The sequence below is a fragment of the Hippopotamus amphibius genome, chromosome 2 (genome assembly GCF_030028045.1).
Source record: "Hippopotamus amphibius kiboko isolate mHipAmp2 chromosome 2, mHipAmp2.hap2, whole genome shotgun sequence".
NCBI classification, from domain to species: domain Eukaryota; kingdom Metazoa; phylum Chordata; class Mammalia; order Artiodactyla; family Hippopotamidae; genus Hippopotamus; species Hippopotamus amphibius.
In genome coordinates this window covers 174,161,773-174,233,861 of record NC_080187.1, presented here as the reverse complement: position 1 = coordinate 174,233,861, position 72,089 = coordinate 174,161,773, and the positions used below count along the sequence as shown (strand labels likewise).

Below are 72,089 nucleotides of genomic sequence, written 5' to 3'. Positions count from 1 at the left end.
ACCTGAGAAGATAGTGTCACAGAAAATTTTTATTACCTGTGAGAGTAAATAGCTTTTCAATAATTTGGGGGGGTAATTTTTACACATTTATTTTTCAACATAAATGTTAAAAATTCTGTCCAGTTTTACTCACGTTCTATACAGCCTCCCTTAAAAGAAACAATGAAACAAAACAAAAAAATTTGAAAATAAGAAGCTGCACTTGTATTTAATGACTATATTAACATTTAAAATATCTGTTTTCCTATTTTTTTTAAATTCAGGAAAATGCTATTTTTCTCAACTTGTGAAGGGCTTTTACTGTATATCATTATATTTTAATTTTTACCTTATCTTCAAATAAATTTCTCTCTATAGTCTTACGTGTTTATATCTGTATACATAATTAATTGAATTTTCTTATATTCATTTTTACTTTTTGTCTAAGTAGAAAAAGGTGTTTACACTAAATGACTATAGCACGGAACTCAAGAAAGTAGATGATGAACAATAAGACACGATGAAAGAAATCAGAGTGAAGGCATTAAAGATAAAGCAGAAACTGACTGATCAAAGGAAAAGAATAAAATCAGTGATAAAACCACAATCTGATATTTTGAAAAAAACTAGAGTTAACATGATCTAAGAAAAAAAAGAGGAGGGACAAATACATGCACAAAAAGAAATACATATTTCAGGGATTGTAAGGATTATTTTAGTATTTGGAAGTCTGTTAATAGTTCTTCATATTGACAATTCTTGAAAGTCTTGAAGATGTTCTCAAGCCTGGCTAGATGGATTTGATCTGGAGTGATTTCCTTTGGACCTGGCACGATTCACTGTAGCTGTTCAGAATGTGTGTATTTGTGCAAGCTGATCTGATTTTGGTAGCTCTTACAGATATTTGGATTCCTCTGTAACTTGACTAAAATTATAGATGTAGTGTTTGTTCCTTTTCTTTAATCTCTTTGTTGCATTTAGATTATTTCTGTTGTATATAAGAAAAACATGAATTTGTTCAGCCATATTTATATTGAAGTCTTGGCTTCCATTTACTGCTTGTAAGTTTGTCTTTTATTGTGAGGTGTTCTGAGTTTTACTCTAGAAAGTGCTGGGCCAGTAACTGTGATTCAGATTTATGGGATGTACAGACTCTTCAGATTCCTGGAATACATCTGGAAATTATTTTCCTTTCTGTCTGTAAACCTCTCATAATCTTGTGGAATGAAGTTCATAACTGTGACTGATTATGTACGGGCCAAACCATGGTTTAAATATAGTAGTCATATAGGAAAGACCAAGCTACAATCCCATATATGAGAAATATTCATACTGGTGAATTTGATCAGCTATATTATAGACTTCTTTATCAGAAGCAAGCCAGAAGGAATGGAGAGAGGGAATGACCATTGACATAAATAAAGTTCCAATATCCTGGTAGTTCACAAAAGTCTAGAAGAGTTTGTCACTCTTGCTGCAGTGCATTGCTCAAGTCAGGTGCCTAATAACTGATCCGAAAGGAATGGCCATGCCCCTACCTGGTGGTCAGCTCCTGAACTGCTCTTTAAGTATCCTTTATAATGTATTCTTTTCTCTTTTGGTGAAAGAGCCAAATCTGCAATTATTTTTAATTGTTTTCCCCATATTTTGATTTGGATGAATATGGAACCTGTTAACATACTGTCTTAAAATGACTTCAAGGGCTTGAGAAGAAGTAACTTTGCTACCCTCTATCCTGTTATAAAATATGCAAACTAATTCATGACAGAAGTTTTGCATGAAAATGGGAGTAGGAGGTGGGGAGAGGGTTGAGGGAAGGATTACAAAGAGATGTGAGGAAACTTTCGATGGTAATGAATAGTTCATTATCTTGATTGTGGTGATGGCTTCACAAGTATACATATATATACATATATATGTACATATATATATGTTTAATTTTATAAAAGTTTACTTTAAATAAGTGCAGTATATTTTAATGAAAATTATATATTAATAAAGGAATTAAAATCCAAATTTAACAAATATCTTTCTTCATTGTTGTACAAGACTTCTAGTGTGACCCAAATGCAAATATTTGTCCTCTACATTCTCATCGGCCTTAAAATATATTTTTTTTGCAGCTGTGGATAACAACTTTCTGCATCTAGTGTTATACACTTATTTTCAACTCAGCATCATCCCAAACTATTTTGTTTTCCCCCTTTATATCAGAATAAAAGTTTGTAGCTGCTTTTCCTGAATTCCTTTCTAGCATAGTTTTGAGGCAGGTTCTGACAACGTGATTTGGAAGGTGAAGGAGAAAGGAAGGGATATGTGAAGACAACCAGTATCCAAGCCTGATTTTCTTACTTAAATTGGGATCTGGGAAACTATTTGCATGTTGACTTTGGACTCATGAAGCTCCTTGATCTGAATCTGTGGAGCGGGAACTCCCTGAAACACACTGACCTAGGCTTCCATCTATGTGTCTAGGGAATCTATGGTTACGGAGCTTTACTGAAGCTGCATCCCTCTCTAGAACTTCATCCTGACAGCGCTCAGAAGTTTTATTTTATAAAATGAACGGTCATAAAAAGGGAGCTAAAGAAGCACTTTTTTTGCTGCTGCTGGTACTTCATAGAGAAAGATCATTTAGTAAAAATTGTATAGTCATGGGGACATTTTTCCATGCTGATCCCAGAGCTTTCTCCTTTATCTCTGAAGACTATCTTGGTCTTGAACACTGATCACAAATGAAATTTTATAAACTGGTATTGGATTAACTTTAAAAAAACCTCCTAGGGAGCTTTCAAAAATTACAAATTCATGGGTCTCAGTCCTGGAAAATGTGATTCATGAAGTTAGTGGTGGATCCAGAATCTGTAATTTTAAATCACTCACATATTGATTCTAGTATCAGCTGTTGCATGAATATCAACTGGTATGTCTTTAACAATTTGAAAAGCTGAGAAATAAGAGAGTTCTAACTCATGCTCCAGGCTCTAGCCAAAAATTTGCATCTTTTCCCAAGCCAGTAGGGGAAAATTTTTTTTTAAACTTTTATAAGGGGTCTCAGACTGAACTTTTTAAAAATAAATTATTTATTTATTTATTTGTTATTTATATATTGGCTGTGTTGGGTCTTTGTTGCTGCTGAAGTTGCGAAGAGCGGATGCTACTCGTCGTTGTGGTGCGTGGGCTTCTCATTGTGGTGGCTTCTCTTGTTGCAGTACAGGTTCAGTAGTTGTGGCACACTGGCTTAGTTGCTCTGTGGCATGTGGGATCTTCTTGGACCAGGGCTTGAACCCGTGTCCCCTGCATTGGCAGGTGGATTCTTAACCACTGCACCACCAGGGAAGCCCAGTGGGGGAAAATTATTGGGTTAAAGTTTGGCATCAAAATGTCGGCAAATGGATGGTAATAAAAAACATCCTTGATTTTAGATATCCACTAAGAGTGTATTGTTAGTAACGTTAGTATTTGTTGCCTGATTCACAAAGGCTAACCAACTTGAAATTGTGAGGGAGTAAGATATTCATCTCAGATCATCAGGTTGAAATTCAGCAAATCAAATTATGGAGTTTCTTTCTGGCTAGAATTCATATTTTCATTTTTAAATGATTTTTATATTTAGGAATTACTATTGGTATTCAGGAATTACTATTGGTATTCAGGAATTACTATTAGTAAGACTTTTTCTCCTTAAAAGCTTTTATTAAAGACAGCATTCCTGATCTTCCCTGGCGGCGCAGTGGTTAAGAATCTGCCTGCCAATGCAGGGGACACGGGTTTGGGACACACGTTTGAGCCTTGGTCAGTGAAGATCCCACGTGCCGTGGAGCAACTAAGCCCGTGTGCCACAACTACTGAGTCTGCGCTCTAGAGCTTGTGAGCTGCAACTATTGAGCCCATGTGCCACAACTACTGAAGCCCATGCACCTAGAGAACATGCTCCACAACAAGAGAAGCCACTGTGCTGAGAAGCCCGTGCACCACAATGAAGAGCAGCCCCCACCCGCCAATACTAGAGAAAGCCCTCAGACAGCAAGAGACCCAACGCAGCCAACAATAAATAAATAAATAAAATAATAAATAAATCTTAAAAAAAAAGACAGCATTCCTTACAATTGATATAATATGGGACTAAGGAAACTGCATTTCAAGAAGTAGTGCTTCCTCAAAGACTGTTTATTCATTATTTTTGTTTAATTGGACAAACATTTTGTGAGGATGTAATAAATACCAGTCACTGCTCTATATATCAAGGTACAGTGCTGCAAAGCAAATAAACACTCAATAATGACTTTACTTCTTAAATGGAATCTTTTTTTTTTTATGCTTTATTGCTGTAACTTAGGTATTATAAAGGCCACATATCTTTTTTATTTTTTTTTAATTTTTGGCACACTGGCTTAGTTGCTCCGCGGCATGTGGGATCTTCCTGGAGCTGGGATAGAACCCATGACCTCTGCATTGGCAGGCGGATTCTTAACCACTGCGCCACCTAGGAAGCCCTGGAATCTTTTTTTAAATTAATTAATTAATTTATTAGCTGTGTTGGGTCTTCACTGCTGCACGTGGGCTTTCTTCAGTTGTGGTGAGTGGGGGCTACTCTTTGTTGTGGTGCATGGGCTCCTCATTGCCATGGCTTCTCTTGTTGTAGAGCATGGGCTCTAGGCGCATGGGCTTCAGTAGTCACGGTACATGGCTCAATAGTTGTGGCTCATGGGATCTAGAGCGCAGGCTCAGTAGTTGTGGCACATGGGCTTAGTTGCTCCGCGGCATGTGGGATCTTCCTAGAGCAGGGATCAAACCTGTGTCCCCTGCATTGGCAGGCAGATTCTTAACCACTGCACCACCTAGGAAGCCCAATAATGACTTGACTTCTTAATACTTCTGAATTCCACCCCAAACCCTTTTCTGGCATTCAATGAATTATGGCTGGCCCACAATGAATACATGAATATATAAAGGACTGTCTTAAAATACTCAAGGAAATTGATATCAGCGACAGAAATACCCTGGGATGTTCTGTTAAAGAACTTCCATGTCAGGTAGTGTCCTAACAACAAAATAGACCTAAAATGTAAGAGCAACTCGTTCAGATTTCGAAACGCCTCCTGCAGACTGACATGTGTCTCATGAATAAAGTCAAGGATAACATTTTTCTGACTTGGGGAGAAGACCAGGAAACTCGCATCCCATTTCAGTGCCTGTCCACCAGGGGGTGCAGTTTCCTAACACAGACACATTTCCTGTGTGAAACCAGGCTTACGTTTATCACTTCGCTGTGACTTCAACATTTCTTCATGTTAAGCATCAAGAACATTATTCAGGAGACACTCTAGAGATGAGCTCTTCTGCAGGCTTAGTGACTGTGACACTCTTAGTGCTTGGTAAGCAAAATGCCTCTAAAAATTTGTATTCTTCTTTCTGTTATGTCAACAAAACTTTTAATTGTAATTTTATCTGAGAGCTTTATGGCCAAGGTGATAGAGAATTCTTTTATTTTTCTCCAGGACAAACCCGTGGAGACTCAGTGACCCAGGTGGGCGGCCAAAAGACTCTGCCAGAAGGGGCTGAGCTGACCATGAATTGCACTTATTCAGCCACTGGGTACCCCATTCTTTTCTGGTATGTTCAATATCCCAGAGAAGGTCCACAGCTCCTCCTGAAAGCCACGAAGGATGAGGAGAAGGGAAGCTACAAAGGCTTTGAAGCCACTTATAAGAAAGAAACCACCTCCTTCCACTTGGGGAAAGCCTCCGTCCAGGAGTCAGACTCGGCTGTGTACTACTGTGCTCTGAGTGACACAGTGATGGGAACTGCAGGGGGAGCTGAGCACAAACTCTGAGCAGCAGCAGGAGGCCTGGATGCCGAGTGTCTCTGACTGTTTGATCCACTGTGGGTCCAGCACAGTCTATGGTGTTTTGTCCCTCAGTCTCTGGCTGATACAAAAATCATACCAATGTCTAGAGCATAAGAACAAGAGTAAACACTCCCCTTATGCAACCTTCTATTAGTGAAATTGAAAACTGTCTGACACCAATAGTTCCTCATCCAGGATCAATGTAATTTCGAGGTTAAACCACATAAACAATGCAGTGGTCCCTTGCTCATCCTAGCAGTCAAAATTCAAGCACCACAGGTTGTTCCAGACCAACTGGATGGGTTTTGCTTTACTGTGTCTTATTATACTTTTTGAGAGCCAAAGTGCACCAGAGAATGTGTCATCTGCATAATGTCTTCCAAACAGAGTATGGCAGGAGAAGTGATAGGAGAGCTACAGCCTCCAAAAACCATGGTTTTTAAAAAAATCAATTTATTTATTAGCTGCATTGGGTCTTCGTTGCTGCACGTGGGCTTTTCTCTAGTTGCAGTGAGCCAGTGCTACTCTTCATTGCAGTGCGTGGGCTTCTCATTGCGGTGACTTCTCTAGTTGTGGAGCACAGGCTTCTAGGCACACAGGCTTCAGTAGTTGTGTCATGAAGGCTCAGTAGTTGTGGCTCACAGGCTTAATTGCTCTGCAGCATGTGGGATCCTCCTGGACCAGGGCTCGAACCGTGTCCCCTGCGTTGGCAGGCGGATTCTTAACCACTGTGCCACCAGAGACGTCCCCATGATTGTTTTCATTTATTTTTATTTTTAATTGAAGTATAATTGATTTACCATGTTGTGTTAGTTTCAGGTGTACAGCAAAGTGATTCAGTTATATATATGTATATATATTATATATATATATATTCTTTTTCAGATTTTTTTTCCCTTATGGGGTATTACAAAATATTGAGTATAGTTCCCTGTGCTATACAATAGGTCCTTGCTGGTTATCTATTTTATACATAGCAGTATATATATGTGAATCCCAAACTCCTAATTTATCTCTTCCCAACCTTTTCTCCCTTGGTAACCACAAGTTCTTTTTCCATGTCTGCTGATCTATTTCTGTCTTGTATATAGGTTCATTTGCATCATTTCTTTAAATTAGATTCCACATATGAGTGATATCATATGATATTTGTCTTTCTCTGTCTGACTTACTTTACTCAATATGATAATTTCTAGATCCATCCATGTTGCTGCAAATGGCATTATTTCATTCTTTTTTATGGCTGAGTAATATTCCATTGTATATATGTATCACATCTTCTTTATCCCTTCATCTGCTGATGGACACTTAGGTAGCTTCCATTTCTTGGCTATTGCAAATAATGCTTCTATGAACATTGGGGTGCATGTATCTTTTCAAATTATGGTTTTCTCCAGATGTATTCCTAGGAGTGGGATCATGTGGTAGATCTATTTTGAGTTTTTTAAGGAAGCTCCATACTGTTCTCCATAGTGGCTGTACCAATTCATATTCCCCTCAACAGTGTAGGAGGGTTTCTTCTTCTCCACACCCTCTTCAGCATTTATTATTTGTAGGCTTTTTTATGATGGCCATTCTGACTGGTGTGAGGTGATAGCTCACTGTAGTTTTGATTTGCATTTCTGTAATTATTAGCAATATTGAACATCTTTCGTGTGTCCTTGTCCATCTGAATATCTTATTTAGAGAAGTGTCTATTTAGATCTTCTGCCCATTTTTTGATTTGGTTGTTGTTTTGTAATATGGAGCTGTATGAGCTGTTTATATATTTTGGAGATTAATCCCTTGCTGGCCACATCTTTTGCAAATATTTTCTTGCATTCTATAGGTGGTCTTTTCATTTTGTTTATGGTTTCCTTTGCTGTGCATAGACTTTTAAGTTTAATTAGCTCCCATTTGAAAAAACAACGGTTCTTAAAAGAGAAAGAATGAAAGAGAAGAAAGGAGGAAGAAAAGAATCTCTTATGTAACCAAACAATGGAAAGCGAGGAAAGGGACCTTTATTCTAGTTTCTCTCTTTGGTCAATCAGATCATAGACACAGGCTGACATTTAAAATGAAGAAGAAGGACCAAATGCATGTTTGAATAAATGACTTATGTCTAAATCATGAACAGTGCCCCAAACTTATTTGTAGCCTGTTACTTAGATCAGTTGACTTACTAACAATAAGAATTCAAGTGAGATAGTTTTCAGTGCCTATGAAACATGGTGAGAGAAAATGCTCCTGAACAGATTTTTTTTTTCCCTAACAATATGGATAGGTGGCACTGGCTGAGGGAAATCCTATAGATTTCTTTAACTCCTATTTTGTACCTGTTCTGAATCAAACTTGGGTCAATCTACTGACACCAGGGTGTAGTGAAGGAAAGTACAGTGTTTATTGCAGAGCACCAAGCAAGGAAAAAGGGCCTGAACTCCCTGATGGCTTTCAGGGAAGGGTCTTTGAAGGCAAAGTGAGGGAGAGAGTTGTGGATGAGTGATCAGCTCTTGTACATCCTTCTGATTGATTGATGGGGGAGGTAATAGAGTGGTGTTTTGTGAAACTCGGTCATCAACCTTTTTGTTCCGACTGGTCCAGGGTCTATGTGCTGGTGGTCAGCATGCAGTTAACTTCTTCCATCTGGTAGGAGTTTTAGTATCTGTGAAAGAATTCAAAGATATGGCTCAGAATATTATCTATAGCCCTTGAGGAGGAACTAAAGGTCCTTCACTTTGTTTTATGGCTAAACTATTATTATTTTGTCTTGCCTGACTGTTTTCCTTTGCTTCTGCATTTTGTCATTTTTCTGATTAAATTTGCTCTTTGGAACATGGGGAACACATAGGGAGCTACAGATTTTCTCCAAAAAAAAAAAAAAAAAAAAGTGGGGAATGTAGTGGCGGGTCTGTCCCCAGGAAGGCCTCCCAGGATCTTGCTTTATTTCACAACCACTTGTATAGGGAGAAAATAATGGGATTGTAAGAAGATATGGAAGTAAGAGAAGACAGTGTAGTGAAAAGAATAATAGAAAAATCAGTCTCTGCATTGCACTGCAAATATACTGCTGGTCTTTGCAAATATTGGTGCAATCTTATTTAATTAATATCTCGTTATTGCCACACAAGAATTCTTTTGTTGCTTGGGAGAAAGTTTTGAGCATAGATGTGAACAACATATATGTTCTCTGGTTCTGCAGTGGCTATTATGGTAAGAATGACTAAAAATATTATTGGCTTTGAAATGTCTGCTGCTTCTAGAATATTTTTCTTTTCTTCATTCTTCCATCTTCATGAAATTTTCTTTTACTTTTTTCAAAGGCTGTATTTGTAGTTTTTTATCAATAAGCTGCAATCATAATATTAATATGTTTCCTTATATATGTTATGCATTCTTGGTTTAATCCTAATTAATTTTTTATTAGATTGGTTTAAATGTAAATTTTATTTTTAAACTTCTATAAAAATGCATGTCAAATATACTTTAAACAATACAAAATGGTGTACAATAAAATATTTTCTCAGTCATTTGGATAAACATGGTAGATTAATAATATACATTTATCTCTTTATCCCTCTGAAACTCTATTAAAAAGTTAGTAAAGAAATCAGAAAGGGCATAAACCTGCAAACACAAAGAGAACAGAAAAGGACATAACAGTACACAGTAATGTCAACAAAATTTCAGAAGGTGAGAAGTATAAGGAAGAATGAGAACTTGTGTTACAGGCTAGATGAAGAAACCTAGGCCTGGTGTGAGAAGGGTCACAATGTGTGCTGAACACCTGTGAAGAGTTTAAAAAAGAAGGGCCAGTTATTTGTGAATAATTGAGAAAGATGGTGTTGCTCTTGTGAGTGCCTGTGTGTATGTTGAGGGTATTGAGGGGCACTAAAATAGGAGGACTGAGTGAGATTATTTATAAGTAAAGAACACCCTTTCTGCCCACAATTCTTCATAATAAGCAGTGATCACTTTCTAAACCCAGCAGAAAAGTGGAAGTTAGTTTTTGGTGAATAGAGAACAGCATGTAAAAAGTGTTTCAATCCTTGTGTATTACTAAAATTTTTGACTTTTGCTTATCAGCTAGCCTTTCTTTTCTTAAAAAAATTGTGTAAAAAAATTTTTTTCCCCATTCTCCCTCTAACACCTTGTAACCACTGATCTTTTTACTGTCTCCACAGTTTTGCTTTTTCTAGAATGTTATATAGTTGGAATCATACAGTATACAGACTTTTCAGATTTATTTCTTTCACTCAGAAATATGCCTTTAAGATTCCTCCTTGTCTTTTCATGATGTGATAGCTCATTTCTTTTTAGCGCTGAATAATATTCCAAAATTGTCTGGATGTACAACAGTTCATTTATCTTTTCATCTCTTGAAGGACATCTTGCAGCTTCCAAGTTCTAGCAATTATGAATAAAGCTGCTATAAATAACTGTGTGAAAGTATTTGTGTAAACATAAATTTTCAACTCATTTGGGTAAACACCAAGGATTATAATTGACAGATTGTATGGTAAGACTATGTTTAGTTGGATAGGAAACTGCTACACTTGTGTTCAAAGTGGCTGTACCATTTTGCATTACCATCAGCCACAAGTGAGATTTTCTGTTGCTTCACATCCATGCCAGTGTTAAAATAAAAGAGATCAGCCTTGAATATTCTGTGCAGACAAAACCACTTCAGTCATACAAACAAAGTTTAATTTAGCTTATTTCATGAACTTAACCTAGGTAATTTCTTGCTTATGCCTCTGGAAATCATAAGCAAAACTTGAACAATTTCCCAAGTTTGATATGAGGTAAAGGTAACCACTGACCAATTCCTTATTATTTAAGAAAATTCTAATATGCGAACCAATCACTGTGAAGAATAAACACTGTTTCCTCACTATATAAGCTGCTTTATAACAATATACCTCTGAGACTCATTTCATGTTTTGGTTTAAATGTCCTGGTTTGTGAACTTTTTGGTGTGTGTACAATACACTTTTACTAAATACTACTTTGGTGGTTCATTGGTTTTAAGTTGAGATATTTATGAACTTTTGATATCAGCATTTGGTATTGTTAGTGGTTTGGATTTTGGCCACTCTAATAGGTATGCAGGGGTATCTCAATTTTTAGAATTGAATTTTATTGTATTGTGTAAATTGTCAGCAAAAATGATAATCAAAATGGAAAGACTTATGCAGCTTGGCAGTCCATGAAGATGCTAGATAAAGGTTTTCTAGGCCAACACTTTGACAGTAAACAAAACAATATTCTACGAAATACCCATGGAGCTGGAAATTTTGTCCAATGGATGGATACACCCTTGCTATAATTAATTTATGGTACACTGTTATCCATGTGAATGGTCCTATTCAGGCGGCTACACTTAGTTCCGTATGCCATATCTCAAAAGTACAAATATTGACCTAAGTATCTGTCTCTATGCAAAGGAGGGTTTGAGAATTCTTATCTGATGGGAATGGGTGAAAGAATGGAATCAAGAAGTTTAACACACATTAAAACCACACGTTTTAATAATATAAATATTTATATATTGAGTAGATATTCTTCACCATAGCTGTCTTTAAATCTTTAAAGGTATGAGATGTGGAACAGAGGCTAGATGTACTCTTTGTAATCCAGAGGACCAGTGAATCCAAATTGCAGGAAAGGGGCTTCTACCCTGGAAATAAGGTAGTCCTGGTTTCCCAGGGACCATTTCTTATGACAGGTTCTTTAGGGTCAGTCCCCTATTTGCACTATTTCCCTAGCAGACACAGGCAATATTGAGGCTTCCTTAGATTTATTCTCACAGAGGTAATCAGAAAACTGTAAGAAATTAAAGTGGGTGAGAAAGCGGTTTTGGCAGAGGAAGATAATTCTGGAAACTGACAGAATTTAATGGGAAATGTCTTGGAGAAAGGACATTGTCTTGGAGAAATGTCAATGTCAACATCTTGGGGAAAGAACACTGCAGTGGAATTTTTTTAAAAATTAATTTATTAATTTATTTTATTGGCTGTGTTGGGTCTTTTTTGCTGTGTGCGGGCTTTCTTTTAGCTGCGGCGAGTGGGGGCTACTCTTCATTGTGGTGCGTGGGCTCCTCATTGCCATGCCTTCTCTTGTTGCGGAGCACGGACTCTAGGCGTGTGGGCTTCAGTAGTTGCAGCACATGGGCTCAATAGTTGTGACTCACGGGCTCTAGAGCACAGGCTCAATAGTTGTGGCACACGGACTTAGTCGCTCTGCGGCATGTGGGAGCTTTCTGGAGCAGGGATCGAACCCGTGTCTCCTGCATTGGCAAGTGGATTCTTAAGCACTGCGCCACCTAGGAAGCCCTGCAGTGGAATTTGAAAAAAAAAAAAAAAAAAGATAAGAGTATGGAATCTGAGCCAGCAATGACGGCCAAGGCAGTAGAACCATCCCAGGAGAGTTGGCTTGTACTATAGAGGAAATTCCATTACGACTGTGAGTCATTCATTGCATTTATGATATGCTATCCATTTAAAAAAACTGCTGTCCTTTTCTTTTTTCTCCGGCTTTATTGAAATATAATTGACGTATAACTTTGTGTGAGTTTAAGGTGTACAGCTTAATGATTTGATATATGTATATATTGTGAAGTGGTTATACTTATAAGGTTAGTGAACACAGTCTTCACTGCATATAATTACCAGGGTTTTTGTTTTGTTGTTGTTATTATGGTGAGAATATTTAAGATCTGCTCTCTTCGCAACTTTCAAGTGAAAAGTACAGTATTGTTAACTATAGTCGCTGTAACAGAGTATGAAATTTGAGTGAGCAATGGCCAGGGAGGCAGGAATGCATGATAGGAGACTGGCTAATATGGTAGGAGAAATTCCACTAAAGATATGAGTCAGTAATTGCATTTTAGGACATGACATTTCATTGTGATATGAGAAAATGATTTCAGCTCAAGAATAAACTTACATGTGGTTACATTTTCTGAATCTGCAATGTGAATGTTTTCTCAGAATTTCTACTTTTTCTTTCAGTCCTTTACAGAATATAAGACATAGCGTTCAAATAGATTTCTTAAAGCACGTCAGATTTCTCATTGCTAATCAACCCCATGTATAGATCAAAATGTTTCCTATGGTTGAAATAGTAATAACTCATGGAAGTTATCCCCCTGCTGACTTATCACTGAGATTTGATCCTTTCTTTTTATCACAGTCATCTTAACTGAGGGAAGATTCCACATTTTGATTGTTGGTACTGTCAATTCTCTGGGAATATCAAGTTCACAGGTAAGACCAGCTTATTTTATTTTATTTTATTTATTTTATTTTTTTATTTTATTTTTTATTTTTTTTATTTTTTTGGGGGTACACCAAGTTCAATCATCTGTCTTTATACACATATCCCCGTATTCCCTCCCTCCCTTGACTCCCCCCCCCTCGAGTCCCCCCCACCCTCCCCGCCCCAGTCCTCTAAGGCATCTTCCATCCTCGAGTTGGACTCCCTTTGTTATACAACAACTTCGCACTGACTATTTTACAGTTGGTAGTATATATATGTCTGTGCTACTCTCTCGCTTCGTCTCAGTTTCCCCTTCACCCCCCGCCCCCTCCCATACCTCGAGTTCTCCAGTCCATTCTCTGTATCTGCGTCCTTGCTCTTGTCACTGAGTTCATCAGTACCATTTTTAGATTCCGTATATGTGAGTTAGCATACAATATTTGTCCTTCTCTTTCTGACTTACTTCACTCTGTATGACAGATTGTAGTTCTATCCACCTCATTACATATAGCTCCATCTCATCCCTTTTTATAGCTGAGTAATATTCCATTGTGTATATATGCCACATCTTCTTTATCCATTCATTTGTTGTTGGGCATTTAGGTTGCTTCCATGTCCTGGCTATTGTAAATAGTGCTGCAATAAACATTATGGTACAAGTTTCTTTTGGGATTATGGTTTTCTTTGGGTATATGCCCAGTAGTGGGATTACTGGGTCATATGGTAGTTCTATTTGTAGTTTTTTAAGGAACCTCCAAATTGTTTTCCATAGTGGCTGTACCAACTTACAGTCCCCAGGTAAGACCAGCTTAAAGGAGCACAGTCTGAGATAACAGGCATTTGAAATATCAAATGATCTTCTTTCTCTTACTCTGATCTTTGGCTTACATGTTCCTTTTAGAAAGATTTTTCCTCCATATTAGACAAATGAGGATGGTATACTGGCTGAAAAGGGAAGTTTTATATTTTCTTTGTTTAAGAGAGTGAATCACGGTTCTTTCCTGATTTCAAACCTGTATACCAGGCCCATTATTGAATAAATGGCAACAGCAGCTACCTCCTTCTGATTTATTAACAATGACTCAGTCCTGTGCAGAGATATAAATCTTGATCTCTACATTCTTCCTGTGCATTTAATCATCAATCTAAGACATAATTTGACCTTTGCTGCTTTTATGCATCTGAATCCCTCATATCACAGGATATGAGAAGAACATTTAACCAGAGAGTTCAGTAGTTAGAGATGTGACCACCAGATGGTGGTGCACCTCTGCTGATGTAGAATACATGGAGGGTTCATTTTAGTGGATTCTGAATGAATGGGCTTAGGGCAGAAGCAGAGGCTTTTTCTTATTGGCTGGGTAGACAATGTGACAAACCACCAGAGAAAAGAAGGGAACACTTGCTAATAGAAGCAGCCCTCCTGGCTGGAGACTGCAGGTCCACAATTGATCCTAAATGGGAAGAACAATGAAGACGCCCATTGGAGCTTTCATCACGTTCTTGTGGCTGCAGCTGGACTGTGAGTTGAGGGTTTATGGGAAACAGAGTGTGTAGATGGATATTCTTTAGAAGTCAAGACTGGCTTTATTCAGGTTGCTTCTAGTTAGTGTAGAAAAGGAAAAGTAAATTCTGGAGCTTAATCATCTGGCAACACTTCTCCTTTCTCTGACTTCTTTCTGCCTAGGTGTCAGCCTTGGAGAGAAGGTGGAGCAAAGTCCTTCTACCCTGAGTGTCCAGGAGGGAAACAGCTCTGTTATCACCTGTACTTACACAGACACTACTTCAGACTACTTCCCTTGGTATAAGCAAGAACCTGGAAAAGGTCCCCAGTTCCTTATAGACATTCGTTCAAACACAGGCAGTAATGAAGACCGAAGACTGACTGTTTTATTGAATAGGACAGCCAAACGTGTCTCCCTGAACATCACAGCCACCCAACCTGAAGACTCAGCTGTCTACTTCTGTGCAGCAAGTACACATTGCTTCCCAGATACCTGCTACCTGTACTCAAACCTGTGACTGCGGCAGCCTCCTTCCTTTGGCACAGAACTTCAAGTATAGCGTCTTCTATATTGTTTATGTGCAGGCGGAAACTGATGTGTTAGTCATGAAAAGCAATGGGATAGAATATTAGGTTCAAGGGCAACTAAAAAGGGTTAGAACTTTTTGTTGGATAACTGTTGCTTACTGAATTCTAGAAGGGAGTTAGTAATTTACTGTTTTATTTTGAAATTGTAAGATTGACTTTATATTTTGCTATTCAGACTCCTCTCCTATAAGTAACTCCCCCTGATATGCAAATTACAATCCTTATTATGAATTTTTATTTTTTTAAAAAATTAAAAAAATTTATTTTTGGCTGTGTTCGGTCTTTGTTGCTGTGCTCGGGCTTTCTCTAGTTGTGGTGAGCAGGGGCTACTTTTTTGTTGCAGTGGGTGGGCTTCTCATTGCGGTGGCTTCTCTTGTTGCGGAGCACGGGCTTTAGGTGCATGGGCTTCAGTAGTTGTGGCTCGTGGGCTATAGAGTGCAGGCTCAGTAGTTGTGGTACATGGGCTTAGTTTCTCTGTGGCATGTGGGATCTTTCCAGACCAGGGCTTGAACCCGTGTCTCCTACATTGGCAGTAGGATTCTTAACCTCTGTGCCACCAGGGAAGCCACATGAATGAGTTTTTAAATTTTGTGTTCTGAAAACAGTATTTATTATTTTTCTGAGTATACAAATTACATGCAAGATATAGGAAAATATGTGATATATGATTAATATGATGTTGATAATTCTGTAATCACATAATATTGCTAATATTGTTTACTCTTTTTTTTGTTTTTTTAGCTCAAAAATATTTATTGTGTAAAATTGAATTGTTAACAATCTAGTACATTGTGACAAAATGTATACAATTTTTTTCTCATTAGTTAACTATTTTATATGTATTAGTGTATATATGTCAATCCCAATCACCCAATTCATTCCTCCACCTCCCCCCCCCGCCCCCGTTTTCCTCTCTTGGTGTCCTTGATACAAATTCTTATCATAAACAGTATCTTTTTTTCACTTAATATTATATGTTGAATTAAGCATTCCCATTTTATTGTCTTGTTCCCAAACATCAGCTTTTAAATAGCTCTGTGAGAGATACTAATAAATTACAATTTTATATTAATTTTCTTCCTCTAAATTTGTGGTAAAATTTGACAGCCTATTTTTTGTGCTTTTCATGTGCCACATTCTTATTGAAAAAAATGTGACATGGATTTTCCTTTAGTGCCCAGTTATGGTATATATTTTTTGTGTGTTTGAGGAAAAGTAAGATAGAAAGTGATTTGAGAATGTGAGTTTCATGTAAAATTCACAAATCTATTCTCTTTACAAAATTCTGTAAGTATGTATTCACATTTACTCTCGCATAGAATTTAGAAGACTTGTGTGTTTTATTCGCTGCTTTATCTGCAGTTCCTAGCACAAATTTTTTCACATAGTTGATTATCAGTAGGTGTTTATTAAAGAAAGAAAAGGTGAATTCTGCCATTTGTTCATATTTTAATGTAAGCTTTGTAATTGAATTAAATTATAAATTGATTTGTGGAGAACAAAACTCTTTAATGTGTATATTTGATAATTTGACTGTTTAAGAACATACTATTTCTCTCCATTTATATATTTCTTTCTGGATAAAGCTCTGCTGTTTTAAATAATTAAATATATTCCTAGACTTGTAATTTTTTGTTACCATTATGACTGGTATCTTTCTTTCTGGGGTGTATGGGACGTTTTTATATGTATTTATCAGCCCCTTTCTATTATTACTGGCTTGCCTACAGGTATTTGGACTAATGGCTAATCTAGAGACAGCTTGCTACAAATCTCCTGCCTCATCTTCATGCTTTGACTGGATTAAACGTGACTAACCAAAACCTTATCTTTTAAAATGTTATTTACTTAGTGTTGTCCATAAATCAATGGAATGAAAGAAGCTGTGTAAATAATTAATTCAGTAGTTCTCTGACATCCTGTCAAGGGCAGGCTATTCTCACAATCCTCATATTCTTCCTAAGGATTGGTAAAATTAGTGAATGGTATGGTGAGAATGACGCCTCTTGTCTGAGTTATGGTTGTTGGTAATCAGCAAACTATTTTTTTCTTAAAGGGAAAATTATCATATTAAATCAGGTTTAATACATCTAAACAAGAAAGGCCGGTATCATAGCCCAGCACCCCATCCGGCTTTCACTATTTCCCTCACTGTAATCACAGCTCCTGTCCAGCAGGTGAGGTGATGCTTGGTTGGTCCATTTCCTCCAAGACTGATGATGGAGTGAGTGGGAAGCACGGCTTATATTTTATTGGTTTATTCTTCTCAAATCAAGTCAGAAGAGAGAGAGGGTATAATTACTATGGGTTTCCTGCTTTGCAGTAGTTAGGTGAGAATTTACACAACGAAAGGAAAAAAAAAAGCTCAACGCAGTGTGCAGTTAGTCATAGCTCAGATTCAGACACATTCAAGCTTTCAGCCTTCAGCATGGTGAGTGTATTTTCTTCCTACTGTCTCTGGACAATTCACTGCAAACTTCCTGGCCTTCTCTTGATCCTGGGAAGACAGTCTGGGTGCTGACAGCCCCCCCTTTTCTTCCTTTCCCTAGGGGGGTGCTTACTGCTTACATTTGTCTTGTTTCTCCCAAGCCTGCAGAGTGGGGCTGCTTTCTGCACATGCTCTTTAGGCATCTGCAAAGCCTGGCTCTGGCTGCCCTCTTTTGTGCACTGGGAGCAGCCACAGGGTGGGGTGGTGTTTGGGGCAGGCGTTGAGCGTTGGCAGTGCCCTTGGGCTACTTTTGGTGATCAGCAGGGCAAGGAGACTCAGTGGCTGGTGTGCAGGTCCTGATGGAGTCTATGTCCTGGTGGTACGACCTTTGTCCCTTTCATGGCCTCCTGGAGCCCTGGCTGCTGTTCTCCCAGGAGCTCCCCTCTTCCCAGCTGAGCAGCACACCTCAGTATACTGGGTGAGGTGAGAAAGGGGCGGGTCTCTTCCGCAGCCTCCCTCGAAGCTGGGGAGCAGCTGCTCACTCACAGGCCCTCACTTCCCTCTGTGGAGAAATCACAGGCCAAGAGTGTTTCTCTTGGTGCCCAGGTGTGGGCTTCACGGGAGAGGTGATGAGGGAAAGTGAAATTGTTCCCCTAACCCTCTTCAGTGTGTCCAACCTCAGACCATGTGCTGGGACTTCTCTGCTGGACTCCTGGACTCCTCAAAGCACTCCCTTTGGTGTATGATTGTGAAAATTGATGTTTCTTTGAGGGGAAAAAGATGGTAGAAAATTCGTATTTTGCCACTTTGAATTAAATTTTAAATTTTAATTCCTAAGTAATTACATAGAAAAATTGACTATTTTTGGCTTACGTTTCTGTTTATTTTGAATTTTAATACACTGTACAGATCACGTAGCCATCACATGATTATGATACACAACAGTTTCATTGCTCCCCAAAGCTCCCTTGTGCTATCCTTTGGTCATTACAAACTGCCCTCTTCCTAAGTCCTCACAAACATTAAAAAAACATATAAATTCAGAATTTGATACAAGACTGTCCAAAAGAAGTACAATCATGAGATCCCTTAATTGAGAAGAAGTTTAAAAGAGTTGAATAATATGAAGAGAAATCAGCTGTTAGAAAACAGTTGGTGTTTTTAAATTAGAGAACAGTTTGTACTGTGTGTGGTTCCATCAAATTTACTGGAGATTCTTGTGCAAGATCTAAAGATGCTTCAACCAATTTAGCTGAGGCCATAATTACTTTGAGACAAGAAGATGAGTTTTGGCTAATGTATCAAGAGATAGGCTGTGATAGGCAACGCGTCTTTGTTGTTTGCCATGGTGTTGGGTCGTATCCCTAGGCATGGCTTTCCTTTTACATTCATACACAAACGAAGGTTTATTACAATCAGTGGTGATCTTAGGATCAGCTGTCTTATGGAGGTGCATGAAGTCACTGACAATATATTCCCTTTAGAGCTGGGCATATGGAATATGTACCAGTTTGGTGTGGCTCATTTATGGTCCCAACTGAGTTAATGGGATGAATATAAATTCAAAGATTTGATAACCTGATGACAAAACTAAGCTGTCTAATCTGGCTTCCATGAGCAGAACTGGGCTGTCAAAAGTAACAGAGAAGAGAAGGGGGCCCTCTGGAACAGGACTCATTCTGAGCAGCCTCAGTCTAAATTCTTGAACAAAGAGTGATTAGAATTTTCTGCTTTGGCCCCAAGATGGGCAACTGAACAAACATTGATAGTGAGGAGAAATATTGCTCTGACAATAGGCAGAACAAAAGAGCTAAAGTGCTTAGTCCAAACAGCTTTGCCTTCTTATCTTTAAGGAATTTAGTTCTACCTCAGGTGGAAGAACAACATGCATAGATGTGAGGATATATGATTATTATATCTTCTGTTTCTGTAATATATTCCACATTGTTTTTATTTTTTTAATATAAATTTATTTATTTATTTATTTAATTGCCTGTGTTGGGTCTTCGTTTCTGCACACGGGCTTTCTCTAATTGCAGCGAGTGGGGGCTACTCTTTGTTGTGGTGCGCAGGCTTCTCATTGCCGTGGCTTCTCTTGTTGTGGAGCATGGGCTCTAGGCACATGGGCTTCAGTAGTTGTGGCACATGGGCTCAATAGTTGTGGCTCACGGGCTCTAGAGTGCAGGCTCAATAGTTGTGGCGCATGGGCTTAGTTGCTCTGTGGCACGTGGGATCTTCCTGGGGCAGGGATCGAACCCATGTCACCTGCATTGGCAGGTGGATTCTTACCCACTGCGCCACCTAGGAAGTCCCATTCCACATTATTTTAAAACAAAAGCTACCCACTCAGTTCCTTCACAGGTGCAATGACCAAACACAGTCATTGGTGGGGTCATCGGTCTTCCTTGAAATATCAAATTTACCTCGTGTTTATTTTCAGATGTAATTGCTATCAGTTGAAGAGCTGGTTAATGGAAAAGGAAGTTAGGGTTGAGTGACACTCACCTACTCCACAGAGAAGTTGACATGAGCCACTTCAACTTGCTACACGAGGAAACCTCTGTTTCCTGTTGTGGGGCAGCAGCAGCACAGCCCAGCAATTCTTCCCTCACCCTGTCAGGCTCGCCTCAGCTTGCAGTCTTGAAATTGAAGAAGATATCTTCCATCTGGTGGAAGACCTCAAACATGCTTCTCTCCAGTCTTCTGAAGGTAGTCGTGGCTTCAGTGTGGCTAGGTAAGGATGGCCCCTGTGGGATGGTGCCTCCTCTATGACCTAAGGACCAGGGGAACAGGCAGTCTTATGGGTACCCTAGGAAGGAAGGGTAGCTGGGAGTGGGCAGATAGTTCTGGAAAATACAAGAAAAAAGTCATTACTATAGAGACCAATGACGGGACCATTCTTGGTCTTAGGAGCAGACAGGCCATCGCTATGATAGGGACCACTCTGGGCACAGCAGGCACCAGAGGTGAGCAGTAGGGTCCCTGAAGGGCTGCCCTTCTGCCCTCGGTGTACATACCGCAGCTACTGGCCCAGGGGCTCGACTTTTTCTGGAAATGGTTGTTGACTCTGGTCCGTGTGATGAATGTGGGAATGGAATAGAGAGGCCAGCGAGGCGCCCGCCCTTTAGTCTGGCCCAGGCCCGGCCCACGCCCTGCCCACCTCAGCAGCAACCCTGCTGGGTGCAAAGGCTGGGCTCATGTCACGGTGGCATGGCTTCTTGGTGCTGGGACAGGCTGTCTCCACTCCTGTTCAGATGCTCAGTTACATTAAGGCAAGAAAATAACTTTTCAAAACTTTGTCTATATTAGATTGTACTTATGTACATATTTTGCAGTGTTTCACAATGAGAAAATGGCCTTAACAGCCCCTTACTCTTCAGTCCACGTTGTAAATCAACATGTGTTTAATACAAGTTAAAGCTATATATGAAAACTCAGAAGTTGAATTCTGTCAGCTTAAAACTTGTGTAGAGAATTCTGATTTTTCAGACGTGAAGGTATTTAGATTTGTGTTGAAAGTCATATATTTTTATCTGTGCAATGCTGAGTGCAAGCCACCAGCTCCTAAATAGAGAAGTTTCCTATATATGCATTTTAAGTGGTTAAATAAACACAGTTCTCTCTACTCAGGAAAAAAAAAAAAGAATTTCTTTATTCCATACCACTTATTCCTAAACCTTTACTTCTATGTTTGTTTGTTTTTTCTATAGGATCTAGTGTTGCCCAGAAGGTAACTCAAGACCAACCAGCAAGGTTTGCGCAGGAGAAGGAGGCTGTGACCCTGGACTGCACATATGACACAAGTGATCCAAGTTATAGTCTCTTCTGGTACAAGCAGCCCAGCAGTGGGGCAATGATTTTTCTCATTCGTCAGGACTCTTATAACCAGCAAAAGGCCACCGACGGTCGATATACTTTGAATTTCCAGAAGGCAAACAACTCCATCCAACTTGTCATCTCAGCTTCACAGCTGGAGGACTCTGCAGTGTATTTCTGTGCCCTGAGGGAGCCCACAGTGAGGGGCGTGTTAGAGGGAGGTGTTCGAAAACCCAGGGCTCTGCTAGATACATCCACCTGCTGTAGGGACCAGGGCAGGGAATCACCTTCACAGGCAGGAAGTGGTCTGGGCTGTGGCAGCCCAGGTGTAGGGTTAGAGGGAAAACACTCATACTAAGAAAATATTTCTCTAAGTTCATAGACCATGTCCAGAGCTCTCATTCATCAAAAACATTCTTATCCCTGAATATTTGGGTTTAAATTGCTTGTTGAAGACAAAAAATAACCACATAAAATCTTTGCCATTTGGTAATTGAATGGAGCTAGAAGAATTGACTAAGGAAATTCAGAAATGTGTGACTCAAAAATCAGTAAAAATATGTATGAATTGTTGGTTTTTCAGATCAATGTATTTAATAAATATTTATTGCATATATATTACCGACATTATTTTGAATGTGGAATTTGGTGAAGTCTCTCTGTGGTTTTCCTCTTTTTGAATATCACGCTGTTTTACACCATTTAATGAATTAGTTTATTTTAGGTTTTTTAGCTGAATTAATGTACTCTCATTTACTTTCTAAGGTGCCTAATACGTCACAAACTTTGTGCTAATACTTTATCCTTCTTATTAACAACTCAGGCATGAAAGAGCTCAATTTCCATAATATAGGTTTAACTGCCTCCCATCAGCTTATCCACAAAAGGATGAATAATTTGTGCCTCTTAGAGGATGTTGTGAAAGAGCAGAGTAGGAATTAGCTTCTTTCTCTGCTCTCGCCCTTCGCTGCACCACTCCTTCAAAAGCATTTTTGCTATCATGTGGCACATTTTGCACACCACCAGGCCCTCTTTTCCAATCGGTGTTACACAATCCCAAATACTCCTTCTCTCCAATTTCCTCCTTCCACCTCTAACCTCATTTTCTCAGGGCCTCAATATTTGAATGGTAATGGATGATTGATAAGCGATCCTGTAACCCCCTCTTATATTTGTATCTGGAAGCAGATGTGTAAAGTAGAAATCTTGAAATGAATTCCTTAAATTCTTTTAAATTAAATTTTTATCATTTTAGCCTGCATTTTTGCTATTTAACAATTTTAAGTGTTCAATCTGGTGATACTAAGTACCTTTACATTGTTGTTCAACAAGCACCACCATCCATCTCCAGTACTCTTCTCATCTTGAAAAACTGAAAATTGATACTCATTAAAGAGTAACTCCTCATTCCCTTGTTCCTCCTGCCCCTGGCCACTACCACTCTGCTTTCTCTTTCTGTAGGTTTGACCACTTTAGATACCTCGTACAAGTCAAATTATAAAATATTGATCATTTTGTGACATTTCATTTATAATAATGTCCTCGAATTTCACCCATGTTGTAGAATTTTTTTACCTTTTTAAGGCTGAATAATAGTCCATTGTAGATATACATCACATTTTGTCTATCCATTCATCTGCTGATGGACATTACGGTTGCTTTTTGATAGAAACAAGGATGTATATAAATATCTCAATATTTGGGGTATATATCCAAATTCTTTTAAATTTTTTGAGTATACGATCAGAAAGAGAATTGCAGGATTACATGGCAATACTATTTTTAAATTTTTGAGAAACACTTATACTGGTTAATCTGGAAAAGTATTCTCCGGACTGCTTTATTACAAGCCAGTTACAAGGAAGAGAGAAACAGAGTGATCAGCAGCCATGAAGGTTTCAGTATTCTAGCGGTTCACCTGAACCCAGACGTGTTTGTCACCCTTGGTATGGTGCTTTGCTCCTCAGGTGCCTACTAAATAGTCTGAAGGGAATGGTCAAGGCACTACCTGGTGGTCAGCTCCTAAACTGCAGCTTGAGTATCCTTTATATGTTTCTTTCCTCTTTTGGTGAAAGGGCCAAATCTGCAATTATTTAATTATTTTATTAGTTCTATTTGCATAAGTAAGGAACCTGTTCAAAGACTGTCTTAAAATATTTCAAAGATTTGAGAAGTAATTTTGCCACCCTCTATCTCTCTTTCAATTTTCTCTGAAAAGAATCTATAGTGGAAAAAATGGGGACGGATTTTTGGTATTAGACAGATCTGTGTTCAAAACTATTAGCTCTGCCATTCAGTTTCTAGACACTTGTGAGATTTGTTTCATTATTTGTAAAATAAAAGTGATATCTTCTTTAATATTTTGTTGTGACAATTTATCAATAATGCATCCATAGAGATTGACAAGTAGCAGATGATTAATTAATGAGGGTAAGTTCTACCTATAGGTGCAGAAAAACCATTTGACGAAATTCAGTGTGTACTCCTGATTAAAAACCACCAGCAAATTAGGCCTTAAGGGAATTCCTCAACTTAATAAAGTTCCTTTACAAAAAACCTACATCAAATATCATACTTGATGGTAAAAGACTGAATGCTTTTCCTCCAATTTCAGGAATAAGGGAAGACTTTTGACCCTTACCACTTGTACTTAATGTTGTACTAGGGGTTCTAGCCAGCGAAATAAGGCATCAGAAAGAAACGAAATACATACAGTTTGAAAAGGCAGAAGTGAAACTACCTTCATTCACAGACAGCATATCTGAGTATAAAATCTAAGGGAATGTACAAAAAAGCTACTAGAAAAAGTAAGAAAGTTAAACAAGTTCAAATATACACCTACCATAAGCTCCAGTCATTCCACCTCCAGACATTGACCCAAGAGAAATGAAAGCATGTCTATAAAAAATCTTATTCACACATGTTTGTAGCAGCTTTATTTGTAACAGCCCCAACTGGGACTAACCTAAATGTACATCAACAGGTGAATAGATAAACAAATTGTTTTATAGCTATGTAATAGGATACCACTCAGCAAGACAAAGGAATGAAACATGATTATTATAATCATGGAAGCAAAATAATTATGCTGAGTGATAGGAGCTATCAAAGGCACATATCATACCATTTCTATAAAATTCAAAATATGGAAACTAATTCATGGGAGAAATTTTGCATGAAAATGGGAGTAGGAGGTGAAGAGAGAGCTGAGAGGATTAAAAAGAGACAAGAGGAAACTTTTGGGGTGATGCATTGTTCATTATCTCGATTGTGGTGATGGTTTCACAAGCATATACATATGTCAAATCTCATTAAATTGTTTAGGTAGGTGCAATTTATTTTTATGAAAATTGTGCATTAATAAAGCCATTAAAATCAAAATATAACAAATATCTTTCTTCAATGTTGTGCAAGCCTTCTTTAGTGACCCAAATGCAAAGTATTTCTCTTCTATGTGCTCACTGGCCTTAAACTGTGTTTGTTTTTAAAGTATAGATAACAGCTATCTGTATCCATGTGTTATACATTTATTTTCAAACCTGCATCATTCCAACCTACAATATTTTGCATTCTCTCTATATATCAGAATAGAAGTTTGTAACTTATTTTCCAGGATTTCTTTCTAACATATTTTTGAGGCAGGTTCTGACAATGTGATTTGGAAGGTGGAGGAAAAGGAAGGGATACGTGAATCCAAGCCGTATTCAAGCCTGATTTTATTATTTAAATCTGGACTCACATGCTGACTCTGGACTCATGAAGCTCCTTGATCTGAATCCGAGAAGACTGAACTCCTGGAAACACACTGAGCTAAGCTTCCATCTATGTGTCTAGGGATCCATGGTTACAGGGCTTTACTGAAGATGCATCCTTCTCTAGAACTTTATCCTGATAACCCTCAGTGGTTTTGTTTTATAAAATAAATGGTCATAAAAAGGGAGCTAAAGAAGCACTTGTTTTTGCTGCTGGTACTTCATAGAAAAAGAGCAATTTTTAAAAAGTTATATAGTCATGGGGACATTTTCCCAAACTGCTCCCTGATCTTTGACAACCACCTCGATCTTGGACAGTTATCCCAAAAGAAACCTTGTAAACAGATATCAGACTGGCTGCAATGAAACCTCCTGGGGAGCTGTCAAATATTACAAATTTGTGGGTTTGAATTCTGAAAAAGTGATTCATGAAGTTGTTGGTGGGTCCAGAATCTGTAATTTTAAGTCTTTCACACGTTAATTCTATTATCAACTATTGTTAGCTGTGTCTTTAACAACTCGAAAAGCTGGAAAAGAAGAGAGTCCTAACTCATGCCCCAGGCTTTTGACACACATCCACATCTTCGGGGTTCCCAACACTGGGGAAAATTATTTGATTAAAGTTTGGCAACAAAATATGGCAGACGGAATAGAAAGTATGCTTGGGGCTAGGTATCGACTAAGTATATAGGATTGATGCTTGTCTGATTCACATAGGCCACCCCTCTGATCTTGGAGTCAAGGAAATAGTGGGAGAATAAGACACTGATATCAGATCATTCTATAAGGATCTGATAACTTCAATTATGATATTTCTTTTGTTTTCACATTTTAATGATTCTGAAATTCAGGATTATTTGACTATTGATAAAATAGTATGACTTTTTCCCCTGAAAAGATCTTATTAAAAAGATTATTGCATTTCTTACAAATGATATTATTTTAGGACCAAAAGAATATATTTCAAGTAGCAGTGATTCCATAATCAAAGATCCTTGATTCATTATTTTTGTTTGGCATAGCAAATATTTAGTGAGCATGTAAGAAATGTCAGTCACCATTGTTCTGTAAATTGGTACAATGCTGAAATACAGAGATTTACTCAGGACTGACTTGGCTTCTTATTACTTCCTCTGTAATCAACCTCAAACTCTTTTCTGACATTCAGTGGATTATAGGCTGGCCCACAATGGATACAGGAGAATATAAAGTACTATGTTAAAGTACTTAAGAAAAATGATGTCTTCTCAGCTCCAGAAATACATGGGATGCTCTGTTAAAAAACTTCCATGTCAGGGAGTGTCCTAAGAACAAAACAGACCTGACTTGAGAAGTTATGACAGCTGTTAATCAGATTTCCAAGTGCCTCCTGCAGACTGACATGTGCCTCATGAATATAGTCAAGGATAACATTTTTCTGACTTGGGGAGGAGACCAGGAAACATGCATCCCATTTCAGTGCCTGTCCATCAGGCACTGTTTCCTAGCACAGACACATTTGCTGTGTGAAGCTAGGCTTAGGGTTATCACTTCATGGTGACTTCAACATTTCTTCATGTTAAGCATCAAGAACATTATTCAGGAGACACTCTAGAGATGAGCTCTTCTGCAGGCTTAGTGACGGTGATACTCTTAGTGCTTGGTAAGCAAAATGCCTCTAAACATTTGGGTTCTTTCTTCTGTAATGTCAACAAAACCTTTAATCATAATTTTATCTGAGAGCTTTATGCCCAAGGTGATAGAGAACTCTTTTATCTTGCCCCAGGACAAACCCGTGGAGACTCAGTAACCCAGATGGGCGGCCAAGTGACTCTTCCAGAAGGAGCTGACCATGAATTGCACTTATTCAACTACTGGCTATGGTATGTTTTTCTTTCCTGGTATGTTCAATATCTCAGAGAAGGTCCATAGCTCCTCCTGAAAGCCTTGAAGGACAAGGAGAAGGGAATCCACAAAGGCTTTGAAGCCACATACCACAGAGAATCAAAATCCTTCCATTTGGAGAAAGCCTCCGTCCAGGAGTCAGACTCGGCTGTGTACTACTGTGCTCTGAGTGACACAGTGATGGGAGCTGAGCACAAACTCTGAGCAGCAGCAGGGGGCCTGGATGCTGAGTGTGTCTGTTTTTTCTACTCTGTGACACAGTCTGGCGGTTTGTCCCTCAGTCTCTGGTCGATACAAAACTCGTACAAACGGCTAGAGCGTAAGCACAAGAAGTGAATATTCCCCACACCCAACTCTTCATTAGTGAATTTGAAAAAAGAGTCTGACACCAATAGTTCCCCGTCCAGGGCTGAAGTAATTTCAAGGTAAAGTCACATAAACAGGGAGACTTGGGGCCAGTTTAAGAAGAAACAAGAAGCACCTGGATGTGTGCTGTACCCCTGTGGAAGGGTTTAGAAACCAGAAACATCAATTACACTTGAATAATTAGAGTGGATGGTGCTGTGTGTGTGTGCGTGTGTGTGTGTGTTTGTGTGATTTGAAGGCATTCATGGAGTTAAGATTAAAAATAGGAGGACTGAAAATATATAAGCAGCAGACTACCCATGTTCTCTACCAGTGCTTGCTTGTATAAAAAGCAGTGGTCACTTCCCAAACCCAGCAGATAATTGAAAGTTAGCCATTGATGAATTGAGCAACAGCACAAATAAGTAAGAAAGCCAAAATAATTAAAAACTTATAATAATTAACTATTCACTTCAGGGAAATAAAATATTATTCAAGAAAGGAACATCATCTTAGTCTATATGAGTCAACTAATTTTTCTTCTAGATAAGTTTTACCACCAATAGTCATGATTAGGCAGAATACCTATTTTCCCCAAATCTTGTGTATTATTAAGATTTGGGACTTTTGTTTATCAGTTCATCTTTTTCTTTAAAAAAAGTTAATAATTAAAAATTTATGAATAAGATGGAGCTTCATTTCATTTAAAAGTCATTTTTATGTTTTTGTATAAATTGTCCCTTCATATATCTTCTCATTTCCTACTGTGTTATAGTCATTTACATATAGATTTTAAAGAACATTCTCTATGTTAAGAAAGTTGTCATAAGACTGTCATATATATGTGTTTCTTAAAAACGTTTAATATAATCATTTTGACTTTGTTTATGGTCTTGTTTGTTTGCCATGTAGAATTTTAAAAATAGTATGTAGTAAATTTTTGAAAAATTTCTTTTATGGATTCTGAGTTATAATTCATGTTAAAGCTCTGTAGCACTCTAAAATGATAAAAATTTTATCTCATATTTTCTTTAGTTTCTCTCAGATTAGTTTTGTCTTTAAATCTTTAATCTAAATTTGTGTGTGTGTGTGTGTGTGTGTGTATGTATGTAGTGAGGTTAAGGTTTAAGGCTTTCTATTTTTCTTAATTTTTGTTTGTTTATTTTGAGGTAGCTACCCAGGCTCAACATTTTGAATGACTCATTTTTCTTGATTGATTTTAAATGTTATATTTGTCTTTTTTCCTATTGCTTTCATTTTTCCCTTTTAAGATTTTCAACCTAAGCATTCTTTTCTATCCGATGTTTATACTTTACTATTAGCAGTGCTTTATGCCAATAGCTTACTGAATATGTAAAGAATATATATCCAGTGAGCCCAAGCCCATATTAGAAATAAATACAGAGAAAATGATGTGACTGGAAGAGATGCCGTTGGAGAAGGAGGGAGAGAGAGACCTACTCCATTGCTTCACAAGATGTGTGTGAGGTGTCACCTCAGGCATTGGAAACCATCTGCCTGTGTTCCCAGCTCTGTCAGTTGGTTTGGACTGAGAGGACCCAGACAGAGTAGCTGACAAAGTGCTCACAATTAGTCCACACAAGGATGGGAAGTAGACAACCAACAATGGAGAACAAGATCAATTTTGTATCATCTGTCTTCTTCTTGAAGAGGAGAATTTAAATAATGAGGACTTGGATTTAGAATTTGGAAGAATCCCATCTACTTGAAATGTCTTGACATCTGCCGCTACCTCAGTGTTTTGAACCCTGTTATTGCTTTTGAGGATATTTTTGAATGTTTTTCTGTTGCTACATATCTTTTTGATGAAGTTTGTGAAAATCCACTGTAGTAACTATCATTGCCTCTCTTGAGGGTGTTGTTGAAAATTGATTATATTTCAAACATCTTGCCCCTAATTTGAGCAGAACAGGTATGGACAGTTCTGTTGTCTAAGGTTCTCTCTTTCTCCCTCTTCCTCTCCTGCTCCCTCTCCCTTTCTCCTCTCCTGTCTTCTCTCAGCTCTTTTGCTCTTGATTTTGCAGGACTGATTCTGTTTTCATCCTTCTCTGAAGTAAGAGTTTCTGAGGGATCAACCATTTCTTTGAGCCATCAACACTTAAAATTTATTTTACTATGAAATAAAAATATAATGTTCACAAATGTATGTAAAACCTACAAACAATCAATCTATATTATTTAGGTACATACAAAATTCGAGACTGTGATTTTTTTGGTTATGAACTTGCTTTATGAATTTAAAAAACTCTCTATATTAGTCAGTTTCTCCAGAGAAATAGAACCAATAGGATCAATAGAATGTGTGTGTGTGTGTGTGTGTGTGTGTGTGTGTGTGTGTGGAGAGAGACAGAGACAGAGATTGTAGAAATTGGCTCAGGTGATTGTAGGGACTGGCAAGTCCAAATTCTGCAGGGCAGGCAGGCAGGCTAGAGACCCAGGGAACAGCTCATCTTGTGGTTCCATGTGAAGGTGGTCTGGAGGCAAAATTCCTCCTGCCTCCAGGACCTTCATATTTTTCTCTTCAGACCATCAACTAATTGGATGGAGCCCATTCACATTGTGGAGTGTAATCTACTTTACTCAAAGTCTGCTGATTTAAATGCTAATCTCATCTAAAAAGTACCTTCACAGCAGCTTCTGAACTAATGTTTGACCAAGTATCTGGTATCAAGCTTAGCAAAGTGGAAACATAAAAAAAAAAAGATCAAACCTCCTTTATTTCTAATAATCCTATTCTGAAAACCTAGTTTTTTCTTTTTTTTTACTTGGGTATAATATATTAGCATTTTTTGGGTAAATGTTTGTAAGATATATCTTTTTCCATTCTTTTGCTTGCAACCTCTTTGTGCACTATATCTCAAACTTGGAATAAATCCTCATATATCCACACTCTCAACTGTTCACAGGCTTCCTGTTTCACTGAAGAATCGGAAGCAATAAGAAGAGAATTTTCACAAGCTTCTAAACTTAGCACTTACCAGCATCTGTGCTCAAATAGTCTACCTCTTCTCCTATTTGATTGTATTTCCATGAGAGCAGACACTTTTCTTATCCTCAATACATATCTGACAAACAGTAGGCCTATACAATTGTTGAATTACAAATGAATAATAGAAAATACTGCTATTAATGCCAGAACAAAAAATTACCAGTATTTCACTCAATAAAAATCTGTTATGTGCCTATTTCTTGGCAGGTCCTATTCTAGAAACTGTAGTAGAGAATAGAACAGATAAAAATCCCTATACTAAGGAGCTTATATTTTGCTTGAGAACTAAGTTCAAACTATTTACTCCCATAGGGCCTTTATTTGCATCATCTCTTTTGTTTAAAAATTTTTTCCAGATATATTAATGTACAGTTGACAAATAAAAATTGTCTATTTTTAAAGTATACATGATGTGTTTTTTTAAAAAATATTTATTTTTTTATTGCCTGCATTGGGTCTTTGTTGCTGCACACAGGCTTTCTCTAGTTGTGGTGAGTGGGGGCTACTCTTCGTTGTGGTGTGCAGGCTTCTTACTGTGGTGGCTTCTCGTTGCAGAGCACAGGCTCTAGGCATGCGGGTTTCAGTAGTTGGGGCACATGGGCTCAACAGTTGTGGCTGGCAGGCTCTAGAGCACAGGCTCAGTAGTTGTGGCGCACGGGCTCAGTTGCTCCGCAGCATGTGGGATCTTCCCGGCCCAAGGATTGAACCTGTGTCCCCTGCATTGGCAGGTGGATTCTTCCCTGCACCACCAGGGAAGTTCCTGTGCGTTGTCTCTTGACTCAGTAGGTCATTTCCTTTGCTATGCAGATGCTTTTCATTTTTTAAAAATTTGATCAATTAATTAATTTCTATTGGAGTATAATTGCTTTACAATGTTGGGTTAGTTTCTGATGTACAAGGAAGTGAATCAGCTATATGTATACACATATCACTTCTGTCATGGACCTCCCTTCCATCCCCCCTCCCCCATTCCTGCCCATGTAGTCATCACAGAGCCCTGAGCTGAGCTCCTTGAGCTATATTGTAGGTTCCCACTAACTATCTGTTTTACAAGTGGTAGTGTATTTATGTCCCAATTTATCCCTACCCTTTCCCACCATGTCCACATGTCTGTTCTCCATGTCTGTATCTCTATTCCTGTCCTGGAAATAGGTTCATCTGTACATTTTTGTAGATACCACATATACCATATGACCCAGCAATCCCACTACTGTGCATATAGCCTGAGAAAAATCATAATTCAAAATGACACATGTACCCCAATGTTCATTGCAGCACTATTTACTAGCCAGGGCATGGAAACAACCTAAGTGTCCATGGAGAGATGAATGGATAAAGAAGATGTGATACATATATACAATGGAATATTACTCAGCCATACGAGGGAATGAAATTGGGTCATTTGTAGAGATGTGGATAGACCTAGAGTCTGTCATACAGAGTGAAGTAAGTCAGAAAGGGAAAAACAAATATCACATTTAACTTGTAAATTCAGATGCTTTTTAGTTTGATTCAATCCCACTTGTTTACTCTTGCTTTTGTTGCCTGTGCCTTTTGTGTCATATTCAAAAAATTATTGCTCAAACCAATGTCAAGAAGGTTTTTTCTTGTGTTTTCTTCTGTTACTTTCACAATTTCAGGTCTTACTTTTAAGTGTTTAATCCATTTTGAGTTGGTTTTAGTACAAGGTGTGAGATAAGATTTGAGTTTCATTCTTATGTATGTGGATATCTAGTTTTCTCAACACCATTTATTGAAGAGGCTATCTTTTCTCCATTGGAAATGGGAACTATCCTTTCCCCACTGTTCAAAGATCAGTTGACCATAAATATGTAGATTGATTTCTGCACTCTATTCTGTTCCATTGGTCCATACATCTGTCTGTTTTTATGCCAGTACCATACTGTTTTGATTATGATAGTTTTGTAGTATATTTTGAAATTAGGAGGTGAAATGCTTCCAACTTTGTTCTTCTTGCTCAAGATTACTTTGGTTATTTGGGGTCTTTTGTGATTCCATATGAATTTTAGGATTTTTTTTCTATTTCTGTGAAAAATGTCATTGGGATTTTGATAGGGATTGCACTAAATCAGTAGATTGTGTTGGGTAGTAGGGATATTTTAACAATATTAATTTTTCCATTCCAAGAACATGGGATACCTTTCCATTTGCTTGTGTCTTCTTTAATTTCTTTCATTAATGTGATATACTTTTCAGTACACAGATCTTTCACATCCTTGGTTAAATGTATCCTAAGTATTTCAATGCTAGTTTAAATGAGATTGTTTTATTAATTTCTTTTTTCTAATAGTTCATTAGCAGTGTATAGTGTTGGTGGTATAGTGGTGAGCATAACTGGCTTCCACTATTGGTGCATAGAAACACAAGTGATTCCTTGTATCTTGATTTGCATGCTGCAAATTTAAGGAATTCATTCATTAGTTCAAACAGATTTTTTGTGGAGTCTTTTGGGTTTTCTATGTATAAGATCACCTCTCCTGCAAATACAATTTTACTACTACTTTCCTAATTGGATGTTTTTCTTCACTAATTTTTCTGGCTAGGACTTCCAGTATGATGTTGAATGGAAGTGACGAGAGGGAGCATCATTATCTTGTTCCTAATATTAGACAAAGAACATCAGCTTTTTGTCATTTAGCATGATGATATCCATGGGCTTGTCATATATGGCCTTTATTATGTTGAGGTGCTTTCCCTCTATACCTAATTTGTTGATAGTCTCTATCATGAAAGATTTGTTTTGTCAGGTGTTTTTCTGCATGATCATATGATTTTTATCCTTCATTTTGTTAATGTAGTATATATCACATACATTTATTGATTTATGTATTTTGAACCACCCTTGCACCCTAGGGATAAATCCCACTTGAGCATAGTGTAAGGTCCCTTTAATATGCTTTGGATTTCAGTTTGAATGTTATTTTGTCAAAGATTTTTGCATCTATATGCATCAGAGTTGTTGGCCTGTAATTTTCTTTTGCTGTGGTGTCTTTATTTGGTTTTGTTGTCAGGATAATGTGGGTCTCTTAAAATGAGTTTGGAAGTGTTCCCTCCTCTTCAATTTTTGGCAAGAGTTTGATAAAGATTGGTGGTAATTCTTCTTCAAATATTCAGTGGAATTTACCAGTGAAGACATCTGGTCTTGGGTTTTTCTTTTCTGGAGGTTTTTGATTACTGAAATATTGATTTCTTCATCATTCAGCCCTCATAGGTTGTATGTTTCTAGGAAGTTGTCTGTTTCTTCTAGGTTATCCAATTTGTTGGCACATGATTGTTCATAGTAGTCCCTTATGATGTTATGAAGTCCCATAAGTCATTTAGTCTTTCTTCACTATTTTCTGTTCTTTTTTCTTTTGTTCCTCTGACTAGTGACTTTTCTTCAAATTCACTGATTCTTTCTTCCTCTTGATCAAGTCTGATTTTAACCCCTTTAATGAATTTTTCAGTTCAGCATTGTGTTCTTCAGCTTCAGTACTTGTGTTTGGTTCCTTTATGTCTTCTGTGTCTCTGTTGAACTTCTCACTTTGCTCATGTGTTGTCTTCCTGATTTTGCTTAGTTGTCAATCTGTGTTCTTTTGTAACTCATTGAGCTTCTTTGTAAGGTAATTCACAGATTTCCATCCCTTTCAGTTGGTTACTGGAGATGTACTTCCTGTCTTTGATTGTATCATGTTTTCTGGATTTTTTAATGCACCTTGTAGATTTGCATTGTTCTCTGAGTATTTGAATAAGCAGGTACCTCTTCCAATGTTTATGGTCTGGTTTTGTCTAGAAGAGACTTTCATTGGTCAGCAGTGCTAAATATGAGGCAAGATAGAGACCAGCCCCTTTGGGAGTGCACTGTAAGCTTGGACAAGGAACCCTTGGTTTCCAGTCCTTTCTTTTGGAGGAAATACCTCAGTTCTGTGTTTTCCCCACCTTGCAGAGCAGTACCAGCTGTAATATCACACCATTTCTTTTTCTTTGCTGTTAGCTGACCCAGGAAGCAAGGTCTGCCAGTCATTCAGTGCTAAATACAACATGTAGTAGAAACTGACTCCACGGAGGGTGCTTTGAAATATTGGGAAAACCAGTCCTGCACTTATTCCCAACCTTGCAGAGCAGTGCTAGATGTACAATGACACCCTCCCTTTCCTTTGTTCCTTACTGCAGCAAGAGACCAGGCTCTGCTGATCGTTCATCACTCCAGTGCTGAATGCAGGGATATATAAACCGGCTCTACAGAGGGCACTTTGAAATGCTAGGAATAAGGCCAGTTCCTTCCCCTCCCCCACATTCGCTTTCTTTTCCCCCTGCAGAGGAAAACCTCAGTCCTGCTCTTCCAATTTCACAGAGCAGAACTGGCAGTAAAGGAGACGTCCTCCATTTCCCTTTGGAATTGCTCTCTGCCTGTCATTCAATACTAAGTACAAGGTAAGACAGAAAACTGCCCCACATAGGTTGCCTTGAGAGGATTGGAGGTTAGGTGCAATATCACTCCCCTCCCCAGTGAGGGAAATCATGGGCATAGACTATTTTCTTGGCACTGAGCTAACCTGATTTGGCCCATGGAGTGATGCAGATAAAGTGAAACTACTCTTCTTACCCCTGTAAATGTGACTGTTCTCAGTTTGTGCTTCCTTGAGTGCTTTTACTTTTAGCTGGATTCTTAATTTCTCTTCCAGGTATTTTGGTACTAATATCATTGTTAAATCCATGTCTATGTAGGAAAGAGATCTAGGGCTTCCTCATCTGCCGTCTTGGTGATGGCCTGCATCACGTCTTTTAAATCTTTCAAAAATAGTCAGGTAAGTGTTACTACTCTTATTTTCAGATGAGAAAGCTGAGGCTTTGCTCTCCTATCCAATACAGTCAGTATTCATACTGGGGTTTTCAAACATGTTTTGTCTACTAAACTACTGTGCTTACAGAAGCTTATAGGGGCTTATATTCTGTATTACATTGAAAATACTGAGGAGGAAAGCCAGCATGAAGCCTAATCAGAGGTTTTGAGCAACTGTAGCTCTGACCCCAAGATGGCAGTGTTTGCATTGGCCCTACTTTTGGGTATGATTGAATATAAAGTAACAAAATCCAGTCTTTGACTGATTAGGCATGTAGTCTCTGATTGGCTAAGTATATTTTCCGAGAGTCCCTTTGTAAATGTATAAAAATAAAAGATGTTGAATAGACTAGTCAGTTTTGGGGGACAGCCCAGTGCAGAAGAATGGAGAAGCATGTGAGAACCTCCCTGATGGTTTTGTGGCTTCATTTTTGTTGTAAGTTAATGAAGAGTCTTAGCCAGGTTGACATAGGAAGTGCAGGGAATACTTTAAAGGTGTTTGGCAAAGCTGTATTGCATTGGGATAGGAGGAGGGAAGATTATGGGGCCATTTTATGGTTCACCTGGGATTCATTTTGGAGAGGAGGAAGGGATGCAAATTAGAAAGCATTAAAAATGGGTGATCTACTCTCAGATATCTCCTTGTTTTTGATTAGGGGTGAGTGGCAAAAACCAAGTGGAACAGAGTCCTCCATCCCTGATCGTCCTGGAGGGAGAGAACTGCACATTTCAATGCAATTATGCAGTGAGCCCCTTTGGTAACTTAAGGTGGTACAAACAGGACAGTGGGAGAGGTCTTGCTCCCCTGATAATCATGATTTACAGTGACAGCATAAAGTCAAGTGGACGGTACACAGCAACTCTGGATGGAACTACCAAGCACAGCTCCCTGCACATCACAGCCGCCCAGCTCAGTGATCCAGCCTCCTAGTTCTGTGTGGTGGGTTCACTGTGCTCCCCAGGCACTTGCAGCCAGTACCCAAACCTGCACCTGGAGGTTGTCAAGGAGCATGTTTTTAATGTTGTATGTAATTTCCCATGTGATCTAGTACTTCTCTCTCAGACACAACTGAATTTGAACTTGAGTTAGATGTCTATTAACATAGAGGTATCCTCACTCAACACAGAAAGTTAACTGCTACACCTGGCTATTTCCAAGGGTAAGACCATCATATGGCATTACTGTTGCTGAAGTAGATGATAATTTTAGTCAAAGGGAGAGGTCAGTTCTGTGTGGGTCCAGCTACCAGTAGAATGTCATTGACTGAGTATAAAAGCAAAATGTGGAGGAGGCTGATGACAATATTTGTTAAGTTTCCTTCCACTTGAGAGATTTTTAGTCCTCATTTAATGGCTCTCCACGTTCTCAGAAAATTTTCTGTGGGGAGAGATCCGCCATACCAATTTACTCACCCTCCTCACCAGGGCAGCTTTCCAGATGCTGCACCAACTCTCTTATTGCCTCACCACCTGCTCCTTGGGAGACATCAGTGCTCAGACTGTTTTGCGGGCATGATACTGGCAGGCACAGTCACTGAGGTAGCTGGTCTACTGTCCCAGGTTCTTCAACTGCTAGTATTCTAGAAAAGAGACCTTAGTGACAGAATGCCTACTTGCTCTGTGTAGGCCTGGGCTGACAAATTAGCGTGATGCTCCTTTGGGGAGAATTAGAGAAATTTAAATGTGGTTTGAGAATTAGATGAGATAAAGATGTATATGAAAGGCATGTATCAATTGAGAAAAACAGGAAGTATATATACTAAGGTATTAAAAAAGATCAGGTCTGGATGATAGGAATATTACATTTTTATTTTTGTACCTTCCCTTGTCTGTATTTCTAATTTTCTATAGTTCACAGTCTCTACTTTTAAAGTCAAAATAAACACTATTAAAAAACGAAAACTAGGGGACTTCTAGTTTCTTATTCTGCATGTAAGGAGCTGTGACGTCGTCACCTGACCTCACAACAAGTAAAGAGCAGAACTGATTGAAAAACTAACCACTGTCCTTGGATCTGTAGAGGGGAGGGCAGCGGACAAACTGCTGCCCCCAAGACTGCAGACAGGGACAGTGAGACCAGAGAGCTGCAGTTTACCAGAGCAGAGACTCCGGGCAGAAACGGCAGCGGGAACCAGTGCTGAGGAAGCAAAATCTGAACTGATGTTGGTGAGTTGCTGGAGGCTCCGCGTGGACAAGTCTGAGAGCTAAAAGAGTCATAGAGGAACCCCACAATATCGTAAGATTTACCTCCAGGAAATCAACCAGCTATCCACAGTAAACACAGAAGAAAAATCTCCTGCTGCTTCTGGGGGCAGTGGTGGGGGCACTTATTTTGAAATGCACCAGAACACTCTGTTCTTCTTAACAAGGCCTTTCCCATGGGGAAACTAGTTAACCACAACCTAACTTGCTGGGGTATTATTGGAGCCTAAGTAACCCAGAGGAAGGGGAATAGCCAACTTCAGCCAGTTCTAGCCGTCTTGTCCCTCTTGTGGGGGAAGGAAAAAAACAAACACTTGTGAAGTCCACAGTCCAGAGGCATAGGCTCAATGAAAGGCTGAGACCTGATCATAGAACCGTAGAACACATTCCCTCCCCCCATGCCCCACCACCAGATTCCTGAAGGTTTGTTTCATCAGATTCTTTCACCCAGTACATCATGTCTGGCTATCAAGAAAGAGTCACACGTCTTACAAAAATGCAGAAAACACAATTTGAAGAGACAGAGCAAGCATCAGCTAGACATGGAGAGTTATTGGATCTGGAGTTTAAAACAAGTAACTTACTAAATGGTGTGACTTTGGACAAAATTACTTAAACTTAGAGCACCTCTATTTTATCATCTATAAAAACATATACCTCATCACATAGTTGTAAGAATTAAAGTAAATTATTTAAAAATTGAATGGCATTAGTAGAAAATAAGTTTTCAGTGAATAGTGGTTATTCTTGGATGCAGATGGGATGAAGCAGTAAAGACAATCAATACAAAAAAAAAAAAAAAAAACAAGAAAATTTCGAGTATAGATTAAGACTTAACTCTCCACTCTCCTACTGCTGACTATGTTATTTTGTTATAATGGCCGGGAGTTTCCCTGTATTCCACGTTGGCCTGTCCCATCCAATTATTTGAAAGGACTCTAATGTCTTTCTTGTTTTTCTTTATGTCATAGGCATTATGCACAGAAAAATAACAATACCTTGCTTCTTGTATGATTTAATGTAAGTTGTAAGAAGAATCCATGCAAGATTTATGGAGCAGGGTTCGGATATAAGATGATGATCCTGAGCTACAGTGTCAATAACTGGATTCATACACAGCAGCTCATTTAACAGGTTTTTGCACTGACAGGAGAGAAAAGAATCTTTCTAGGTTTTCCTTGAGGACGGATGATTTTAGTTGTTCAATTTTTATAACTTGCACATGGTAGATGCTCAAGAATTTATTAAGTAGAAAGGAAAGAGAAACATCTAGGAGATAAGCAGTAGGTGTAGGTCTCTAATCTGTGCCTGGTCTTTTTTTTCCAATTAATTAATTAATTAATTTACTGGCTATGTTGGGTCTTTGTTGCTGCGTGGGGGCTTTCTCTAGTTGTGGGGAGCAGGGGCTACTCTGTTTCAGTGCACAGGCTCATTGCAGTGGCTTCTCTTGTTGCAGAGCATGGGCTCTAGGCACTTGGGCTTCAATAGTTGTGGCTCGTGGGCTCAGTTGCTTCGCGGCATGTGGGAGCCTACTGGACCAGGGCTCAAACCCATGTCCCCTGCATTGGCAGGCTGATTCTTAACCACTGCACCACCAAGAAAGTCCCTGCGCCTGGTCTTGACACGATCCTCTCTCCATGTTACCTCTTCAGAGATCAGGAGGAGCTGTGTGAGTGTGTGCACAGGGGCAGGGATCTAATTTCTGGCTGGCTGAGGAGCCTCTCAGCTTCCTGGGGCAGAGGACCTATGACTATGCACTCAGATAAAGAAGTTGTTTGCCTTGGTAGTGTCTGAAGGCTCTCAGACTCCAATCTGAGTCCTCATGAGTCTGGTGCTTGGAAAATGGAGAAGTCTTTGTGAGTTTCACGCCTGGTTCTCTTTCGCAGCTGTGCTGTGAGTTGGTGGGCTTTGAAAACATGAGTAAAAAGAGCAGATTCTAGCAATCTGTATAAATCTGAAAGTTACAGAAGGGTTAGTGTTACCAGGCTCACCTGGGTGGATTGTGAAAAGAAAATATATTCTTTCAAAAAATAATCAGCCATTAATAAATCTCCTTTGTCTGTGGTTCTCTTTTTGAACAGGGGTGAACAGCCCACATACATTAGACCAGAGTTCTTCACTCCTGTCTCCAGGAGAGAGCACACATGTCATTCTTAATTGTACTTAGCAAAAGAAAACATTTTACAACTTCCATTGGTTCAGGCAGGAGCCTGGGAAAGGACTTGTATCTCTGACTTCAATTCAATCAAGCCAGAAAGAGCAGGCAGACAAACTTTTTAAAGCACTGCTTGGAACAGAGAAGTTTTACAGTGTTTCGCATATCTCAGGTCCCACCCTGGAGATTCAGCCACTTACTCTTGTGCTTTGTGGCAGGGTGCTCTCCAAGCACCTGCAGCCAGTCCCACAACTAGCACCTGGGCCCCTTGATGGGGACCTAGCTTTGTGGGTGGGAATGAAGGTGTTTTCTTTATCTGTGAGGGAATTTTCTTAAAATCTCTGTCTCCAAACAGAAATTAAGGAGAATACAGCACTCCCTTACGTGATAAATTTGAATTTACTTTGAATTAAATTTCCTTTTGTTACTACTGAATGTTCATTCCTCAGTGCAGACTGTACTCATCTTGGACCTGTTTCAACATATTCGCTTCCACTGTCTGCTCTTCAGGTCAGAGGGCAGACCCCTTTGTGCTCAGGCTCCTGGTCCAGGAAGCAATTTTCACCATGTTGTGCCCTCACCAGTAGTGTTTTACTCATTGGTTCATGGTCTTCATGATATTTTCTATATCTGTGTACCACTTATGCCATTATATACTAACTTAATATTAAATTGACTTTTATATATTAAATAGATTTTAAAAATGACTACACAAAAATTATCCTTGTTTTAATGGATACTGTGTGTGAAACCATATATTTGATGTGCAGGTTATATTTTTTCTATTACAAATTAAAATAACACCATATATGTCACAATTAAAATTTTCATCTGTGTATGGCCTACCATGAGCTCCTGCATCAGCTGCACTTTGGTAAATACTGATTCAGTCCATGCCCTTCTTTTACTAGGTGAAAGAATTAGGACCTACAGGATTTGAATGGCCTACTTAAAGCATGACTTAGAGCAAAATGGAAGCTATACAGAAGCCAGACACTCTGACCTCTCGTCAATTGCTTCTTCCACTAAAGATGCAAAATAGGATCCAGAGTTTGAAGGAAGGAGTCTTGTATTTTATATTTAAGTTAAATTAAAATCTTATTACTTAATTATACATATTAATTTTAAGTAAATTAGAAGATATAAACATCCTTAAACATAGAACATTCCCATAATTTCATGTCCTAAAAATTATGACTAGTACGAGTGTTCAGTTTTTTTGGTGAACATATTATACAGCTAAATTTTCTATGAAAGGAGATTATAATGTACTTTGTATTTATTGACATATTTGTTTTTCTCAATATGCATTGTAGGTATTGTCATGCCAGGAATGTATTTTAAGGGCATAATTTTAAATGATTGTCTAGTTTCCATTATTTAGATGTACTTTAAAAATTAATCACTTTTTGGGTTTTTTCCAATTGTCTAGTATTATAGATAACATTTTTATGAACATCACTAAAGCTGTAGTTTCCATGGAAATGAAATTGCTTGGATAAGGAAAAACACATGACACTGAATGTCTGGTTTCCAGGAAGAAATTTTTCACCAAGCTATGGCTTCAACAGCAGCATATGAGGCTGCTGATTTTCCAATACTATATCAGGTATGGATATCACTCTTTTAAATTAGTTGCCGTTTTACTAAGCTAAATTTTTCAGAGTTTTAATTTTCTTTTATTTTAACCTGTAAGGTTTTTGTCATTACACATTTTGTCATTAAAAAATAAATAAGATTAGAAAACATCAGAGTACATCACACAGAATAAGAATTAATACCCTTTCATAAAATAAAATATATTAAACAAAGTTTGAAAAACACTGTTCTGATCCAAGTTGCCTTCTAACTTGACTCTTTTCTCTCAAGGCAATGTATTACCCACAGTTCTGAAACTCAAAATGCTGACGAGCAATATTGGAGCTTGTCCGGAATCCCAGGCTCTACTCCAGAGCCACTGAATTTGAATCTTCATTTTAACAAATCCCCAGATGATTCTATCACTTTGAAGTTTGAGAAGCACTAATCTAACTGGTAGCAAGAGTGATTTTTTAAAAGTGTAAATCAAAAGTTGTTGCTACTTACCTAAATGCTTCAATGGATTTCTATTGCTCCTACAATAAAATACAAAGTTTTGGCTGTGATATACAAGGTTCTGCATAATTTGAATCTCACCTGACCCTCAATCTCAGCTCTTAACTCTCTTTCTCTGACTCTCTATGCAGCCACAACACTGATCTCCTCTCCTTTCAATTTTCTCAACTTGTCATGGCCTGTCCCACACTGGGTCTTATTCTTTCATGCATTTGCAACTTTCTTCTCCCAAATCTTGGTGAACCTGACTCATTTTCATCCTTCAGGTCTCAGCTCAAACATTACTACTGTAGAGAAAGCCTTCTGACTTCTGCTGACCTTCCTGAGTAATGCAGCCATCCACAAACCTCTTCTTAACTCTCTATCACACCACCCTGGTCATTTCCCTTATGGTAGTAACCATAATATGCAGTTATATTGGTGACCCTTACATGTAAATGTGTTCATTGCTTAAAACTCCAATTAGAGTGTAAGTTCTATGAGGTCAGTGATGTTGTTTTGCTCATGGCTTTACCTTTAGTGCCTAGAATGGTGACTGGCACATAGTAGTCATATCAGAAATATCTACTGAATAAGTTGCTTGGCCCTTCTCTCTCTCTCTCTCTCTCTCCTTTTTCCCTTCTTCTCATTCCCACCCTTGCAGCTGTCAACTCCGTGTATGTTCTCCTTGCTTGGTATGTGGTACAATTCAGTTCTCTCTGGCCCTTACTCGCAGGCTCAGATTCTGGCCTCCCTTTGCTCGGTGACTCTGTTAAATAAATAGATCCACTTGGTCTCAGCCTGTCCTCAATCAAACGACCTCACTTTGTCAGGTGTAATCTCAACGAACTGGGTCAACTTGAGGACTCATAACCCCACAGTGATATATCTGAAAGAAAAAAATGAGACATGCCTAAAAGACTTTGGAAAATATAAAATTTTCTTCAAGTCAAATAATTATGAGCCCATGTCAAAGTTCGATCTCAAATTACTGCAAAAGAAAATCTCCTTAGGAAACATATTCAAATAGCTAGCCTTAGTAGAAACATTTTATAGATGACTAGATGTTTCAAAAAGTCTGATTAAAGATCATTATTACGGTCAGCGGACTGGTTCCTATTTATTCTACTTTTGACTCTCTGTGTACTGGCTATTAGGTTCCTCACATGATTAATAGTCATTGGAATGTGTAATGCTAATTTCCCAGGAGTGTTTATTTCGTTAGAGTTTGTTAGAAAATTGCTCAAGCTCTTTATCAAAAATGATAGTTAAGTCCCATGTGAGTCTGTACAATACATCCTTCCAAAAAGGTCCATTTTAAAGCAGTTTGGGGAAACTTATTTTTTTTAAAAAGTAGTTCAAGTATTTACTACAGTATCTGTAAAGGTGGCAGAGAGGGGCTTTGTCAGGTCTTGATCTTACTCTTCTTGCAAGCTAATAGCTTGTTGTTTTTCTGATGCTGTTAGTAAAGACACCAACCCTGGGTCAGAGACAAAGCACGTTATTACTTATGGCCCAGCAAGCAGTATGAACATTGGCATATTTGCTTCAGTTGCCTTTGCCCATAAGTCTCTCAGGGTGATATAAGGGGTGCAGATAGATGCTATGCATATGATGGGATTGTGTCATAGCTGATGAACAGCAAGCCTTGAGAATTCATTGCTATTTTTACCAAGCAGTAAACTAGCTTATTCTTTGCCTCAGGGAAGACATTACCCCATCCCTCAAGGTTACTTGCTGTTAGCACAACCCTGAGAAATGGCTCCGGTTGAGTGGTCATGGTCTTACATTTTTGGTAAACCCAGAAAGTCATGTAGGAGTATAAGAGACTCACAGTGGACTGTCTTTCAACAATATCCACTCCATGGTCCTATACTGTGTTAGTTTCTAGAAAGTTTTCTTGCGAGTATGCCATTCTCTCAGCTGTTCTGATTAATCTGATTGACAGAGACTGAGACTATTTGATTTTTCTCAAACAAGCTTTAATTAAAGCTACTGTCAGCAGAACTCTATGCAGCAGGGTGAGGCCAACATGCATCATTAACCTCAATCATGCCCCTAGGATCCCAGATTCAGTCAACTGTGAAGAAGTCCCAGGATATAGACAGCTAGGATGTAGCGTGAAATTCATTATGCTCCATGCAAGGGAATTTGACACACTCATCTTTGGTTTAATTGCCAAAAAGGAGGCAGAGTAACGATGCTTCCCAATGCAGAGATGTGCTTTTTTCCAAGACATAAACATATAACTCCAAGGGAAACAGATTAATCCAGTTTGGGATTTATTATTAAACTTGATTAGAATCATCATTATATCACTTTGGTTAAGCTATTTGAGCAGTGTCATTCATGAGGCATAACTCAAGATGCTCACACATCAGAAGCATATACGTTTGTCCCACTCACACTGAAACAACGTTGTTCTGATTTATAGGTTTGTACGCATGCGGGGATGGGAATCCATGTTGAGCAGCTTCCATTGATGGTGTCAGGCACAGCAGAACAGTCCAGGACAAGCCATATTCCTATGAGTTTTTCTGTTTTCACAGACCATATGGTTGTCTGGCTAGGCTGCTGTGCTGGGTCTAGCATACAAAGAGAGCGTTAATCCCCCTCCCTGCCACAAACACACACCTCCAGGCTCTAAGATTCTCCCTCCCCTAGTACCAAGGTTGTTGCTCCTTTTCCACCACCATAAATTGGTGTGACCATTCTAGCAGTTATAACTTTGCCATTTTTTAAATGCATTTCCTAATCACACTCAAAACTTTTGTATAGGAGGATAAAGAGCAAGAAGGACAAGGGCATTTTCATGTCATTTACGGAGACCAATTATATTCACCGCCTTGGGCCTACTGGGCCACTGTAAGGGAATTCTTAGAGCAGTGTACTCGAATCAGTGGTAGTTATCTTCATGATCTAGGACCACATTTATCCAATAGGAGAATCTAGATGGCTGCACAAGAATTAAATTTTCATGCCATTTTGACTGGGCTACTACCAGAAAGGTGTACTAACCAAGCTGGTTGGAGGTTCCCTCTACAGCGAAAGGAAGAAGCATCATGCTTTCCACTTCTTTGCTTTCCACTTCTTCTTGCTTTCCATGCAAGTTGGAGTAGCTGTATTTTTTTCTACTCAACCTGTTAAGTACAGCTAAAATCCCTGGACCACATGTAAAAGCAAAACATAAGATTTTGGAGAGAAGAAGCCAGACTAGCTAGGAACTTGGGTCGGAGGAGTGACAGAGCCGTGAGTTCCCTGAGTTTTCAATTTTTTATTTATTTATTTTTTGACTCATATAACCCAAGGGAGTCCTGGAAAAGACAGGAAATGCCAACAGGGGCAGACAAAAAGTCCATGAAAGTTCTTCTCTCTCTAACCAAAGGACCAGGAAGAGGACAGTCTAGGAAGACATAAAACTTTAAGACATTAATCAGCCCTCTCTGGCCAAACATCACAGAAAGGTGTGCAGCAACCAAGCAAATATTTAAGAAAAAGGTAACTGAAACCTGGTCGGGAAGCTTTGTGGTATTTTAACTTATACTTGCTCCATCATCTCATCACTGGGTCCAGGACAGTTTTTAGGTAGCCGCCTGTATTCCCAGTGTGGGCTCCTGGTGGTGGAGGAAGCAGAGCACTTTGTTATCCAAGAATAAAACTTGACTGTTTTGACCTATCAGGTGGCTCCCTGAAGGACTAAGGCAAGTTATATTTCACATAACTCAGAGCTCTCTCAGGGTAGAATAGCTGCTATGCAAAGAAACTTTTCTAGGAAAAAAATCACTAGAGGGATTCAACAGTAGATTTGAATAGGCAGAAGAAAGAACTTGAAGGTAGGTCAATTAAAGTTATCCAATCAGAGAGCAGAAAGAAAAAAGAACGAATAGAAAAGATCAAAACCTAAGATATCTGTGGGACATTGTCAAATTTACAGACATAATTATATTAGGATTCCCAGAAGAGGAGGAGAAAGAGTGAGAAATGGCTGTGTGATTTCTGTCAAAGGCAATGTTCTCTTAGAGAAAAAGTTTTCATTATTATCATCTTCTCTCTCATCCTACTTCCTACACAGTTGGTGGTGGGAATGGGAAGGACATGACCAGTCCATCTTTGATGGATACTGTTTACCTGGTGCTTGAGTAGAAACGGACCAGCTGCATTGCTGGTCTCCAGCCACCAGCTTCTACAAGGACAGGAGGCAGGTGGTGAAGCAAGAAGGAATAGCAGATGTCTGTGCTTCTTTCTGTGTTAGACCCAATTATGCTTCTTGCATAGACAGCTCTCTGATAAATCTGGTTTTCTGGTTAGGGTAGGATGGAAAGGCAGAGAGAGTGATACTAGACCCATAACTTTGGAGATTAATTCCTAGATGCCAGGGCTGTGTACAAGAAGAGGGAAGAAGAGGAATTGGACATATGAACAGGTGCATTGGGTTTTATTTACAGTCTAGGTACTGAAGGCAGGTCCATCTACCACCACCACTAGCCATGTAAGCACTGTTTTCACAGAGATGTACCTTTGGTGCAAAATGGAATGAAGAATCCTGATCTCTTCTAGTCCCTGACCTTGCTAAAAATATGCCCAGGGTGTTAGCTGCAAACATGGTTGCTCAGTCAGATTTTAGGCCATTGTGTCTTCAAAGGATTCTTTTGAGTTAGAATAGATTTCTTTAAAATTTACAGGTGGGGAAATAAGATAGGAGGTGTCTGGTCTGATGTGCAGAAGAGTTACACAATAACAAATTCTCCTTGAATCACAAGAGCCTCACCCAGACTTCTATCATAGAATACTTTAGGGCTGGTTTTCAGTGCAAGAGAGTGGCCATTTAATAAAACTGATTTTACCCAGACAAGCGTTGCCATTTGATGTAAAACTCATACACATACACATCATCCTCTCCCCACACACATTGACTTGGACCATATGCGTCTCTAATTTTTAATTTAAATGGAGTGGCGGAGTTTTACTTTCCTCACTTCATATAATAAGAGTCTATGTTTTGAATATTTCTTTGATCACTGTCTTGAGTCCACAAGATGGCAGTGTCTTCTCAGAGACTCTGAGGAAGGCTCTCATGTATTCCTCTGTGTGTGTGTGTGTGTGTGTGTGTGTGACAGGAGAGAGAGAGAGAGACAGGGAGAGGTGTGGGAGGAGGAGCTCAATGGTGTAGCATGGGTGGTGAAAAGAGTCTCTTTTTCATTGGTAGAATGGGTTCTTTTACGATTTCTAAAGCACAAGAATTAGCAATGTTTCAATTCGACTCATTTTTTTTAGGGTTTAAAATTTGAATCCTCAGTGAACCAGGGGAGGAAAGAATGATGAAATCCTCAAGAGTTTTACTAGTGATCCTGTGGCTTCAGTTAACCTGTGAGTTTGGGGCATTTCTATGGGAACATAAAGCACAGTATTTGGAGTCATTGTCTATTCTAGGCCCATGGATAGAAACATGAATGTTTTTTCCCTTAAATAAGGGAAGGTAGAGGTGGGAGCCTGTGAAAAGTGAACTTAAATTCTGGAGAGGAAGCATCCACCACCCAACCAATCTCCTTTGACTGACCATGCGTTGTCTCTCTGCACAGGGATGAGGAGCCAACAGGAGGGAGTGGAGCAGAGTCCTGCATCTCTGCCTGTTCCAGAGGGAGCCATCGCCCCTCTCAACTGCACTTATAGTGACAGTGCTTCTCAGTACTTCGTGTGGTACAGACAGTATCCCGGGAAAGGCCCTGAGTTGCTGCTGAACGTATACTCCAGTAATGACAAAGGGGAAGGGAGATTTACAGCGCAGGTCAATAGAGCCTCCAAGTATGTCTCCCTGCTCATCAGAGACTCCCAGCCCAGCGACTCAGCCACCTACCTCTGTGCCGTGAGCACACAGTGCTCCCTCAGCACCTGCAGTCTGTACCCAAACCTGCTGGGGCCCCAGCAATGCCTGATGTAGAGCTTAGGCTGCAGGGCACAGAAATTCTGTTTGCTCTCTAGATGCAAATGAGAATTGAGAGTAACAGCATGAAAGGTGTGATTGATTAGAGAAGTATTTTCATAATTCTGAACATAATTGACCTTGAAGTGAAATTAAAGACACAATTTGGTCAGAATGTTTGAAATGTTTTGCAGTCTTTTTGTTTAGTCTATTTTAAAAAATTTTTTATTGGAGTATAGTTGATTTACAATGTTGTGTTAGTTTCTACCGTACAGCAAAGTGAATCAGCTATACATATACATATATCCCCTCTTATTTTATATAAATTTATTTATTTATTTATTGGCTATATTGTGTCTTTTTTGCTGTGCGAGGGCTTTCTCTAGTTGTGGAGAGCGGGGGCTACTCTTCGTTGCAGTGTGTGGGCTGCTCACTGTGGTGGATTCTCTTTTTGCGAAGCATGGGCTCTAGGCTCATGGGCTTCAGTAGTTGTGGCACTCAGGTCAATAGTTGTGGCTCTCAGGCTCTAGAGCGCAGGCTCTAGAGCGCAGGCTCAGTAGTTGTGGTGCACAGGCTTAGTTGCTCCACGACATGTGGGTTCCTTCTGGACCAGGGCTTGAACCCATGTTCCCTGCATTGGCAGGCAGATTCTTAACCACTGCTCCACCAGGGAAGCCCCTCGTTTAGTCTACTTTTATACTACAACTTTCCTCAATGAGATTGGTTTTATGATACTTTTACATATGAGAATAGTATTTTTTATACATCTCTATTGGAGTATAATTGCTTTACAGTGTTGTGCTAGTTTCTGCTGTACAACAGAGAGAATCAGCTATACGTGTATATATATATCCCTATATCCCCACCCTCTTGAGCCTCCCTCCCACCCTCCCTGTCCCACCCCTCTAGGTTATCACAAAGCACTGAGCTGATCTCCCAGTGCGATGCAGAGCTTCCCACTAGCTATCTATTTTACATTTGGTAGTGTATATATGTCAATGCTACACTGTCACTACATATCAGCTTCCCACCCTCCCCACCCTCTGTGTCCTCAAGTCCATTCTCTACATCTGCATCTTTATTCCTGCCCTGCCAGCAGGTTCATCAGTACCATTCTTCTATATTCCATATATATGTGTTAGCATACAGTATTTGTTTTTCTCTTTCTGACTTACTTCACTATGTATGACAGATTCTGGGTCCATCCACCTCACTACAAATAACTCAATTTCATTTTTTTTATGGCTGAGTAATATTCCATTGTATATATGTGCCACATCTTGTTTATCCATTCGTCTGTTGATGGACATTTAGGTTGCATGTCCTGGCTATTGTAAATAGTGCTGCAATAAACATTGTAGAACATTTATCTTTTTGAATTATTGTTTTCTCAGGGTATATGCCCAATAGTGGGATTGCCGGGTCACATATACTTCTATTTTTCATTTTTTAAGGAACCTCTGTACTGTTCTCCATAGTGTCTGTATCAATTTACGTTCCCACCCACAGAGCAGGAGGGTTCCCTTTTCTCCATACACTCTCCAACATTTCTTGTTTCTAGATTTATTGATGATGGCCATTCTGACAAGTGTGAGGTGATACCTCATTGTGGTTTTGATTTGCATTTCTCTAATGATTATTGACGTTGAGCATCATTTCATGTGTTTGTTGGCCATCTGCATGTCTTTGGAAAAATGTCAGTTTAGGTCTTCGGCCCATTTTTAGATTGGGTTGTTTGTTTTTTTGGATATTGAGCTGCATGAGCTGCTTGTATATTTTGGAGATTAATCCTTTGTCAGTTGCTTTGTTTGCAAATATTTTCTCCCATTGAGTGTTGTCTTTTTGTCTTGTTTGTGGTTTCCTTTGCTGTGCAAAAGCTTTTAAATTTCATTAGGTCCCATTGGTTTATTTCTGTTCTTATTTCCATTACTCTAGGAGGTGGCTCAAAAAGGATCTTGCTGTGATATATGTCATGGAATGTTCTTCCTATGTTTTCCTCTAAGACTTTTATAGCATCTGGCCTTACATTTACGTCTTTAATCCATTTTGAGTTTATTTTTGTGTATGGTGTGAGGAAATGTTCTAATTTTGTTCTTTTACATGTAGCTGTCCAGTTTTCCCAGCACCACTTATTGAAGAAGCTGTCTTTTCTCCATTGTATATTCTTGCCTCCTTTGTCAATGATAAGGTGACCATATGTGTGTGAGTTTATCTCTGCGCTTTTTATCCTGTTCTATTGATCTATATTTCTGTTTTTGTGCCAGTAGCATATTGTCTTGATTGCTGTAGCTTTGTAGTATAGTCTGAAGTCAGGGAGCCTGATTCCTCCAGCTCCATTTTTTTCTTTTTCAGGATTGCTTTGACTATTCAGGGTCTTTTGTATTTCCACACAAATTGTGAATTTTTTTGTTCTAGTCCTGTGAAAAATGCCTTTGGTAATTTGATAGGGATTGCATTGAATCTGTAGATTGCTTTGCGTAGTATAATCATTTTTGCAACATTGATTCTTCCAATCGTTAGATGATGGTATATCTCTCCATCTATGACAACAGTATTTTAATACTATAACTGAGATATTCCCTCACAGTTTCTCAACCACCTTGCTCTTTCCCCATGTAGTTATTCATTGCTTTACAAAAATACAAAAGTAAAAAAAGAAAAAACAGAAATGCAAAAGAAAGGAATCTTAAGCAACTACTTTGAAAAAGATGTAAATCATGAATTATAGAGATTTCCCACCCCACCTCCACTCTCAACTGCAACCCCACTGGTGGATTAGATAAGGATACATTTGGTGGGTGGATGGAAGGACTAGAGTCAGAAGGTGAAAACTAGTTGAAACAAAAAGCCTAAACAGTTGCAGGGATTCAGATCAGAGGCTTATGTTACCCTTTTTGAATAAAGGGTGAGTAGAACTCAAAATTCCTGGCTTGAGCCTTATGGGAGAGTGTATTGACATAGTTGAGAGACTTAGCTACAGGCACGGAATATCCCATACCTGCAGTGGGTGTGGGAGCACAGAATGACTTCAGATTTCCTGAGAAGGTTCTCTGAGTAAGCATCATCTGGAATAAAAAATTCTAGACATCAAGGAGATTTGTTATGGTGATTAAAGACCTACATGTATCAACTATCCAAGACAACATGGTATTGAGGATATCTTAGAAAATGTTGGAGAGGGGAACTGGGAACACCAACAAGGATACGAATATCCCCCCACTCCTGACTCACTGGCACTGTGGGGTTGTCCTCTAACTTATGCCCAAGTCCAGGAAAGATGTTTGTGGCCTGATGGAATTACAGCCTTATAGTAGATCTAAAGTTGAATTACAGGGAAAAAAATTATGAGTCACACTCATTGTAAAGCTGAAGCTGTGGTCTGTTAGACATGACATTGTTCATGTAGTTCAAAGAGTGGGAAAACTTGGAAATAAGGAATTAAGACTTTCATTCAGTTTTCTTCATATAGACAGTGGCTAAAAAGATGCAATCCAATCAGAATTGGCTTCAATCTCAGTCTGCAGACTTATGACTCACAAATATTTCCAAATCATGGAAAAAAAAAATATTTGAAAGGCAGTAAGAAAGAGCATGAAGTTGTCCTGGAAGCAAGATACTCAAATTCTTGTTCCACTTTTCTTGTGTGCCTTTTGGAGCCAGGTTTCTGGTGCTGGTTTGAACACCTTTTGCTACTAATGAGCCACTTGATTTTAGGCTATACTGTTATACATATTTCAGGATTTGGTTTAGGATTAAATGAGGTAGCATATTGTATTAGGTTGAATTCCTTAAAAGCAAAGCCTAAATTGGGGTTTTCTGCACCCATAATTTTATTTATTTATTTGGCTGTGTCAGGTCTTAGTCGCAGCACGTGGGATCATCTTTGCGGCATTTGAGATCTTTAGTTGTGGCATGTGAACAATTAGTTGTAGCATGTGGGATCTAGTTCCCTGACCAGGGATTGAACCTGGGCCCCCTGCATTGGGAGCATAGAGACTTAGCCACTGGATCACCAAGGTAGTGCCACACATAAGTTTTTGAGAAATGCAAGTTAAGATTGATGGAAAAAAGCTAAGAAAGGATGTGGCTCAGCTGGACTCTTGATCCAGCCTGACTTCACGGGGACCTCTGGAGCATGAAATGCACCACAGAACTGATCCCTCCTACTTTGAGTCAAGGAGGGCAGACAGCTGACCTTCTGTACTCTGGAATAAAGCATCATTGGATCAGGGGTATACCCTACTGGAGAGTGGTGACGTTTATTGGCATAGAGCAGTTTTCTGAGGAAGAGGGCAACTGTGAGCCAAGTGTAGCCGACACTTGCCACAGCTGGGGACTGGGTACACTGGCCTGGAAAAGGGGATCTAGGCTGGGCCCCAGCAGTGTCCACTACCAACATGGAACCCTCTTATCACATGGTCTGCATTCAGTAAATGATAGAGTTTATAATTACTGTATTTAAAATGTTCATTTCTTTCCAGTTAATGAGGTTCAAAAAGCTGACCTTACCAATCCGGAAGAATTGAAATAATGTAGGGTAAAGCACTTAAGAGAAAGAAATCTAAATAAATATGAGAGTTATTATTCAAAGCCAAGACTCAAGATTTTTGAGAGTAGTGACCAAGAAACCAGTATATCATTCTCTTAGTTCCTTTGGTCATTCTCAAAATACTACATTCCCACACTAGACCATAGAGCAAGACATTCTGCCATCACTTTGGATCCAAGTATAAATGACTCTGACGATTCACAGTTGATGACTCTGGGCTTTCAGGTAGGGAAAGAGATACCATCTATACTTATAAATGACTAGTGTTACTTTGTTCCTGGTTTACATTTAAGAATGAAGGGCTGGGTAGCAGGACGGACTCCTTATGTCATTGTGTCCATGTTCTCCACGAGGTTTCTTCCTAAGTGGGTTGCTTGGCCCGTAGTCTGGGAGTGTGGACTTACCATGTTACTAGGCAGGTTTCTTTTCAGGATGAATGAGCGGGGAACTGGTTATTAACTTGTTCCTCCCCCTCCCCTTCACCTAATATCATTTTGAGGGTGGCTTAACTCTGTCGACTACTCACAGGAAAAATTAGCATTCCAGGTGTTTTATTTCAACTTTAGTGAACATCAAATGTTCATGTACAGGCTGGTCTACTATGCTCCTCACATATAAGTACAGCAGCTGGATGGAGGGTACAGAGGGAGACTGGTGTAGCTATTCCACATATTGACCTTCTATTTTGTCCTCATGTTCTGTCCCTCCTGCCCTCCATCATACTTATTCTCTCTCTCAGTCCAGAATCTCTACAGGTCCCTAAGGAGTAAGTTTCCTTCACTGGCATTTCCAATCAAATCTTCTCATGGTTCATTCTGGGCTGTGCCTTCTCCCTCTCTGTCTCAGCCATCTGTATGCTCACATCTACTTTCTATCTTATGGGAAATGTTGATATCTTTCATCTTTTTATTATTTTCACATTATGGATTTAGGATCACCCTGTTTACACTTGTAAATTTTATCCCAGTGGGAAGATTGGCGAGGAAAGTACATATGCTTGATCAGATATTTTGAATCAGAAGCACATCCCAGCAATGTTTAAAATTTCAAACTGACCATATGATTTGGTTTTACATGTGAAAGAAAATCTATCGACAGGCTCAAGAAGTAAATAGAAACACAAGGGACGAGTGATTTCAAGCTGGTATAAGTCAATGGAGTACTCAGAAAGGGGGAAGTTGTTCTGACCTTGTGAAAAGGACATCAGATGGCCAGATTCTCATTTTACCTGAGAATTCTCTTCTTAGTTATTTCTATTTTAGGTTTCAGTGGTCTTTATGCTAAAATAAGTTAGGTAGGGAAATCTTTTCCCTTTAGAGTTTCATCTTACTATTAGACCACAGAGGGAACGTCCCTTGATTGACAGACCTTGTTTCCTTCCTTCATGGGATGCTGCTTGCTTTGCTACGTTGAGTGTCACTGTCAATCTACTCCCATGTCCTCTGTACCCTCAGAGGTTCCTCTCGTTTCTGCTCTGTTGTTTGCACTCCTTCCAGCTTTATTGAGTTCATGTAGCTGTACTTTTCTTTTTCTCACAATTCTTTCCAGAATCATTTATTTATATGCCATATTTTCCTTACCTTGAGAATTTTGCTCAGGGTTCTTTGCAAATACTCCTCTGTTGGCATTCTTCTTAGTGTGATGTCCCCTTCATTTGGCCTAATATGCTGGTCTATTGTTACCATTGAAAACTGGAACAGGACTCTCACTTTCTTTACTTAAACATGTGGTGCCCAAGATATTTTCACATAGTTTTTTTTTTTCATTGAATCATACACTTTATTTTTATTTTTCAGAACTTTTATTGAGACACAATTGACATGCAAGAAACTGCATATATTTGAAGTGTACAGTCTGATATTTTTTTCTTATTAGTAATGTATACATGGCAATCTCAATTTCCCAATTCATCCCTATTTTCACATAGTTTTAACAGATATCAAAGTTGTTCATCCGAGACTGAGTTGTCTTCAGAGTTTCTGCTTGACAAAGAAAATTGTTTTTATTAGTTTGCATTGATTAAATAATTAATGTCATGTGTTTCAGGCTGATTTTAAGTAAAATTCTCTGGTCTAATTTACTTTTTCCTTTTAGCAGCAATCAAGGAATACTCTCTCCCCCTCTCCCACCCGCTATGATGCTCACATCCAGCAGCACAGGCCCTATGAAGCTCAGCTCAGCTGAGGCAATTGATCTTTTCTTTCTGCCTCCCGAATGGCTTTTCAAAAAAGAATAGAGTATTTTAACGAAATTCCAAAGTCCAGAATATGGTCTTTTGTAACTATTTTCTCAGTGAAGTAAACTACTCTTCTATTACAAATCCCCATTTCTCAGTTATTTTAGGATCAACACCACGTACTCCAGAAGATGACTTCATTACAGATTCAAGAAGGAAGAAACATGTTCTGCTGAAGATTTTTTTCCCCCAGATCTTTATTGGAGTATAACTGCTTTACACTGTTCTGCTAATTTCCGCTCTACAACAAAGTGAATCAGCTGTATTTATACATATATCCCCATAGCCCCTCCCTCTTAAGCCTCCCTCCCACCCTCCCTATCCCATCCCTCTAGGTCATCACCAATCATCGAATCTATCTCCCTGTGTTATGTGGTTGCTTCCCACTAGCCATCTATTTTACATTTGGTAGTGTGTATATGTCAATGCTACTCTCTTACTTTGTCCCAGCTTCTTCTCCCCCCCTCCACATGTCCTCAAGTCTGTTCTCTACATCTGCGTCTTTATTCTTCCCCTGCTCAACATTACTAATCATCTGCTGAAGATGATCACATCTTTGAAATGAAACAGCCAGCTCTCACGGATCGTATGTTCTGCCTCTGGCCTCCAGAGGGCGCTGTTGCACAAAGGAGACATTTGTTTTTGCTGCAGATCATCACCATCCACTGAGCCCTCCTCCTGCAGCCGGCAGCTTGTCCTCACTGACATCTGAATTGATAAGCGAATAAGGGGCCAGAAAGGATCCAAACTCATTAAGAGAAAGACTTTCTAACGGTTCTTGAACCTTGTTTAAGCAAGGGACTTGTCCAGCTCAACGTGCCCTCTCCTCCTACAGCTCTGAAGGCTCAGGGGCCTGGGCTACTGTCTTACCTGCTCAGGAGCCTGCAGCGTTTCCACTGCTCAACCATGTGCCTGCTGCTCCTCCCGGTGCTTCAGGTGGTTTTTGCCCTGAGTTAGTAACATCCCATTCCTTTTCCTCCTTTCACAAAAGTGACCATCTTCTAGTTGGAGTCTGAATAGAGACACCTTTTCTTCATAGCCAAATCTGTGCTTCTTCTGCTTACACAGCATTGATGTTTCAGGTGGAGCCCAGTCAGTGACCCAGCCCCACGGCCACATCACTGTCTCTGAAGGAGCCCGTCTGGAGCTGAGGTGCAACTACTCATCTTCTGTTTCACCGTATGTCTTCTGGTACGTGCAGTACCCCAACCAAGGACTCCAGCTTCTCCTGAAGTACACATCTGGAAACAGCCTTGTTTCAGGCATCAAAGGTTATGAGGCTGAATTTGAGAGGACTGCGAACTCCTTCCGCCTGAGGAAACCCTCAGTCCATTGGAGTGACTTGGCTGAGTGCTTCTGTGCTCTGAGTGACTCAGTGCCTGAGTCTGCAGGGGCAGCGGAACACAAAGCTCCTGAGACCTTGGGACATTTTGTAACTCAAGAACTCGAGGGAGTTTTTAAGATGGTCTTTGTTTCTGTGAAGGCAAATAGGGCAGGATGGGCTGGGCCCTGGGGAATTCTTGTCTCTGGAATAGTTGCTTCAACATCCGTGCTGTGCCACATTCAGCTAGACTTTATATGGGATGGAGGTCTTCTGATGAATTTCTCCAGAGGGATGCCCCCCACCAACTCCCCACGCCACCCCCACACTGAAGCAAATACGTCAGAAAGTGTCAGAGTTCTTCAGTCAAAAATGTGAAGTGAAAATTGATTTTTATTAAAAAAATCATTTCTAGTGTTCATTATGAGAGCACAGCTCAGGGGTCGATCAATGTGTGGAAAACTGAAGCACTTGGTTATAATGTTAGCTGACAGGCTGTGCCACATAAATTCTCAGTTAGGGCAACCTGCAGCATATGTTCCAATGAGTGCTGTATAGGTTCTCAATCCAGATTTGAGCTTAACGTCTAGCGCATGCATAATATTTCACTGTGTAATACTGATATATTTTAAAATCAGTCAGTCATCATGATGCCTAGACTTCTGATCTTGTGAGTGTTACACAAGCCTAATGAACAAACTGAACGTAATTTGCAATGTAATATAGAAAATCTAAAAGCCACGCAGTTCTGTTTTTTGAAACAGTTATTCCAGTTATTTCTAAAATAAGAATTTGAGGCCACTACCCACCCCCCAAATATATCAAATACAATAGGTTTAACTAGTGAAGATCTGTAAGGCATTTTATCAGTAGTCACAGCAATTCACAACATAATTTAAAATTACACATCTAACAAAAATTTCCAGTCTTTCACAGCACATTAATGATGTTATAGGAAAATAGATCTCTACTACTGAAGTTCACAGTATCAAATATTACATGAATTCTAACAGGGCTATCCAAGACCAGGGAATATTTTTATTTCTTCTGAAACAATTTTATGCAAAAGCCAATATGTTTAAGATATTTTATATACATGATTATGACTCCACATTGTCAATTGTGATTTGATTAATATGGTATGCTAAAAAAACTACCCTCCAAAATATTGTAAAATGTTTACACACACAGAAGTTAAACCTCCCTTAATTCAACATTTTAAAATTTCTAGTGGCAGAAATTATGAAGTGAATGATTTCACTTTTTTAAAAAAATTACAATTACCTAAATTTACTTTCTTTAAGGAGATGAAATGATTATTAATTCTTCTTAAACCAAGTCACAAGAGAGAGAGGGTACAATTACTATGGGCTTGACTGCTTTACTGTACATAGGTAAGAATACATCCAATGGAAGGAAAAAGTGCTCACCACAGTTTGTTTGTTTCTTGCTGTCTCTGGACAATTTACTACAAGCCTGGTGGCTTAAAACAACAGAAATATTTTCTGTCATGGTTCTTAAGGCCAGAGCTGAAATTATTGTCACTGGGCTGATATCAGGGCATCAGCAGGACTGTACCCCATCCAGAAGCTCTAAAAGAGAAACCGTTTCTTACCTCTTCCCGCTCTGGTGGCTGCCAACCTTTCTTGGCTTGTGACCATATCTGTTTTGTCTCTGCCTCTGTGGGCTCACTGGCTTCTCTTCTTCTGTCATCAAATCTCACTATGCTTCCCTCTTAAAAGTATACAGTGTTGCATTTAGGCCCATATAATCCAAGATTATCTCCCCATCTCAAGATCTGTGACAATCATAACTTCAAAAATTTTAATTAATTAATTTTTTCTTTATATAAGACAACAGTCACAGATTCCAGGGATTAGGACCAGTTTTGTGTTTTTTTAGCCATTACTTTGCTTATCACATTTGGCATGGCTGGTGCTTTCTTTTCCAAGTTGAGAACATTGTATACATATTAGACAAGTCCAGTAATGAAAATAGAAACCACATTAATTAATTTATTTTCTCAGGGTTTAAAAATTTTTATTTAAAAATGATACAGAAACAGAGAATCAATAAGGCAACAGAGGTCGTAAATAACAATAGAATAGTTAGACTTAATTGATATTTTCAGGACACTATATCCAAAAAAACCAGGATATACATTCTTTTCATGTGCAGATGGAATATTTTCTAGGACTGACCACATCTTAGGGCACAAAACTAACCTCAACAAATTTAAGAGTATAGAAACTATTTCAAGCATCTTAGACCACAATGGTATGAAACTAGAAATCAACCACAGGAAAAGAAATGAGAAAAAAAAAATGATCATGGTGACTAAATAACATGCTACTAAAAAGAAAATGATATTAAAAAATACCTTGAGACAAATGACAATGAAAACACAACCATACAAAATCTATGGGATTCAGCAAAAGCAGTTCTTAGAGGGAAGTTCATAGCAATACAGGCCTTCATCAAAAAAACAAGAAAAATCTCAAGTAAACAACCTAAAAGAATTAGAAAAAGAAGAACCAACAAAACCTAAGGTCAGCAAAAGGAAGGAAATAATAAAGATCAGGAAGGAAATAAATAAAATAGAAATTAACAATAGAAAAAAAATCAACAAAACCAAGAGCTGGTTCTTTGAAAGGATAAACAAAATTGACAAACCTCTGGCCAGGCTCACCAAGAAGAAAAGAGAGAGAACCCAAATAAAATAAGAAATGATAAAGGGGAAATCTCAACTGATACCACAGAAATACAAAAAACCATAAGAGAATACTATGAACAATTATATGCCAACAAATTTGACAACCTAGAAGAAATGGACAACTTTCTAGAAAAATACAGCCCACCAAAACTGAATCAAGAAGAAATAGATAATTTGAACAGACTGATCACTAGAAGTGAAATAGAATCTGTAATAAAACAACAACAAAAACAACAACTTCCTACAAACAAAAGTCCAGGACCAGATGGCTTCACAGGTGAATTCCACCAAACATACAATGAAGAACTTATACAGTTCTTCTCAAATTCTTCCAAAAGACTGAGGAGGAGGGAACACTTCCAAAGACATTGGAGCACCTTCACCCTGTTACCAAAACCAGACAAAGACACTACCAAAAAAGAAAATTACAGGCCAAAAAAGAAAATTACAGGCCAATATCTTTGATGAATATAGATGCAAAATTCTCAACAAAATATTGGCAAACCAAATCCAACAACACATAAAAAAGATCATATACCATGACCAAGTGGGATTCATCCCAGTTTGACATGGATGGTTCAACATATGCAAATTAATCAATGTAATACACCACAATAAAAAAAGAAAAGTCAAAAATCACTTGATCATCTCAATAGATGCAGAAAAAGCATTTGACAAAATTCAACAGTGATTCATGATAAAAATTCTTACCAAAGTGGGAATAGATGGAACATTTCTCAATATAATAAAAGCCATTTATGACAAAACCACAGCCAATATAATACTCAATGGTGAAAAGCTGAAAGATTTCCCACTAAAATCTGGAATAAGACAAGAATGCCCACTCTCACCACTTCTGTTCAACATAGCATTGGAATAAAAGAAAAAGAAATAAAAGTTATACAAATTGGAAGGGAAGAGGTAAAATTGTCACTATATGCAGATGACATGATACTGTATATAGAAAACCCTAAGGACTCCACACAAAAACTAGATCTAATAAATGAATTTAGCAAAGTAACAGGACACAAGATTAACATTCAGAAATCAGTTGCATTCCTTTACACTAATGATGAAATATCAGAAAGGAAATGTAAAAAAGTAATACCTTTTAAAATTGCACCAAAAAAAAAAATACTTAGGAATAAGTCTGATGAATGACTTAAAAGAATTTTTTGCTGAGAACTATAAAACAGTAATAAAGAAAACAAAAGAGGACTCAAAGAAATGGAAAGATAGCTCATGATCTTGAATTAGAAAAATTAATATTGTTAAAACGGCAATACTACCCAAGGCAATCTACAGATTTAATGTGATCCCTATCAAATTACCCATAGCATTTTCAACAGAACTAGAACAAATAATCCAAACATTTATATGGAACCATAAAAGACCCAGAATTGCTAGAGCAATACTGAGGGAAAAAACAAAGCAGTAGGCATAACTCTCTCAGACTTCAGACAATACTACAAAGCTACAGTAATCAAAATAGTGTGGTACTGGTACAAAAACAGGCATAATGATCAATGGAACATAACAGAGAGCCCAGAAATAAACCCACACACCTACAGTCAATTAATCTTTGACAAAGGGGGCAAGAATATAAAATGGGAAAAAGACAGTCTCTTCAGCCAGTGCTGAAAAAGTTGCTGGGAAAGTTGACAGCTGCATGTAAATCAATGAAGTTAGAACACACCCTCAGACCATACACAGAAAATAAACTCAAAATGGCTTAAAGACTTAAAAATAAGACATGACACCATAAAACTCCTAGAAGAGAGCATAGGCAAACCATTCTCTGACATAAATCATACCAGTGTTTTATTAGGTTAGTCTCCCAAGGCAATAGAAATAAAAACAAAAACAAACAAATAGGACCTAATCAAACTTACGTGCTTTTGCAGACCAAAGGAAACTTTAAAACAAAACAAAAACAAAAAGACAACCTATGGAATGGGAGAAAATGTTTGCAAATGATGCGACAGACAGGGACTTAATCTCCAAAACATACAAACCGCACATACAACCCAACAACAAAAAAACAAACAACCCAATTGAGAAATGAGCAGAAGATATTAATAGACATTTTTCTAAAGAAGACATACAGAAGGCACATGAAAAGATGCCCAACATCACTAATTATTAGAGAAATGCAAATCAAAGCTACAATGAGGTACCACCTCACACCGGTCAGAATGGCATCACCAGAAAATCCACAAACAATAAATGTTGGAGAGGATGCGGAGGAAAGGGAACCCTCCTACACTGTTGGTGGGAATGTAAGTTGGTACAGCCACTATGCAAAACAGTATGGAGGTTCATCAGAAAACCAAAAATAGAACTACCATGTGATGCAGCAATCCCACTCTTGGGACTATACCCAGACAAAAGTGTAATTCAAAAAGATACATATACCCCTATGTTCATAGCAGCACTGTTCACAATAACCAAAACATGGAAACAACCTAAATGTCCATTGACAGATGAATGGATAAAGAAGATGTGGCACATATATACAACAAAATACTACTCAGCCATAAAAAAGAACTAAATAAAGCCTTTTGCAGCAACATGGATGAAACTAGAGATGATCATACTAAATGAAGTAAGTTAGAAAGAGAAAGACAAATATCACTTATATGTGGAATCTAAAATATGGCACAAATGAACCTGTCTACAAAACAGAAACAGACTCATAGACACAGAGAACAGATTTGTGGTTGCCAAGGGGGAAAGGGGTAGGGAGAGGGATGGACAGGGAGTTTGGTGTTGGTAGATGCAAACTATTACACTTAGAATGGGTAAACAACAAGGTCTTAATGTACGAGGGTGGGTCAAAACTTATTTCTACAGCCAGAGTGTGGATAATTTTTGAATCACCTTGTATAGGGAACTATATGTGATAAACCAAAATGGAAAAGAATATAAAAAAGCATATATGTGTATAACTGAGTCACTTTGCTGTACAGCAGAGATTGGCACAACATTGTAAACCAACTGTACTTCAATTAAAAAGGATTTTAAAATAATACAGAAAAATGGACTATTATTTCTCTGAATTTTGCATTTTAATATATGATATAGATTCATGAAACTATCACACATTCATGACATAGAACAGTTTCATTGCTCCTTAAAACTCTCTTGTGCTATAATTTTGTAATCACACCCTGCCCAATCTTAACTCCTTGCAAACCTTGATTTTATATTTTTATCTTTTTAGGAATGTCATATGAATAAAGCCATAAAACAACAAAAAACCTTTTGAGTATTCTGCATCTTTGTGAGGGGAAGCACATGGTACTGGGCACATGTATGATCTCCATCCCTGTCACCACTCTCATTTTTTAAAAAATAAATAAATAAATTTATTTGTTTGTTTATTTATGTATTTTTATTGGTGGCATTGGCTCTTTGTTGCTGCGTGCAAGCTTCCTCTAGTTGCGGAGAGCAAGGGCTTCTCTTCATTGTGGTGCATGGGCTTCTCAATGTGGTGGCTTCTCTTGTTGTGGAGCATGGGCTCTAGGCACGTGGGCCTCAGTAGTTGTGGCACTTGGGCTCAGTAGTTGTGGCGCATGGGCTTAGCTGCTCCTCGGCATGTGGGATCTTCCCAGAGCAGGGATCAAACCCGTGTCCCCTGAATTGGCAGGTGGATTCTTAACCACTGCTCCACCAGGCAGGCCCTCATTGCTTTTTAACCCTGATGTTTTGAACTTGTAAGTTATTTTATAGGAATAACTCATCATTTCAAGTGTTTGAATTCCTTTAGAAATTTTGTTTGTACTTCTACAAAAGAAACATTATGGCAACTGATAATGGGGAGGTTCAGTGGGGTGTTGGATCAACTCATAATCAGGTTAAAACATGTTATTCACACAAGCCCAGTTGTACCAACTTTATTATGAATTTTTCTCACATTTTAAGACATTTTATTGATCAAAATTCATTTTTGCAGTACTAATTGGGGTATGGTTATTATTTGGCATTTCCAGGTGTTGACACTAAATAACATATCCAACAATTCTTTAACTTTGTTGCACAAGTAATGGACTTGTTGAGCTAAATTATAGCATTAGGATGGCTACTGCTTCAAGTGAAGCCAGTACCTTAGCAAGTTATTTCATTGGTAAGAGCACAAAGTTGGGAAAATCAGAAATATATAACACTCTAGCATTAAATACCACTAAAAGAATGAAAAATAAAGAATGCAAAGGATAATGTGACAATCAGTGGTTCCAAACATCTCAGAGAATTCTTTTCTAATGATCTTTGATGGAGATGTCCTCTTTATGCAGTCCTGTATTTGTTTCAAGGATCTTGGGTCAACCTCATCTTCTGTGGACTGTCTACTTCTGACCATTCTCTGGAGAACCTTGGTTTAATATCTCTAACATAAGTAACTTTTCAATTCTTGTCAATTAAAGATGCATGATGTCATAAAGGTTATTAAAGTCTAAACAAGAAAAAAGAAAAACTTTTGCTTAATATGTGCTTTGGTATCATGATGGTCCCCAAGCGTAAAAGTGTGGTAAGCTTAGAAAAGATGTTGATTTTTCTTTTACCTAATATAAATTGTTATTTAAACAGTAATAAATAAGTAGCTAAAAAAAAAGGGTGCATGATGTCAGGCTGGTTGGTACACATGTGATGAAGGATCAACTTCTTGTACTTTATCTGTTGAATTGGTAACAAATAGTACCTAATAAGGTCATTTCCACAAGCTCTATGGCAGTCCTTCTCTGGGTATTTTGCAGAGTATCCAATCACCCAGGTTAAGATCATGTAAAGGCTGATTAAATGAAAGGCTAGGCAATCAAGCTGTGCCTATGATGAAAGGACTGACTATATTGGGTTTATCTGTTTAGTTCAGTTTGTGAAAGATTGGAACGCATGTGATTTGGGATTTTGTGAGTTACCTGGGCCTATCAGTGACCAGTTCATAGTGACACAATGTACTACTTTATGAGGGGAAGAAACCAGGGACATGGGGCCAAGGCTAATTAATAATGCATTACGCCATCGTGGTTCAAGGGTGTCTGATATAGTAATTCATTTCAGTTCTTATATTCCATTTGTTCTTTCTACTTCTTCAAAAGATAGAGGGAAGATAAGAAAAGTAAAATTTCTGAGTGAGGGCAAAACTTTATATAACTATCCCAGAGAAACTTGTTCACCTATATAGACATAAATTGAAATGACAGAGGTAGTAAACACAGTTTCAAATTAATTTTTTTTAAATTAACTTATTTTTTATTTATTTGTTGGCTGTGTTGGGTCTTTATTGCTGTGCACGGGCTTTCTCCAGTTGCTGAGAGTGGGAGCCACTCTTCACTGTGGTGCACGGGCTCCTCATTGCAGTGGCCTCTGTTGTTGTGGAGGACGGGCTCCAGGCACGTGGGCCGCAATATTTGCAGCACACAGGCTCAATGGTTGTGGCTCACGGGCTCTAGAGCACAGGCTCAATAGTTATGGTGCACGGGCCTAGCTGCTCCGCGGCATGTGGAATCTTCCCAGAGCAGGGCTCGAACCCGTGTCCCCTGCATTGGCAGGTGGATTCCCAAGCACTGCGCCATCTAGGAAGTCCTCAAGTTAATTTTTAACTATGGCAAGTGCTATGGTTTATCCAAAGATTGCTTCAACCCTGTAGAGAATGAAAATACTATCATCAGTATACACTCACGACCCATGGAGAAAATTCAATTGTTTAAATTCCTTTTGGAAATACCCAAATGTTTCCTTGGGACAGTATTCCAGTTCATATCCCCCCTTTACAGGTTTTAAGGGATTTTGTGGGTTTCAAGACAGGCATGAACTGACCCCAATATCTGCCAACCTAGAAAAGTTTCCCCACAGTATTTTTTAAAAAATTTTTATTTTTGATATTGCAGCCAATATGTCCTTACTCTAATGCCTTGTGTCGAGGATTTGAGCAAGAGTTCAATAGAGATCATTTGGCTTAACCAGGCAGCTGTCCTGGCTTTGATATATCTTGTCCTCATGGATCAAACAAAATCAATCATTCTTAGTGATTCCTTACAAAATCAGGGTCTGGTATTCTGGATCTAAGACGGAATTATTGAGGTTTTCCATGGGTTTGTCTTTATGTTCTAGAAGAGGTTCTTGCATAAGGACTTTACTCAGAAAGGCATGTTTAATGTGATAATCTGCTCAATCATTTTTTCCTAGCTCCCTCAGAGTCTTTCATGCTGAGAGACTTTGTCTTTATGACAAAATTTCTTTGAGTAGCATTATGACATCAAATAATTCATGTACTTCATGTCCATTTTTAATAGGGGCATTTGAAACACATAACATCATTAAGAAAAGTCAGATAGTTCAGAAACCTCACTGTTGCCATAGAATTTGGAAGCTCTGAACTGCATTAAAAATCTACTGACTAACACAATATAATTTTTTTTGTAAATTGAGTTGCCCAAGAAAAATCCACAAGTTCAGCTACTTGAATTAATTATGCTTCTGCTAAGGACTGGGTTTTATAAAGGAGTCTGGAGTAATTATTGCATAAACAGCCTGGTACTGTTCCTTTCAATTTTTAAGATAAAACACTGAACACTTATTGATGAAGAATTTGGTATGAGGGTGTCCAAAAGATCTATTCTGGACATGGACACTTCTTGAATGACAGAAGTGCAATCTTGAGAGTCCCTTGATTGAGACATGTATTACAGTTGAATAACAGGAGGAGAAATTAATAATATTTCATATTTACTCAGCCAACTGATAGGAGAATGTTGGGTGTTTTTAGACAGTCATAGTACATAACTCAGAGAGCAGAACTGTTTGTAACTGTATGTGGTACCATCAGATTTAATGCAGATTCTGGTGCAAGATCTGACAATGCTTCAACCAATTTAGCTGAGGCTGCCATTATTTTGAGATAAGGATGATAAGCTTTGGTTACTATATCAAGAGATAGGAATGATAGGCAAGGGGTCTTTGTTACTTGCCATGATGTTGAGTAATATTCCTAGAGCGTGGGCTTACTTTTAACATATGTACACAGAAAGAGTTTCATAACCATCAATAATACTACGATCAGCAGTTTTATGTAGGTGTATGGACTCACCTATGATATACTCTCCTTAGAAATGGGCGTAGAGAGTATAGAAGCTTACTGTGGCTCATTTAGGGTCTCAACTGAAGTAATGGGAAAAATAAAAATTCAAAGGTTTGATAAACTGATGACCAAACTCTGGTGTCTAACCTGGCTTTTATGAACAGAACTGGGCTGTCAAAACTAATAGAGAAAAAAAGGGAACTTCTGTGATAGGACTCAATGTGAGCAGCTTCAGTCTAACTTCTTCAGCACAGTGTGATTAGGTTTTTCTGCTTTGGCTGCAAGATACTGAACATTGATAGTGAAGAGAAATAGTGCCTTAACAACAGGAAGAACAAAAAAGCTACAGTGATTTGTCCAGACAGCTTTGCCTTCTTTTTTTTTTTTTAATTTATTTATTTATTTTATTGGCTGTGTTGGGTTTTCGTTGCTGCACACGGGCTTTCTCTAGTTGTGGCAAGCAGGGGCTACTCTTCGTTGTGGTGCATGGGCTTCTCATTACGGTGGCCTTTCTTGTTGCAGAGCACGGGCTCTAGGCACATGGGCTTCAGTAGTTGCGGCACATGGACTCAATAGTTGTGGCTCATGGGCTCTAGAGCGCACAAGCTCAATAGTTGTGGCGCACGGGCTTAGTTGCTCTGTGGCATGTGGTATCTTCCTGGGGCAGGGCTTGAACCCGTGTCCCCTGCATTGGCAGACAGATTCTTACCCACTGCGCCACCTAGGAAGTCCCAGCTTTGCCTTCTTATCATTAAGGGATTTAGTTCTACCTTCTGTGGAGGAACAGCATGTGTAGATGTGAATTATTATATCTTATGTTGTTTTCATAATACATTACACATAATATTTTTAAATAAGAGCTATCACTCAGTTCCTTCACAGGTGCAATGACCAAACACGGTCCTTGGTGAGGTCATCCATCTTCCTTGCAATATCAAATTTAACTCATGTTTATTTTCAGATGTAATTGCTATCAGTTGAAGAGCTGGTTAATGGAAAAGGAAGTTAGGGTTGAGTGACACTCTCACCTAGTCCACGGAGAAGCGGACATGACCCATGTGAACCTGCTACACGAGGAAACCTCTGTTTCCTGTTGTAGGGCAGCAGCAGCACATAGCCCAGTAATTCTTCCTTCACCCTGTCAGGCTCGCCTCAGCTTGCAGTGTCTTGAAATTGAAGAAGGTATCTTCCATCTGGTGGAAGACCTCAAGCATGCTTCTCTCCAGCCTCCTGAAGGTAGTCGTGGCTTCAGCGTGGCTAGGTAAGGATGGTCCCTGTGGGATGGTGCCCCCTCTATGACCTAAGGACCAGAGGAACAGTCTTATGGGTACCCTGGGAAGGAAGGGTAGCTGGGTGTAAAATAGAATTTCTTTATTCCATGCTACTTATTCCTAAACCTTTACTTCCATGTTTTTTGTTTGTTTGTTTGTTTTTCTATAGGATCTAGTATTGCCCAGAAGGTAACTCAAGACCAACCAGCAATGTTAGTGCAGGAGAAGGAGGCTGTGACTCTGGACTGCACATATGACACAAGTGATTCAAGTTATAGTCTCTTCTGGTACAAGCAGCCCAGCAGTGGGGCGATGATTTTTCTCATTCGTCAGGACTCTCATAACCAGCAAAATACCATAGAAGGTCGCTACACATTGAACTTCCAGAAGGCAAGCAAAACCATCCAACTTGTCATCTCAGCTTCACAGCTGGAGGACTCTGCAGTGTATTTCTGTGCCCTGAGGGAGCCCACAGTGAGAGCTGTGTTGGAGGGAGGTGTTCCAAAACCCAGGGCTCTGCTTGATACATCCACCTGCTGTAGGGACCAGGGCAGGGAATTGCCTTCACAGACAGGAAGTGGTTAGGGCTGTGGCAGTATAGGCGTAGTGTTAGAGGGAAAACACTCACCCTGAGAAAACACCTCTCTAGATTCATAGACTGTGTTCAGAGCTATCATTTATTCAAAATACCCTTATCCCTGAATCATTGTCTTGATGTAGACATATAGAATTTTTAGCCAAAGATCAGAGTGAAAGAACAGCCACATAAAATCTTTGCCATTTGGTGATCAGATTGAGCTAGATGAACTGGCTAAGGAAATTCAGAAATATATGACAGAAAAATCAGTAAAAATATGTATGAATTGTTGGTTTTTCAGATCAATTTGTTCAATAAATATTTATTGAGTATATATCATGCAGGGAAGGAATAATTCTCCTCTATCCTCTTTATGTCCCTGGTTGAGCCTAAGAATTAAACTGACAGATTAAGAGGAGAAAAGCATGCAAATTTCATTAAATTTGTACATGTACATGGGAGCCTTCACAAGAAAATGAAGATCTGAAGAAGCGCCCAGAGCAGGAATACCTTTTATACTTTTTGGGTAAAGAAACAATAAATTTGTGAAGAACTGACAAGACAATGGGCTAGAGAGAGTCCATTTAGTGCCTGGTAATCCTTATTGTTCTTAAATAGAAAGAGTCCTTGGTGCCTTCACTGGGCTGATAAAGAATTTCTCTCCAAAAAAGGGAGAAGTTATTTACTGCCTTTAGGCAGAAAAAGGGGATCCTTTTCTGCATTTGCTCAAAATGATTTTTATGTCAAACAGGCATATTTTGGGTTGACATATTCTAGTTCCCTTCAATTATGTTATAGGCATTGTTTTCAATGAAGGTCCTCTTAATATGTTTTCTCTTTTTATATACCATGCTGTTTATACTATTTCTGAATTAGTTTAATTTAGGTCTGTTTGCTGTGACTCTGTGGTACTCATATTTACTTTCTAAGGTGACTACTACGTGATAAACTTTGGGCTAAGATTAATCTATCTCATTATCACAAAAGAGCTCAATTTCTATACTGGAGGTTTACATGCCACCCAGTAGTCGTAGCCATAAACGATGAATGATTAGTGAGTCTTACAGGGACATGTGGGGTTCTCCACGATAGAGACATGAACCTTTTAATTTGTATATAAATAAGGCATCCTTTCCTTCTAATATGAATCACTTTCATTATAATTTATTAAATTCCTCTTTTCATTATGTGGTTTCCACAGGCTTTATTCATTTCCATTGATCTCAGTTTCATTCTATGCCAACCTGAGAAGATAGTGTCACAGAAAATTTTTATTACCTGTGAGAGTAAATAGCTTTTCAATAATTCTGTCCAGTTTTACTCACATTCTGTATAGCCTCCCTTAAAAGAAACAATGAAACAAAACAAAAAAATTTGAAAATAAGAAGCTGCACTTGTATTTAATGACTATATTAACATTTAAAATATCTGTTTTCCTATTTTTTTTAAATTCAGGAAAATGCTATTTTTCTCAACTTGTGAAGGGCTTTTACTGTATATCATTATATTTTAATTTTTACCTTATCTTCAAATAAATTTCTCTCTATAGTCTTACGTGTTTATATCTGTATACATAATTAATTGAATTTTCTTATATTCATTTTTACTTTTTGTCTAAGTAGAAAAAGGTGTTTACACTCAATGACTATAGCACGGAACTCAAGAAAGTAGATGATGAACAATAAGACACGATGAAAGAAATCAGAGTGAAGGCATTAAAGATAAAGCAGAAACTGACTGATCAAAGGAAAAGAATAAAATCAGTGATAAAACCACAATCTGATATTTTGAAAAAAACTAGAGTTAACATGATCTAAGAAAAAAAAGAGGAGGGACAAATACATGCACAAAAAGAAATACATATTTCAGGGATTGTAAGGATTATTTTAGTATTTGGAAGGCTGTTAATAGTTCTTCATATTGACAATTCTTGAAAGTCTTGAAGATGTTCTCAAGCCTGGCTAGATGGATTTGATCTGGAGTGATTTCCTTTGGACCTGGCACGATTCACTGTAGCTGTTCAGAATGTGTGTATTTGTGCAAGCTTATCTGATTTTGGTAGCTCTTACAGATATTTGGATTCCTCTGTAACTTGACTAAAATTATAGATGTAGTGTTTGTTCCTTTTCTTTAATCTCTTTGTTGCATTTAGATTATTTCTGTTGTATATAAGAAAAACATGAATTTGTTCAGCCATATTTATATTGAAGTCTTGGCTTCCATTTACTGCTTGTAAGTTTGTCTTTTATGGTGAGGTGTTCTGAGTTTTACTCTAGAAAGTGCTGGGCCAGTAACTGTGATTCAGATTTATGGGATGTACAGACTCTTCAGATTCCTGGAATACATCTGGAAATTATTTTCCTTTCTGTCTGTAAACCTCTCATAATCTTGTGGAATGAAGTTCATAACTGTGACTGATTATGTACGGGCCAAACCATGGTTTAAATATAGTAGTCATATAGGAAAGACCAAGCTACAATCCCATATATGAGAAATATTCATACTGGTGAATTTGATCAGCTATATTATAGACTTCTTTATCAGAAGCAAGCCAGAAGGAATGGAGAGAGGGAATGACCATTGACATAAATAAAGTTCCAATATCCTGGTAGTTCACAAAAGTCTAGAAGAGTTTGTCACTCTTGCTGCAGTGCATTGCTCAAGTCAGGTGCCTAATAACTGATCTGAAAGGAATGGCCATGCCCCTACCTGGTGGTCAGCTCCTGAGCTGCTCTTTAAGTATCCTTTATAATGTATTCTTTTCTCTTTTGGTGAAAGAGCCAAATCTGCAATTATTTTTAATTGTTTTCCCCATATTTTGATTTGGATGAATATGGAACCTGTTAACATACTGTCTTAAAATGACTTCAAGGGCTTGAGAAGAAGTAACTTTGCTACCCTCTATCCTGTTATAAAATATGCAAACTAATTCATGACAGAAGTTTTGCATGAAAATGGGAGTAGGAGGTGGGGAGAGGGTTGAGGGAAGGATTACAAAGAGATGTGAGGAAACTTTTGATGGTAATGAATAGTTCATTATCTTGATTGTGGTGATGGCTTCACAAGTATACATATATATATACATATATATGTACATATATATATGTTTAATTTTATAAAAGTTTACTTTAAATAAGTGCAGTATATTTTAATGAAAATTATATATTAATAAAGGAATTAAAATCCAAATTTAACAAATATCTTTCTTCATTGTTGTACAAGACTTCTAGTGTGACCCAAATGCAAATATTTGTCCTCTACATTCTCATCGGCCTTAAAATATATTTTTTTTGCAGCTGTGGATAACAACTTTCTGCATCTATGTGTTATACACTTATTTTCAACTCAGCATCATCCCAAACTATTTTGTTTTCCCCCTTTATATCAGAATAAAAGTTTGTAGCTGCTTTTCCTGAATTCCTTTCTAGCATAGTTTTGAGGCAGGTTCTGACAACGTGATTTGGAAGGTGAAGGAGAAAGGAAGGGATATGTGAAGACAACCAGTATCCAAGCCTGATTTTCTTACTTAAATTGGGATCTGGGAAACTATTTGCATGTTGACTTTGGACTCATGAAGCTCCTTGATCTGAATCTGTGGAGAGGGAACTCCCTGAAACACACTGACCTAGGCTTCCATCTATGTGTCTAGGGAATCTATGGTTACGGAGCTTTACTGAAGCTGCGTCCCTCTCTAGAACTTCATCCTGACAGCGCTCAGAAGTTTTATTTTATAAAATGAATGGTCATAAAAAGGGAGCTAAAGAAGCACTTTTTTTGCTGCTGCTGGTACTTCATAGAGAAAGATCATTTAGTAAAAATTGTATAGTCATGGGGACATTTTTCCATGCTGATCCCACAGCTTTCTCCTTTATCTCTGAAGACTATCTTGGTCTAGAACACTGATCACAAATGAAATTTTATAAACTGGTATTGGATTAACTTTAAAAAAACCTCCTAGGGAGCTTTCAAAAATTACAAATTCATGGGTCTCAGTCCTGGAAAATGTGATTCATGAAGTTAGTGGTGGATCCAGAATCTGTAATTTTAAATCACTCACATATTGATTCTAGTATCAGCTGTTGCATGAATATCAACTGGTATGTCTTTAACAATTTGAAAAGCTGAGAAATAAGAGAGTTCTAACTCATGCTCCAGGCTCTAGCCAAAAATTTGCATCTTTTCCCAAGCCAGTAGGGGAAAATTTTTTTTTAAACTTTTATAAGGGGTCTCAGACTGAACTTTTTAAAAATAAATTATTTATTTATTTATTTGTTATTTATATATTGGCTGTGTTGGGTCTTTGTTGCTGCTGAAGTTGCGAAGAGCGGATGCTACTCGTCGTTGTGGTGCGTGGGCTTCTCATTGTGGTGGCTTCTCTTGTTGCAGTACAGGTTCAGTAGTTGTGGCACACTGGCTTAGTTGCTCTGTGGCATGTGGGATCTTCTTGGACCAGGGCTCGAACCCGTGTCCCCTGCATTGGCAGGTGGATTCTTAACCACTGCACCACCAGGGAAGCCCAGTGGGGGAAAATTATTTGGTTAAAGTTTGGCATCAAAATGTCGGCAAATGGATGGTAATAAAAAACATCCTTGATTTTAGATATCCACTAAGAGTGTATTGTTAGTAACGTTAGTATTTGTTGCCTGATTCACAAAGGCTAACCAACTTGAAATTGTGAGGGAGTAAGATATTCATCTCAGATCATCACGTTGAAATTCAGCAAATCCAATTATGGAGTTTCTTTCTGGCTAGGATTCA

The 72,089-nt window shown here is 38.5% G+C and overlaps 2 pseudogenes and 3 gene segments (V, D, J or C); all 5 read left to right on the top strand.

The window, feature by feature from the left end:
• The first annotated feature begins 14,536 nt into the window (after positions 1-14,536).
• Positions 14,537-15,088, top strand: LOC130844632 (T cell receptor alpha variable 13-1-like). The segment is given in 2 exon segments: positions 14,537-14,588; positions 14,754-15,088. Coding segments are annotated over 2 exon segments (387 nt in total).
• A 5,183-nt stretch (positions 15,089-20,271) lies between these two features.
• LOC130844631 (T-cell receptor alpha chain V region CTL-F3-like) lies at positions 20,272-37,444 on the top strand. The segment is given in 4 exon segments: positions 20,272-20,320; positions 21,297-21,665; positions 35,893-35,994; positions 37,257-37,444. Coding segments are annotated over 4 exon segments (708 nt in total).
• A 9,537-nt stretch (positions 37,445-46,981) lies between these two features.
• LOC130844630 (T cell receptor alpha variable 12-2-like) lies at positions 46,982-47,604 on the top strand. The segment is given in 2 exon segments: positions 46,982-47,033; positions 47,246-47,604. Coding segments are annotated over 2 exon segments (411 nt in total).
• A 68-nt stretch (positions 47,605-47,672) lies between these two features.
• Positions 47,673-56,070, top strand: LOC130844629 (uncharacterized; annotated as a pseudogene).
• A 10,625-nt stretch (positions 56,071-66,695) lies between these two features.
• Positions 66,696-69,016, top strand: LOC130844628 (T cell receptor alpha variable 14/delta variable 4-like; annotated as a pseudogene).
• The last annotated feature ends 3,073 nt before the right edge of the window (positions 69,017-72,089 follow it).